Raw genomic sequence first — 72,089 nt, forward strand, 5'->3', positions numbered from 1 at the left:
CTGGTGAGGGTACCATGGAAATAGGCACACAGGTCTCCTAACACCTGCCCTCACCCAGGCGTTAAAAAATGGGGCAAAGCAAGCTTTGCCCCATTTTTTGACCCCTCGTCCCTCCCGTGCATCATTTTTGCACGGGAGTATAAATATTGCGTTAAGGCCATAGAGTCATCTTTTGCACGGAAACGCCTACCTTGAATCTCATTGAGCAAGGTAGGTTTCCACGTCCCAAAAATTACTTTAACTCCATAAATTTGGTGCTAGGTAGGTCTAGCGCCAAAGTATAAATATGGAGTTAGTTTTGCACCGAATTAGAGTAAAAAAAGTGACGCTAATTCCGTGCAAATAAAGTATAAATATGCCCCCAAGTTTCTTGTTCTCTAGCATGTTTCCAGTCGAGTTCCAGTGTTCCTCATTCTCCAACTAGCTTCCAGTCGAGTTCCACATTTCTCGTTTTCGGGACAGCCTCCAGTCAAGTTCCGGCAATCCTTGCCCTCTGGTCGGCATCCTGCGGAGTCCAGGCTCTCCTCTTTTGTCTTCTGACGATGATCCTGTATTTCCTGTAAAAGAGAGAAATAAGTAGGGTGAAAAAACCCAGTTTGGGTTCTTCTGAAATTTTCAAGCAAGTAGCTTCATTTCAAAGTAAAGAAAGATTAATCATCTAATTGAAACAAAACAGAGCTCTGTCTATTAAATAATTTATGACAATAAGAACTAGAGTGATTTATGGTTTGGGTGGGAATCCAAGATACCACTAGACTGACATTAAGGAAAGACGTATTTCCTGTGACAAGCACTCCCCTTAGAATTAGGATATTGGAAATAGAGCAATTTATCAAAACTATTATTTGCAAGAGATTATGCCAGAACACAAAGAAGCCCTTTAGTCAAGTTGATTGCTTTTGAGTTTGGACATTGCTTCAGAGACTCTGAAAGTATTGTAAAAAGAAGAAGAGACTTGTTCAGCCTTATAGAAACATATGCACATTGTATCAACAATAACTGACATTATGCAATGTGCAATAGTTTATGCAAGTTCAATGTATTACACACACACACAGCTTTATTTCGATCAATTGACCATAAAAGCACACAAAACCAGCTAGCAAGAATCAAAAAATAAATAATCATTTTGATAAGATACAGCAACTATAAATGAATAAAATAATTTGGAGACATTAAAACAATAAAGCTCAAATTACATATAAAAGCTCTAGGAAGAGATAATAACCTCAAGTTGCTTTTTGGAAGTAGCAACGCATGTGCCAGGCTGTTACTAAATACTTGCTCACAGGGAGAATTACATCAGCTGAATTATGACTTTTTAACACCCGTAGAGCCAAGGAACAGGTCTTAAATCCCATAGCCCTACAAGTGTTGCGAATCCATTTTGATTGCGGGTTCGCATAAGCTGGGCAAAAAAACATAAAATGTTCAATGGTTTTGGAGGTACTGCCACAAGCAGGGCATATATCAGGGAGACCAATCGGCCCCCACCTGTGGATCAATGACATCAGGGGCAGGGATCCGAAACGAAACCTTGCATATAGGCTTTTGCCATGCAGATCCGGTATAATGTCCAAATAGGCTTCAAACTTTGGAGTCCATTTAAAATCAGTAAAAAGGTTAGTTAAACGGCCATGGGATTTACAGGTTATGTTGTTATTCCTGACGTAAGACCAATAAGTTAATTTTAAGACATGTTTGTGCCGTCTCTCTAATTTATGGGGATTTTCCCAATAATCACCCAAGCCCAGCAAAGCGAACCAATGGGACACATGACAAATCCAGGGGACAATATTGGCATTTTGACATTTTAATAGGTCAAGTAATGAGATCTTATATATATCTAATTCAGGGGTAGTCCACAACCTGATCCAGTACAGGAGAGGTCTTAAAATAGCTAAATCTGCTGCTCTACTTATCCCCAGATCCCAAAACATTGGGAGCAGGGGTGTGGAGCGTAGACACACTATCAGGGTCCTTGCAAAGTTGTTTTCTCCCACTGAGATCTTGTTACAGTTGGTGAAACCCCATACCTCCGCTCCATACAGAGCTGCGCCTTGTGCCTTGGCTATGTAAATCTTCAATGCTGGGGAAACAGCTTTTGCAAGAGAGCCCCGATAAAAGCGCAATATAGACGAAGCTCTATGTTGTAACAACCCTGCACTTTTTGTGATCTGCTCTTCCCATGAAGATGTGTGTGTGTGTGTGTGGATATATATATATTTATATATATATATATATATTTATATATATATGTGTGTGTGTCACCCCTAGGTTGAGCTCTAAATTGCCCATAGGGCATGGTGCAATGCAGTTAAAAAGTTGGACATGCACTTTTAACTTTTACATGTCCTGATAGTAAAAAAACTCTTACATTTGTTTTTCACTACTGTAAGACCTATCTCTTCCGTAGTACTTCTTTGGGTTATCTTATAACATTGGGTTACTGTAGGAGGCTGGACTGGCTTGTAGTGAGTACCAAGGGGTACTTGCACCTTGCACCAGGCCCAGTTATCCCTTATTAGTGTATAGGGTGTCTAGCAGCTTAGGCTGATAGATAATGGTAGCTTAGCAGAGCAGCTTAGGCTGAACTAGGAGACGTGTGAAGCTACTACAGTACCACTTAGTGTCATATGCACAATATCATAAGAAAACACAATACACAGTTATACTAAAAATAAAGGTACTTTATTTTTATGACAATATGCCAAAGTATCTTAGAGTGTACCCTCAGTGAGAGGATAGGAAATATACACAAGATATATATACACAATAGCAAAAATATGCAGTATAGTCTTAGAAAACAGTGCAAACAATGTATAGTTACAATAGGATGCAATGGGGAAACATAGGGAGAGGGGCAACACAAACCATATACTCCAGAAGTGGAATGCGAACCACGAATGGACCCCAAACCTATGTGACCTTGTAGAGGGTCGCTGGGACTATTAGAAAATAGCAAGAGTTAGAAAAATAACCCTCCCCAAGACCCTGAAAAGTGAGTGCAAAGTGCACCAAAGTTCCCCTAAGGACAAAATAGTCGTGTTAGAGGGAAAATGCAAGGAAAACACAAATCAGCAATGCAACAACGATGGATTCCTGACTGAGGGTACCTGTGGAACAAGGGGACCAAGTCCAAAAGTCACAAGCAGCTCGGAGATGGGCAGATGCCCAAGAAATGCCAGCGGTTGGTGCAAAGAAGCTCTTACTAGGCTGAAGAACTGTGAATACTGCAGGAACGACAAGGGCTAGAGACTTCCCCTTTGGAGGATGGATCCCCCACGCCTTGGAGAGTCGTGCAAAAGTGTTTTCCCGCCGGATGAACGCCAACAAGCCTTGCTACACGCACATCATGCGTTTGGCGTTTTTGGACGCTGCTGGGGCCCAGGAGGGACCAGGAGGTCGCAAATTGGACCTGCAGAGAGAGGGGACGTCGAGCAAGACAAAGAGCCCTCACTGAAGCAGGTAGCACCCGGAGAAGTGCCAGAAACAGGCACTACGAGGATGCGTGAAATGGTGCTCGCCGAAGTTGCACAAAGGAGTCCCACGTCGCCGGAGACCAACTTAGAAAGTCGTGCAATGCAGGTTAGAGTGCCGTGGACCCAGGCTTGGCTGTGCGCGAAGGATTTCCGCCGGAAGTGCACAGGGGCCGGAGTAGCTTGCAAAGTCGCGGTTCCCAGCAATGCAGCCCAGCGAGGTGAGGCAAGGACTTACCTCCACCAAACTTGGGCTGAAGAGTCACTGGACTGTGGGGGTCACTTGGACGGTGTCGCTGGATTCGAGGGACCTCGCTCGTCGTGCTGAGAGGAGACCCAAGGGACCGGTAATGCAGCTTTTTGGTGCCTGCGGTTGCAGGGGGAAGATTCCGTCGACCCACGGGAGATTTCTTCGGAGCTTCTGGTGCAGAGAGGAGGCAGACTACCCCCACAGCATGCACAAGCAGGAAAACAGTCGAGAAGGCGGCAGGATCAGCGTTACAGAGTTGCAGTAGTCGTCTCTGCTACTATGTTGCAGGTTTGCAGGCTTCCAGCGCGGTCAGCGGTCGATTCCTTATCAGAAGGTGAAGAGGGAGATGCAGAGGAACTCGGCTGAGCTCATGCATTCGTTATCTAAAGTTTCCCCAGAGACAGAGACCCTAAATAGCCAGAAAAGAGGGTTTGGCTACCTAGGAGAGAGGAAAGGCTACTAACACCTGAAGGAGCCTATCACAAGGAGTCTCTGACGTCACCTGGTGGCACTGGCCATTCAGAGCAGTCCAGTGTGCCAGCAGCACCTCTGTTTCCAAGATGGCAGAGGTCTGGAGCACACTGGAGGAGCTCTGGACACCTCCCAGGGGAGGTGCAGGTCAGGGGAGTGGTCACTCCCCTTTCCTTTGTCCAGTTTCGCGCCAGAGCAGGGGCTAAGGGGTCCCTGAACCGGTGTAGACTGGCTTATGCAGAATTGGGCACATCTGTGCCCAACAAAGCATTTCCAGAGGCTGGGGGAGGCTACTCCTCCCCTGCCTTCACACCATTTTCCAAAGGGAGAGGGTGTCACACCCTCTCTCAGAGGAAGTTCTTTGTTCTGCCATCCTGGGCCAGGCCTGGCTGGACCCCAGGAGGGCAGCTGCCTGTCTGAGGGGTTGGCAGCAGCAGCAGCTGCAGAGAAACCCCAGGAAGGGCAGTCTGGCAGTACCAGGGTCTGTGCTACAGACCACTGGGATCATGGAATTGTACCAACAATGCCAGGATGGCAGAGAGGGGGCAATTCCATGATCATAGACATGTTACATGGCCATATTCGGAGTTACCATGGTGAAGCTACATATAGGTAGTGACCTATATGTAGTGCACGCGTGTAATGGTGTCCCCGCACTCACAAAGTTCAGTGAATTGGCTCTGAACAATGTGGGGGCACCTTGGCTAGTGCCAGGGTGCCCTCACACTAAGTAACTTTGCACCTAACCTTTACCAGGTAAAGGTTAGACATATAGGTGACTTATAAGTTACTTAAGTGCAGTGTAAAATGGCTGTGAAATAACGTGGACGTTATTTCACTCAGGCTGCAGTGGCAGGCCTGTGTAAGAATTGTCAGAGCTCCCTATGGGTGGCAAAAGAAATGCTGCAGCCCATAGGGATCTCCTGGAACCCCAATACCCTGGGTACCTCAGTACCATATACTAGGGAATTATAAGGGTGTTCCAGTAAGCCAATGTAAATTGGTAAAAATGGTCACTAGCCTGTCAGTGACAATTTGGAAAGAAATGAGAGAGCATAACCACTGAGGTTCTGATTAGCAGAGCCTCAGTGAGACAGTTAGTCACTACACAGGTAACACATTCAGGCACACTTATGAGCACTGGGGCCCTGGGTTACCAGGGTCCCAGTGACACATACAACTAAAACAACATATATACAGTGAAAAATGGGGGTAACATGCCAGGCAAGATGGTACTTTCCTACACAACCCCCCCCCAAACGAAGGACAATAAGACTAGCCATTACCTGATGAGTCTTCATTGTCTAAGTGGAAATATCTGGAGAGTCCATCTGCATTGGAGTGGCTACTCCCAGGTCTATGTTCCACTGTATAGTCCATTCCCTGTAGGGATATGGACCACCTCAACAATTTAGGATTTTCACCTTTCATTTGTTTTAGCCAAAGTAGAGGTTTGTGGTCTGTCTGAACAATGAAGTGAGTGCCAAACAGGTATGGCCTCAACTTCTTCAGAGCCCAGACCACAGCAAAGGCCTCCCTCTCAATGGCAGACCAACGCTTTTCTCTAGGGGTCAACCTTCTACTAATAAAAGCAACAGGTTGATCCTGGCCCTCAGAATTAAGTTGTGATAGGACTGCCCCTACTCCTAATTCAGATGCATCAGTTTGGACATAGAATTTTTTAGAGTAACAAGGGCTTTTCAGGACAGGTGCAGAGCACATGGCCTGCTTCAGCTCCTCAAAAGCTTTCTGACAGTTTGCTGTCCATAATACCTTTTTAGGCATTTTCTTGGATGTGAGGTCATTAAGAGGGGCTGCAATGGAGCCATAGTTCTTAATGAACCTCCTGTAATACCCAGTGAGGCCTAGGAAGGCTCTCACCTGAGTCTGAGTGGTAGGGGGAACCCAATCAATAATAGTTTGGATTTTCCCCTGTAGTAGTGCAATCTGTTCCCCACCAACAAGGTGTCCCAGATAAACCACCTTACCCTGCCCTATCTGGCACTTTGAAGCCTTGATAGTGAGGCCTGCCTTTTGCAGGGCCTCCAAAACTTTCCAAAGGTGGACCAGGTGATCATCCCAGCTGGAGCTAAAGACAGCTATATCGTCCAAATATGCTGCACTGAAAGCTTCCAGCCCTTGCAGGACTGTGTTCACCAACCTCTGAAAAGTGGCAGGTGCATTTTTCAAACCAAAAGGCATTACAGTAAACTGGTAATGTCCTCCAATGGTAGAAAATGCAGTCTTAGGTTTAGCATCTTCTGACAATTTGATCTGCCAATACCCTGCAGTCAAATCAAAAGTGCTTAGATACTTGGCAGATGCCAGTGTATCTATAAGCTCATCTGCCCTGGGTATAGGGTGAGCATCAGTTTTGGTTACCAAGTTGAGACCTCTATAGTCTACACAAAACCTCATTTCCTTCTTTCCATCTTTAGAATTGGGTTTTGGTACCAGTACCACAGGAGAAGCCCATGGACTGTCAGAGTGCTCAACCACTCCTAGTTCCAACATCTTCTGAAATTCTTGCTTTATGCAGTCCCTGACATGGTCAGGCTGCCTATAGATCTTACTTTTGACAGGTAAACTGTCTCCAGTATCTATAGTGTGCTCACACCAAGAAGTGGTGCCTGGCACAATGGAGAAGAGTTCTGAAAATTGTCCTAGGAGATTTATGCAATTATCTTTCTGCTCAGCAGTAAGACAATCAGCCAAAACTACACCTTCCACAAGAGCATCTTGTTCTGTGGAAGAGAAGAGATCAGGTAGAGGATCACTGTCTTCTTCCTGTCCCTCATCTGTTGCCATGAGCAGGGTGAGATCAGCCCTGTCATAGTAGGGTTTCAGGCGGTTGACATGGAGCACCCTAAGGGGACTCCTGGCAGTGCCTAAGTCAACCAAGTAGGTGACTTCACCCTTCTTTTCAACAATTGTGTGGGGTCCATTCCATTTATCTTGGAGTGCTCTTGGGGCCACAGGCTCCAAGACCCACACTTTCTGCCCTGGTTGGTACTGAACCAAAACAGCCTTCTGATCATGCCATCGCTTCTGGAGCTCTTGGCTGGCCTGAAGGTTTTTACTGGCCTTTTTCATGTACTCAGCCATCCTTGATCTGAGGCCAAGTACATAATCCACAATATCCTGCTTAGGAGCTTTTAAAGGTTGTTCCCAACCCTCCTTTACAAGTGTGAGTGGACCCCTAACAGGGTGTCCAAAAAGAAGTTCAAAGGGGCTGAAGCCCACTCCTTTCTGGGGTACCTCCCTGTAGGCAAAAAGGAGGCATGGTAGAAGGATATCCCATCTCCTGCGGAGTTTTTCAGGGAGTCCCATAATCATGCCTTTGAGAGTTTTATTAAATCTCTCCACCAGTCCATTTGTTTGTGGATGATAGGGTGTTGTGAACTTGTAAGTTACACCACACTCCTTCCACATGGCCTTTAAGTATGCAGACATGAAATTGCTTCCTCTGTCTGATACTACTTCCTTTGGGAAGCCCACCCTGGAAAATATTCCCAGGAGGGCCTTTGCCACTGCAGGAGCTGTAGTGGTCCTTAAAGGAATAGCTTCAGGATATCTTGTGGCATGGTCCACTACCACCAAGATAAACCTATTGCCTGAAGCAGTAGGAGGGTCAAGGGGGCCAACTATGTCAACCCCTACCCTTTCAAAGGGAACCCCAACCACAGGCAGTGGGATAAGGGGTGCCTTTGGAGTGCCACCTGTCTTGCCACTGGCTTGACAGGTTTCACAGGACTTACAAAATTCTTTTGTGTCCTCAGACATCCTAGGCCAATGAAACAGTGGTACCAATCTGTCCCAAGTTTTCATTTGACCCAGGTGCCCAGCTAAGGGAATGTCATGTGCCAGTGTTAGGAGGAACTTTCTGTACTCCTGAGGAATCACTAATCTCCTGGCAGCTCCAGGTTTAGGATCTCTATGCTCAGTGTACAAGAGGTTGTCCTCCCAGTAAACTCTGTGTGAGTCAATGACATCCCCATTAGCCTGTTTGACAGCTTGCTGTCTGAGACCCTCTAATGTGGGACAGGTTTGCTGTGCCACACTCAGCTCCTCTCTGGCAGGCCCCCCTTCACCCAAAAGCTCAGCAGTGTCTGCTTCCAGCTCCTCTGGTGTAGGTTCTGCACAGGGAGGGAATTCTTCTTCCTCAGAAGTAGAATCCACTGTAGAGGGAGGGATAGTAGGAAGTGGTTTGCTTCTACTAGCCCTAGCTTTAGGGAGCACTTGGTCCATTGTTCCAGGATCCAAGCTTCCCTGTCCTTTTTGCTTTTTGGCCTGAGCCCTTGTCAAAGCAAAAATATGCCCTGGGATGCCCAGCATTGCTGCATGGGCCTCCAACTCCACATCTGACCAAGCTGATGTCTCCAAATCGTTCCCTAATAGACAGTCTACAGGTAAATCTGAAGCTACCACAACTTTCTTTGGACCAGATACCCCCCCCCAGTTGAGATTTACAACAGCCATGGGGTGGCTTTGTGTTATGTTGTGAGCATCGGTTACTTGGTACTGGTGTCCAAGTATGTGTTGTTCAGGGTGCACCAGTTTCTCAATCACCATTGTGACACTGGCACCTGTGTCCCTGTAGGCTTGGACCTCAACACCATTTATTAGGGTTAGTTGCTTGTACTTCTCCAAGTTATGGGGGCAAGCAACCAAAGTGGCTAAGTCAATAGCCCCTTCAGAGACTAAAGTAGCCTCTGTGGTCTCCCTAATTAGACCAACCCCAACTAAATTACCAAAAGTGAGCCCAGCTACTCCCTTGGATTGGCTATTAGTAGGTTTGCTCCCACCACCACTGCTATTAGTAGGGACACTAGGTGTAGCAGTAGGGGTTGTAGTGGTAGGAGCTGTGGTGCCTTTCTTTGGACAACTGGGATCTGTTGTCCAATGGCCTTTTATTTTACATAAATAGCACCATGGTTTCTTTTCCTTGTTCTGATTAAAGGAGGATTTGGGCCCACCACCCCCACCAGAGTGTTTTTGTGGGCCTGATGAAGACTCATTTTTAGATTTGTCCCCACCCTTGTCAGAAGACTTACCATCCTTCTTTTTGTTGCCATCTTTGTCACCCCCTGTATGAACTTTTCTGTTCACTCTTGTTCTGACCCATTTGTCTGCCTTCTTTCCCAATTCTTGGGGAGAGGTCAGATCAGAGTCCACCAAGTACTGGTGCAACAAATCAGACACACAATTATTAAGAATATGCTCTCTCAGGATCAAGTTATACAGGCTGTCATAATCAGTAACTTTACTGCCATGTAACCACCCCTCCAAGGCCTTCACTGCCTGGTCAATGAAATCAACCCAGTCTTGTGAAGACTCCTTTTTGGTATCTCTGAACTTTATCCTGTACTGTTCAGTGGTTAAGCCATAACCATCCAGGAGTGCATTCTTAAGAACTTGGAAATTATTAGCATCATTTTCTTTTACAGTAAGGAGCCTATCCCTACCTTTTCCAGTAAATGATAGCCATAGGATAGCAGCCCACTGCTTTTGAGGGACATCCTGTACAGCACAGGCCCTCTCAAGTGCAGCAAACCACTTGTTAATGTCATCCCCCTCCTTGTAAGGGGGAACTATCTTATGCAGATTCCTGGAATCATGCTCTTTTGCAGGATGACTATGGGGAATACTGCTGCTGCCACCATGGGTATCTAAACCCATCTTCTGTCTTTCCCTCTCTATTTCTAAAGACTGTCTATCCAAATCCAGCTGTTGCTTCTTGAGCTTCAGTCTGGTTTGTTCCACTCTCAATCTATTGAGCTCCCTTTCTAACAATCTGTCATCAGGGTGGGTGGGAGGGACATTTCTAGATACAGAGGTATGATGGGAATGAACAGAAGGAGACCTGTCCCTTACCAAGGGCACCCTAACAGCTTGGCTACCAGCATAATGTGAGAGCACATCATCAGTATGATGTGATTCAACCTCTGTACCAACTATGCTAGACTGTCTAGTAATGGGCAGGCTGAGAAGTTTCTTTCCTGAACCTTTTCCTGGGGGAGTCCCTGGATCAGATTGAGAACCATTAGCTACTTTTTCTACAGATTGGGCACTTATGGCCTTATCCTGTACTCTAAGCATATTAATTAACAGTTCTAAGGAAGGATTCTTCCCTACACTCAAACCTCTCTCTATGCAGAGACTCCTTGCTCCTTTCCAGCTAAGGTGATCATATGCAAGTTTGGACAGTTCAACTTTTTGGCCTGTGCCAGACATTTTTAGAGAGAGTTAAAGTGATAGACAAAGAGAAAAAAGTTTTCAGAACTTTTTGGAAAGACAGACAAAAACTTTTTAAACTTTTAAGAACTTTTTGAAAGTTTAGAAGTACTTTTCAGCACTTAGAAAAGAGTGAAAAGAGGAAATGCAAAACTTTTTGGGTATGTGTATATACACTGACCTTGTTTTGTATATTTTTTCTCTTATGAAAAGTACAATGACAAGAGTGGTAAGTAGTCTCAAAGCACTTATCCCACCGCTGCACAACCAATGTAGGAGGCTGGACTGGCTTGTAGTGAGTACCAAGGGGTACTTGCACCTTGCACCAGGCCCAGTTATCCCTTATTAGTGTATATGGTTTCTAGCAGCTTAGGCTGATAGATAATGGTAGCTTAGCAGAGCAGCTTAGGCTGAACTAGGAGACGTGTGAAGCTACTACAGTACCACTTAGTGTCATATGCACAATATCATAAGAAAACACAATACACAGTTATACTAAAAATAAAGGTACTTTATTTTTATGACAATATGCCAAAGTATCTTAGAGTGTACCCTCAGTGAGAGGATAGGAAATATACACAAGATATATATACACAATAGCAAAAATATGCAGTATAGTCTTAGAAAACAGTGCAAACAATGTATAGTTACAATAGGATAAAATGGGGAAACATAGGGAGAGGGGCAACACAAACCATATACTCCAGAAGTGGAATGCGAACCACGAATGGACCCCAAACCTATGTGACCTTGTAGAGGGTCGCTGGGACTATTAGAAAATAGCGAGAGTTAGAAAAATAACCCTCCCCAAGACCCTGAAAAGTGAGTGCAAAGTGCACCAAAGTTCCCCTAAGGACAAAATAGTCGTGTTAGAGGGAAAATGCAAGGAAAACACAAATCAGCAATGCAACAACGATGGATTCCTGACTGAGGGTACCTGTGGAACAAGGGGACCAAGTCCAAAAGTCACAAGCAGCTCGGAGATGGGCAGATGCCCAAGAAATGCCAGCGGTTGGTGCAAAGAAGCTCTTACTAGGCTGAAGAACTGTGAATACTGCAGGAACGACAAGGGCTAGAGACTTCCCCTTTGGAGGATGAATCTCCCACGCCTTGGAGAGTCGTGCAAAAGTGTTTTCCCGCCGGATGGACGCCAACAAGCCTTGCTACACGCAAATCATGCGTTTGGCGTTTTTGGACGCTGCTGGGGCCCAGGAGGGACCAGGAGGTCGCAAATTGGACCTGCAGAGAGAGGGGACGTCGAGCAAGACAAAGAGCCCTCACTGAAGCAGGTAGCACCCGAAGAAGTGCCAGAAACAGGCACTACGAGGATGCGTGAAATGGTACTCGCCGAAGTTGCACAAAGGAGTCCCACGTCGCCGGAGACCAACTTAGAAAGTCGTGCAATGCAGGTTAGAGTGCCGTGGACCCAGGCTTGGCTGTGCGCGAAGGATTTCCGCCGGAAGTGCACAGGGGCCGGAGTAGCTTGCAAAGTCGCAGTTCCCAGCAATGCAGCCCAGCGAGGTGAGGCAAGGACTTACCTCCACCAAACTTGGGCTGAAGAGTCACTGGACTGTGGGGGTCACTTGGACGGTGTCGCTGGATTCGAGGGACCTCGCTCGTCGTGCTGAGAGGAGACCCAAGGGACCGGTAATGCAGCTTTTTGGTGCCTGCGGTTGCAGGGGGAAGATTCCGTCGACCCACGGGAGATTTCTTCGGAGCTTCTGGTGCAGAGAGGAGGCAGACTACCCCCACAGCATGCACAAGCAGGAAAACAGTCGAGAAGGCGGCAGGATCAGCGTTACAGAGTTGCAGTAGTCGTCTTTGCTACTATGTTGCAGGTTTGCAGGCTTCCAGCGCGGTCAGCGGTCGATTCCTTATCAGAAGGTGAAGAGGGAGATGCAGAGGAACTCGGCTGAGCTCATGCATTCGTTATCTAAAGTTTCCCCAGAGACAGAGACCCTAAATAGCCAGAAAAGAGGGTTTGGCTACCTAGGAGAGAGGAAAGGCTACTAACACCTGAAGGAGCCTATCACAAGGAGTCTCTGACGTCACCTGGTGGCACTGGCCATTCAGAGCAGTCCAGTGTGCCAGCAGCACCTCTGTTTCCAAGATGGCAGAGGTCTGGAGCACACTGGAGGAGCTCTGGACACCTCCCAGGGGAGGTGCAGGTCAGGGGAGTGGTCACTCCCCTTTCCTTTGTCCAGTTTCGCGCCAGAGCAGGGGCTAAGGGGTCCCTGAACCGGTGTAGACTGGCTTATGCAGAATTGGGCACATCTGTGCCCAACAAAGCATTTCCAGAGGCTGGGGGAGGCTACTCCTCCCCTGCCTTCACACCATTTTCCAAAGGGAGAGGGTGTCACACCCTCTCTCAGAGGAAGTTCTTTGTTCTGCCATCCTGGGCCAGGCCTGGCTGGACCCCAGGAGGGCAGCTGCCTGTCTGAGGGGTTGGCAGCAGCAGCAGCTGCAGAGAAACCCCAGGAAGGGCAGTCTGGCAGTACCAGGGTCTGTGCTACAGACCACTGGGATCATGGAATTGTACCAACAATGCCAGGATGGCATAGAGGGGGCAATTCCATGATCATAGACATGTTACATGGCCATATTCGGAGTTACCATGGTGAAGCTACATATAGGTAGTGACCTATATGTAGTGCACGCGTGTAATGGTGTCCCCGCACTCACAAAGTTCAGTGAATTGGCTCTGAACAATGTGGGGGCACCTTGGCTAGTGCCAGGGTGCCCTCACACTAAGTAACTTTGCACCTAACCTTTACCAGGTAAAGGTTAGACATATAGGTGACTTATAAGTTACTTAAGTGCAGTGTAAAATGGCTGTGAAATAACGTGGACGTTATTTCACTCAGGCTGCAGTGGCAGGCCTGTGTAAGAATTGTCAGAGCTCCCTATGGGTGGCAAAAGAAATGCTGCAGCCCATAGGGATCTCCTGGAACCCCAATACCCTGGGTACCTCAGTACCATATACTAGGGAATTATAAGGGTGTTCCAGTAAGCCAATGTAAATTGGTAAAAATGGTCACTAGCCTGTCAGTGACAATTTGGAAAGAAATGAGAGAGCATAACCACTGCGGTTCTGATTAGCAGAGCCTCAGTGAGACAGTTAGTCACTACACAGGTAACACATTCAGGCACACTTATGAGCACTGGGGCCCTGGGTTACCAGGGTCCCAGTGACACATACAACTAAAACAACATATATACAGTGAAAAATGGGGGTAACATGCCAGGCAAGATGGTACTTTCCTACAGTTACCTAATCACATTTACTAAGTGATAGGGTTCGATTGGGAACAGACAGGAATGAGCTTCGTGTCTAAAGAATTGTAACTTAAAATCTTCTTTAATAGTAAAGTCATATTTAAAGTTACAATTCTGAAAATGTCACTTTTAGAAAGTTGGCATTTTCTTATACCTACTATTGGGTGCCTGCAGCCTGTACCCTGAGTCACAGGACTAGGTGTAGCTGGCAGTTGTTCTTTGCCTGTTGCTCCCAGACAGTGAGAAAAGGGGGAATTGGTGTTGGCAGGATGGGTTATTTCTGAATTGATGAGAGGGAGGAGATGTCACCTACCATGCTTGCACATCAAAAGCACCTGCTTCGGCACACTCACAAAGGGTTTGACACTACTACTTTGTGTCCCCAGACAAGCTGGGGCCCTGGCAGAGAGTCAGGAAATTGTATACACCACTAGGGGATGGAAACCTTCAGGAAATTCTCTTGCTTCAAAGTGGCCACCAGGAATAAATAATGATCCTTCAGATCAAAGACTTTAGTACACCTCTGGACCTGTGGAACACTCAGAAGGACTGCTATGCTGTTCTGCAAGAAGGACTGCTACTCTGTTGCCCCCTGCCCTACTGCCTGAGTGAAAATGGCTGGATCTGCTTCTTGAACCTAGAACCATCACAATGACTTCAATGGCTAGTTGGCTGGCCTCCTGATCAGAGCCTCAGAAAGATAAAAGAACCCAGAATCTGGACTCTAACTCCCTAGTCTACTACCCCAGTTCTGGAAGTAGGCATGTAGGTGCCCTGCCTAACTGTTGTCTTGTGAGCCGAACCAACACGGCGCAACGCATCTCCTCACAGTCGCTTTGGAACCGCTACTGTGCGATGCATCCCTGACGCAAAACCTCGCATTGCAGTCTGCAGGCTCCTCAGAACTGCCACAGCATGATGCATCATTGACAGAGGCCTTCATATCACAAGCCACTCATCAACAGCATCTTTCCCGACAATGCAGGACTGGCATCTCAGCCCCACAGCTTCTTTGGAACCACTGCTGAGCAACACATCCTCAACCGAGGACTTCTCAACACAAACCCTTCATTGATAGCATCCTCTATGACAAGGCAGGACTCTGCATTGCAGCATTACAGCTTCCTCTGAACTGTCACTGCGCAACACATCCTCAATGTGGTATCTTGCAACAGTCTAGAAAGAAGGATTTAAGGTACTTTGTTCAGCTGGTCTAACTTGCTCCCTTTATCCTGCCTGCTCCATTGCGGTTGGCCTGAATTTATGACTTTGTCCTGGTCTAGCGCGACCAGATAACTACAGTTGGTGCTTTGTGCTCCTTGGTACTATTTTCACTTCAATCTTTAATATTGAGTATCTCCATTTCTAGTGGTTGGACTTTTATTGTTTTGGTCTAAAATTATGTATTACACTTTACTCTATTTTTCTAAATTGGTGTGTGGTTTTTCCTGTGTTGCATTTTCACTTTATTGCTGTTTGACGTCCTGCATAAATACTTTACACCTTGCCTCTAAGTTAAGCCTGACTGCTTATGTGGCAAGCTGCCAGAGGATTAAGCATAGGTTAATTTGGGGTTAGCTTGTCGTTCAACCGGACTGGAAGTGCAGTTGCTGCTTAAGTAGGTTTCACTCTCTCAGCCAGTAACCCAATTTACAACAATGGCCATCTTGGAAAATGGCCCCAACTAATTTACTTATTAATTTTCTCTAATAACTTTTTCATTTTTAATGATCTTCCACTTACAATATATGTTATTTGAGCAATATTACTTTCTGTGCTCACAACAACATAAACTTTTTCTGGAAAAATGTACTGTGATGTCACAGGAAATAGGTCATGTTTTGTCACAATCTGTGATGTCATGAGGAAGGTTAAATGACGTAGGTTATCCCTTCTGCTACCCCGACACGTTGGTGAACTGATGTCCAAGGAGCATTTCAGTGTATTGAGAAAGGTAGATATTTATTCTTGGCCAAGGTAAGGTTGAGCCTTTGGTTAATTACAAGAACGTGTTCTTTGTACCGTTTTGCAGTGCCTACAACCAGAGACAATATATGAACAATTTAAATAAAATAATTTGTCTTTCTAGACACATAATGAGCTTTAAGTTCACAAACTTACACAAGGATGAAGTCACATCCACACTTATGCATATACACAGACAGCCACACAGCCTCAACACCCACTATCATTCCAATGCATTTGCACCTGGACTGACATTAAGAACACCCCTTGAGCCAATGAGCTGGTGAGTTCTGGTTGATGCACCTGTGCTCAATGAATAGTAAAGAGACCAGAGAAATCTGTGATTGGCATTTCCAGTACCTCTAAAACAATTTGTTAGTCTCTACTGATGAAAGACAACTATCCTGAAACACGTATCTAGCGATACACAGCACTAGCTGCACCAAGAATGGGAAAAACTAAAGACCTTTACTGAAGTAAACATTACTATGCACTGCATTTACCATAATGCATAGGAGCGAACTGAGTGCTGGGATGTGAGGCTCTGTACTCCTTTCTCTTTTTGTTTAAAAAGTCTCCCTTGAGCTGATGAGCTCAGGCTGATACACCTGCGCTCAGTAAGTAGTACAGAGAACAAAAAAGACTGTGAGCAGCATTTCCATTACCTCTAAAACAACTTGATACTTTGTACTGATGAAGGACAGCTATTCTGAAACATGTATCTAGAGCTATACAGCACTGGCTGCACCAACAATGGTGAACACAAGGGTTTGAGAACAAGTAACATTCCCATGGTGTGTAGGAAGTTGCTCTCATATCCTTGGGAAGAAGTTGCAATGGACAATTTGGGTCCAGTACCTGAAGAACATACTACTCCATATGTGCTAGTACTTATGGATCTGTATTCAGGATAGATGGAAGTGTCATGTTTGCAGGGTATAGCCTTCCCTGTTGTTATAGTTTATTTGCAAAACATATTCAAGAGTAAGAGTTATCCTCATTATTTGCTAACAGATTACATTCTGTTACATTCTGCTCTATACCCTCTCTTGTGTCATCTATTGAGAGGGACACCAAAACCACCTTTTTCAATCATGGGCAAGTGGGATTGGGATAGGTGGTTTGTTACTTTCAGTTTCCCAATTGTTGGAGAAACAAGGCAAAGGTATTTTCTAAGCAATGGCAATTTGATCTGAATAGCCATATAATATCTCATGTTGTCCCACCCTACAAACATTAGCCTTCACCATCGGGAAGTAAGGTTCAGTATCTCCGTATTACAATATGCAAATGTCCTGCATCTATCACAAACTAGGCAATGCTGCAATTCTGTGGCTGCTCAATATAAGGACAGGCATTGGAAGTTTTCCAGGCCATCAATCTGGACCACCCAGTGGGCAAGCCCACTAAAGCCTTCATCCAACATATCTATCTGGCATACTGATCTGACACCACAATGCCAGCATGTGAGGTTGTGGAGTGCTGCAGAGTCATAATCATACTGTTCTGGTAAGGTGCAGGGCATAGGGCATGTAAGACTCATAGAAATAGAGGTGTTGCTACAGGGCAAAGGCAAACACATCCAAGGATGGAAGCTTGTCAGCAGGCAAATGCTGAATCTCAGAGAGGGAGTTTTCTTTGCTCCTGAAGCCACATTTGTGATATGTCATGCAAAATCTTGAATAAGAAAAGGAAATGTGCCAAGCTAGGATCCACATATAAGGAGCAAGGATACATATAAAATGATTCAGACCCCAAATAACATGTTCATTCTAGAATGGATCTCCTTTCTGTCCCCGGAGGCCATCATGTTCTGCAAGTAGTGCAACTCACTTGTCACCATCAGTCCTGCAAAGAAGAATATTATTGTATCTGCATCCTTTGACTCCTTCTAAGAGGCTTTGCTCTTCCCAGTCTGACTTGGTTGTCAGTTAACCCCACAATTGAAGCCAGGACTGTTTAAGGTCCTCCAGGGGCATCGCTGCCATGGTTCTGGACCCTGGTTTTGCACTTTCTACAGTATCAGCAAAAGGGAGATTTGAGGACCCACCCAACACCTCTGTGCGTGCAGCAGTTGAGGCTGTAGCACAGTAATGCCTTTCTCTCATTGCCTCATGTTCCAGTGGTTCCCCAATCCTGATGAGCTCAGACAGTAAGCCCTGGGCTACAACTCACCTCTACTTAGCCCACTGACTCACCTTTTCACACAGGGTCCTTCTCACCTGTCGGAGTGTGCATGCACAGCGATCCGAGGAGGAGAAGCTGCAGTCACCAAAGATTGGGTCCAGGAACAGCACAACCCAGTCACCAGCAAGGGATCTTGTCTTGGGGGTTCAGTAGTGTAAGTGATATGCATACCAAGGAGCAGAAAGTTAATTGGATATTTGATCCCTTTATCGGGCACATTTGGCAACTGTGAAATCACCTGCAAAAGCATCCAGCACAATTTCATCAAACAAAGACATCAAATAGTAGGAATGAATTCCAGATGAATGTGGGTTCCATTGGAGTCACTGGTGATTACAAGTTGTCAACCATCCAACTAGCTAAATTCACCTGAAGCTAAGATTTTTGACACTTCAATATAATTTACATTGTCAATAATCGTGAAACTATCCTCTAATACTGTGATTACTTGGTAATAAGAGAATCTTCCTTACTAGAAAATGGTGGCAGAAATATCACTGCTTCCAGAAGCAAGGAATAGCACCTTCTAGTAAAATGCATTCTGGTTAATATACTGCAAGGGGGAACTGCAGCATCACTAATAGTCCTCATCACAAGAACTTTCCACGCAAAATGATGGAATTTAACACCGAAAATAAGATCATCTGTGAACAGGCCTTACAGTGGCAATGACTAAAGAGTGTTTTGCCTGGAAGATCCCTAAGCCAGCCCCTGACAATACATCATATCAGTGTGCTGATTTCCTTTTTACTTCTACTACTAAATGATATTGCCCTGCAGCAAAATGAACCCCCAACAGTATATGTTTAGCTGCAAAATACAATTATAATACAGCGCAAAACCTAGACCATCTATTTTATGCCCGCCAATATATATGTCTGACAGTAAAAAGCCATGGACCTAATTCTATATTCTTGGTAGGCATGGCCAAGTGCAATTTCATCAGGTTTACTATAAGGCAGTGATCTAGTTGGAGCTGTCATTTATTGTGTGTTGTGATTCTTATATAATGAGAGCCTCATGATGTTCTTGAACACAGAGAAAAGGGAACAGACATGCCTCATATCCCAGCACTAAAACTGTTCAGATGCATTATGGTAAATGCAATGCATTGTAACACTTCTGTAAGGATATGAGAGCAACTTCCTACACACCATGGGAATGTTACTTGTTCTCAAACCCTTGTCAGTCATCAGACACTCAGCATACTCCTGAACAATATATTTTACATCATGACCAAGTGCTGGCTTCCAGAAATCCTTCCACAGTCTCCCTTTAGTCTTTATCATTCCCAAGTGACCGTCATCTGCTAGTTTCAATATTTTAGGACATAAACTCATATGTGGGAGCAATCTTGTAGCTCTCAACAGGAACCATTTGTCCACAGCTAATTCATGTCTCAATTTCCTCCAAGTTTCACCACCCTTCTCTTGGATATTCCTCTTTACATTTCCCAGTAGAGAATGCATCAATTACTCATTTTCATTCTTCATCTTTCTTTATCTCCCTTAACCATTCCCTCTCTTCAGTACAACTCTGAGTAGTTTCTTCTTCACCATGTCCTCTTTACTCCTGTCATTCAGAGTGCTTACATCAACTAACCTGGACAGAGAAATTGTTTGCTCCCGGTATATATTGTACAGTGGAAAACTACTTCTTTAAATCAATTACCCACCTACAAATGTGAGAAGATATGCAGTCTAACACCATCCGAATAAATACCTCCATTAACAGTTTGGATCAGTTTGCACTGTAACATCCTTTCCCCACAAAAAATGTCTGAATATGTTTACTGCTCAGAAAACAGCCAGAGACTCTCTCTCTCAGTGACTGAATAATTACATTTCCTCTCAAGGCACATTAAACACATGCAATGAGATTCTCTTGTCTTCTTCATTCTTCGTTTGAATAAGAAGTGTTCCCCAACCGTTTGCACTTGCAACACACACCACCTTACTCTTACTTGTTGGATCATCTGCTTGCAGTGAAGGTGCATTACTTTATTCTTCTATCATTCTTCTATCACCCACTCAAACTCTCTCCTACATTCATTCCACCCCAAAAATTCTACTTTTTTCTTCCACAATTTTCTCTAATTATGTGGCTCTCCGGAAATATTGTTCACTAATTTACCGTAGTACTCAACAAGCCCTAAAAAGAACTCTTCTTTGGACATTGGTTCTTTGATAAACTTGATCATGTTCGCCAATTCCTTACGCAGAAGAATACCCTTGCTTGAAATATTGTGCCCGCAGTAACTAACCTCACTCACTCTAAACACACATTTTCCTGCTTCCAATGGTAATCTAGCTTGTTGCAATCTATTCAGTACCTCTTTGACTCTTTCATCATGTTTTTGAACTGTGGAGACCAAAATTAAAATGTCATCCAGATAACATAATACTCTGGATATGTTTTTCAAAATCAATAGCATTGCCCTTTGAAAAACAGACCAAAAGGCATTCTCTTAAACTAATACACTCCCATGGGTGTCACAAAAGCCATGAGATCTTGTGACTTCTCATCATGTTCTATCTGATAAGCAGAAACAAGATCGAGTGTAGAAAATATCTTAGCTTCAGTAAATGTTGCCATTCTTTCCTCAACATTAGGCAGTAGAACCCTACCCCCTATCACTTTCTTATTCAGTGCATGCAAATCAGCACACAAGCGAATGTCCCCATTCCCTTAACATGCCACAATAATATGGGCCATCTACTCCATTGCTTCCAAAGGCTCAATCACCCCCATTTTGTGCAACTTATCCAACTCACTTATCACATCCTCTTGAATGCTCAGTGAATGCGTCTTATCTTTGCCACCAATAGAATGGATGTAACTATCACCTTAATCCTGTGTTTGTATCCTACCTATGTGCCAACTTTATCTTGAAATAAAACTTGAAATTCTTTAACAAACTTGTCACTTTCTGAATCATCCTACTCCACCTGAACTTGTGGAACCCTTTTGGGATTGAGGCTTATGCCCAATTCCCTTTGATGAACCCACCCCAACAGTTCATCACTCTCATGCGACATATATCTTTTCCCCGTGTATACTAATTATTCACTCAAAATACCCACCATCCTAATTAAGGATCCACCATACCTTCCAGGTCAGACATTCATCTACATCAACATTTTTCGCTCTTGAAAATATCTGTCTAATGTCTTATGTGAGATTATGGTAATTTGGTAGCATGAGTCTAATTCATACATACTTGAGCTCCATCAATGTCCTACTACTTCTGCTGGATATCCTTCAGGACAGATCAGATTGCTGATTGAGTGGGTGCAGCTGAAGTGACTCTGGCTGACATCCAACATGATGTGGAAGTCCTACTCAAACATAGGGTCCGATTTCTAGAACATCATTCTATAGAAGGTGGATGGAACAATATAAGAGTGCTGGGTGTAACTGAGAAAGTAGAGTGAACCAGAGTGAAATTCCTCCTGCAAGAAAGGATTTATAAAATTATAGTACCAAAAAGTATTTTCACATTATTTTCTGCTGAAAGAGCACATATGGCCCCCAGGTCCACTGTAACCTGGGTGAATTCCTCAGCCCATTAACATGACATTGATAAGTTACAGAGACGTTGATGTTATTTTGTGCACCAGCAAGACAGAATGGCCCAAGTATTGATCTCTCTGGATTCAAGAACAATGACGCTCATTCACAGATGTGAAGAAGAAAAAATAGGATATGAGGCTTAGATACCGGAATGTAACGTACCAGAGAGCATGAAAGGAATTCAGACCCCTTATTGACCATCTATATAACAAACTGCTGTGGCTAAAGTGCAGGGGATAGCAACAGAATTGGATTTGTAAGACTGGGGAGTTCCTATCATCGATATTGAGACTGAAAATGTAGAGTTTGATTATTTTTCTTTGTGGTTGCCCCAGATTTTGGTTGCCATCCATGTTAGTGGGTATTAGGACTCTGTACACTGAGACATTGCAATTTAGTGCCTTGGTGTGCTTTATCTGTCCCTGAACAGGTACTGTAAACCTGAATGGCTTGCTCGACTTTCCAATAAGGCCTTGGTAATGGAGTCCGCACCTGCCATGACCAAAGGATACACCGACCCGACTTTGTAAGGAGATCGGTAGTCCAGCCACAGCTAGCCTTCTACTGGCTCAAAGAGTAGTTCAAGGGACATTGACCCAAGTGGCCAAAGTCACCCCTCCTTATCCGTCGACTGAGGAATAGCAACAAGGACACCCCCATCAACCGCACAGTACCTAAAGCATCTTTTAGCATCCTCAGCATTCTGCAGCTAGGAAAGTGGAGTATTATGTGGTGTGGTGTGGTGTGGTGGTTTGTTGTTATTATGTAATACTCTCACAATGCCCCAAAGATGGTCCTTGGATTCACACTAATAAATTCTTAGCTCAGTCTTGGTAGTGTGGCAAAGAGGAGTCAGGCTTTACTAGGGGAACATGTGTTAAGCATTTTAGAGCACCAACACGGATGATAAGTAATTGACATGACTTGAAAAAAAGTCCAATACCAATTTATAAAACTAGAATTTATTTTTATCTTAAAGTAGACACCGAAATGAACGGAATTGCACCAGTGCAACCAGAGTTATAGATTTTAGATACAAAATTATATCACAGCAAAAGTAGCATTTAAACGTTACATAGAAGTCAAGAGAGAAAGCTACTCGTGACAAAAGTTCACTTACTAGTCAAGTTATTTGGAACCCCTGTAGGGTTAAGGGTCTTCTGATCCTTGGACCAGACCACGACAGTCAGTTCAGTTTTACCTAGTCTGTGGTGTCCAGGTGCAGAGTTATCCTGGCTTTCCATAGTGCTGAAGCAGACTCGAGCTGGTGCTGATTTTACTGCTTACACAATGCTGCAGGAAAGAAGACCCAAAAACTCATCAGGAGCTGAGTTGTTGATTTGAAAGCAGGCTGCACAGTGTGCCCTGCAGTTGCAGCATCGAGTGTGAGAGTTGGTTACTGGGCTGGCAATCATCAAGCCTTGGAAGCGATGAAGGTGACAAATGTTTGGGATCTTCACAGGGTACGGGGGTGTGATGCAGCGGCCTGAAATTCTAGGGTAGGCGAGAATACAACTCCCCCAATACGCAGGACCACCTGGAATTGAGAAATCCATTGAGGGACTGCTGACTGGTGAATCTTCGGATTCTGCAAGTGTTTTTACCAGCAGTTTGCATAGGGACTAGCGCCTCTAGTCCAGGGGAGACTGGGAGTGCTTCTGGTATCCATCTTTTGCTTTGTTGCAGTGGGCAAAGGGCCGGATGTACAAAAATGTAATTTTGCATTTCTTAAATAACGACTTCATAGAAATCGCTATTTAAGAATTGCAAAACGCTATGTAGAGAGATACTGATCTCCTAATAGCTATTCCTACAAGGTAGGAATAGCTATTAGGAAATCGGTATTAAGAAATCCCATTGCATTTTAGTCAATGGGCCGGTTTTGCATTTCCTAAATAGCGATTTCTTATTAAAAAATCGCTACTTAGGAAATGCAAAACCAGGGACGGCAAAGGGAAAAAGGCCTCCCCTTGGTGCACCTAAAAAAAAAAGGTGCACTTACAGAGCACATATTTGCCTAAGGGGCATGTGTGTGCCCTATTGCAATAAAAAAAGCACTTTGGGGTGCTTTTCTTTAAATTGCACATGATTACCACCGCCTTCAAGTCAATGGTAATTGCATCTGCTAAATTCCTAAGTCTCATTTAGGAAATGCTTTGTACATTAGAATAGGAATCGCAAAAAGGGAATCCCTACCTGCGATTTCTTAAGTGCCTTTGTACATAAGAAAATAATGTTTCGCATTTATTAATGGCCCAAAATACCGATTCAGACTGTTAAAAAATGCAAAAGGGCTTTGTACATCTGGCCCAGAGTCCGGTTGTCGGTAGCACAGGGCTCCTCTTGGTCCTTCTTCGAAGTCAGTTGTTCTGATCTGAGGTTCTCGTTCCAGAAGTGTCCCTTAAATACTGGATTTAGAGGAGTTAGGAGTGTGGAGGCTAGTAATCAATGGTGAACTACATCCTGCACCAAAGCTGCCCCTGAGGTGGCCACATCCAGTGTGGTGGGTCACCTTTTGCTACCCAGACCTCTATTTTGCCAGTGTTAAGATGTCAGAAATCAGAATTTATGTGCACAGACCGCGTTGCTCACCCTAGAGGTGTGGTCAGCCCGTAGGGGGTGTGCACTACCTTGCATATCTAATGTTCCACCTGTCCACAAGCAAACATGCCTGGGGGCAGAAGGAGGGCTGTTTCCTCCTCTGGGGGACAGCACAGATGGCTATCCAGGGCAGTGAAGTCTTTGAAGGTCACTGCTCTGAAATGCCCATTCACTAGCACAACTGGGGGGTTGGGAGGTGTGACCTACTTCCTGCTTTAGCCTTTTGGCTTTGAATGCTGGCAGAGTCCACACTCATTTGCAGGAGGTCAGAACCCTGTCTTGGCAGAAGCAAGTGTGGGAAAGCAGGGGCTGACCAGTCAGAGAACAAAGAAGTTTGAGCAAAGAGGTGGGCAACCTCTAAGGTGCCTCCTGGTATATGCAAGCCATCTCTTACCACCACATTCATGACGGGAGAGAAAGCACATTGTTTGACATCAAACTTGAGATATCTAGGTGGTGCTATAAAGGAGATAGCAACTTGGGTTTGCCCAGGTGCAAGTTCCGTTTAATACTATGGACCAGCCATCATTTATAGTGTACTTTAATGGGATAGGCACCATAGAGGCACATAAGCTCATGCTTACATGCCTGCACCTTAAATATAATGCACCCTTCCTCATGGGCTACAGAGGCCTCCATTAGGGGTATCTGACATATATGTAAGGCATACCTGCTATCAGTAGTTTGTTTGGGTCCCTCAGGGTGGCACAAGCTCGTACTGTAGCCCTGGAGACCCCTCTACCACCCATGACCTTGATACCATATAAAAGGGAATTATAAGGGGGTAAAGTCTTTGCCAATTAGAGAATTACCAAGTCGACAAGTCAGTTTTAGGAGAGAGCACAAACACTGGGGCCTGGTTAACTGGTTCCAGTGTATTAACTAAGTCATAGCCACTAGCACTGGGAGTAAAAAGTGGGGGTGGCCATACATAAAGGGTACTTTCCTACATGACACCAGATGAAATGGGATGAGCAACTAACCTACACCCATGTAGATCTCATCATCAAAGTGGAAGAACCTGAAAATGACATCTGCATTGGCATAGTCAGTCCCTGGTCTGTGCTCCACTGTGAAGTCCAAACCCTGTAGGAAAAATGGGCTCCTCAACTGTTTGGGGTTTTCCCCTCTCATCTGAATCAGCCATCTGAGAGGCCTGTGGTTGGTTTGAATCTTGAAGTGAGTCCCAACAAGTATGGTCTCACCATCTTCAGGGACCAAACCACAGTAAATGCTTCCCTCTCAATGGCACTCCAACGCTAGGGAGGAGTCGCCTGCTGATAAAGGCAACTGGTTGATCCTGGTCCAGATAATTTGTTTGTGGTAACACTGCTCCAATCCCATGTTTAAAAGCGCCTGCTTGGACAATGAACTCCTTTGTATAGCGAGGAGCTTTGAGTACAGTTGCTGAGCACATAGCCTTTTTCAAAGGCCTTTTGGCATCTTGTCACCCAGATGACCTTTTTAGGCTGCTTCTTGGTGGTAGGTTCAGTGAGTGGGGTCACAATGTTCCAATAATTCTTCACAAACCTCCTATAGTACTCAGTCAAGCCAAGGAAGGCCTTGTCTTGAGCCTGAGTTTTAGGAGGCTCCCAGTCCAGAATAGTCTGAATGTTGGGTTGGAGAGGCTATACTTGGACTACACCTACAAGGTGGCCCGGATACATGACAGAGCTCTGCCCTATCTGGCACTTTAATGGCCTTGATAGTTAGGTCTGCCTGTTGCAGGGCCTGTAACACTTCCTTCAGGTGAACCAGGTGATCCTACCAGGTGGAGCTAAAGACAGCAATGCCATCTAGATTTGCTGCACTAAAGTCTTCCAGGCCCGAAAGAGCTCGATTAAGCAACCTTTGGAAGGTGGCAGGTGCCTTTTTCACGCCAAATGGCATCACAGTGACCTGGTAGTGGCCCTCTGGGGTTGAAAATGCAGACCTCTCTTTTGCTCCCTGTATGAGCCCAATCTGCCAGTTCCCTGAGGTTAAGTCAAATCTGCAAGTTCCCTGAGGTTAAGTCAAAGCTATTCAAGAACTTGACTGCACCTAATTTGCCATTTAGCTCAAATGCCCTGGGGATAGGATGAACATCAGTTTTTGTAACTGTATTTAGGGAGGTCTGTGATCCACACAGAGCCTCAACTCAGGAGCTCCACCTTTTGAGTGATGTTTGGAGACCAGCACCACTGGGGGCTAGCTCAGGGATTGTCAGAAGGCTCAATAACCCCAAGCGCTAACATCTTGCTGACCTCAGTCCTAATGCAAGCATTAACTTGGTCTGACATTCTATAAATCTTGTTCTTGACAGGAAGGCTGCCACCAGTGTCCACATCATGGGTACACCAAGGAGTTAAGGAAAAGAGCTCAGCAAGCTGTTCTAGGACTTGCCTGCAGTCAGCTTCCTTTTTGGCAGTGAGGGTTCAGACAAGACTATGCCCTCTAATGGCCCATCCTGGGAGTTGTTTGGCAGATGGTTCACTTTCATCCCCCTGGCCTTCATCAGTGACCATGAGTATGGTCATGTCAGCTCTGTCCTTGAGGGTTTTAAGGGATTTATATGAAGAACCCTGTAAGGATTCCTTGGAGTACCTGAGGCAATCAAGTAGCTGTAATCGCCCTTCTTCTTCTCCAAGATTGGATAGGGCCCAGTCCACTTGTCATGGAGGGCCCTGGGGGGCCACAGAATCAACACTCACACCAGTTGTCCTAGTTGGTACTCTACCAGTGCTGACTTCTGGACATACCAGTGCTTAGTAGGCTCCTAACTGGCCTCTAGGTTTTTGTTTGCTTTCTTCATTGTTAGAAATGGGGTCTCTAGTTGGTAGGAGTATACAACCTGTCCAAATAGGGACCAAAATGCTAGTCAGGCCAAGTCAATTGCACAGCATAACTGAGACTGTGCTCACCCTCTGGTAGCTTGGCACAGAACAGGCAGGCCTAACTTAGAAGGCAATGTGTAAAGTATTTGTGCAGCACACCCACAATAATCATAGGAGATACACCACAAGAAGAGACTCCACACAGTTGTAGAAAAATAAGGTTTATTTATCTGGTTAATTTATGTTTAACATGAAACAGATCCAACGTCTTAAATAGTTAAATATTTACTGTGTAGGTTAAAAAAATAAAGGAAGGTTGGTGAGCAAATGTAGAGAATTAGGGGGTGGTGCCGGGGGACTACTTGGCATGAGTGCACAAAGGCCCTCATTACAACATTGGCGGGTGGCTACCGCTGCCTGCAAGGTTGTATCCGCCAGGCGGCTGCCAATGCGGCCACACTCCCCCGGAGGCCATTTGGAGATCCCCGCTGGACCGGCAGGCGGAAACCTGGTTTCCGCCCGCCGGCCCAGCTGGGATGTCGGCCGCAATACGGGAGGCGGCTCCAAATGGAGCCGGCGGTGTTGCGGCGGTGCAACGGGTGCAGTTGCACCTGTTGCGCTTTTCACTGTCTGCTATGCAGACAGTGAAAAGCTCCATGGGGCCATGGCAGGGGGCCCCTGCCCCAGGGGCCCGCGACTCCCCTTTCTGCCAGCCTTTTCATAGCGGTTCATACCGCCATGAAAAGGCTGGCGGGAGGGGGACTCTTAATCCCCTGGGCAGGGCTGCAAGCAGCGCTGCCCTGGGGGATTACAACCGCCGGGACACAAGTGGCGGGAAACCGCTGGTCCCGGCGGTGCGACCGCGGAGAATGCCCGAGTTTGTACCGCCAGCCTGTTGGCAGTACAAACGCCAGAACAGCCCTGGCGGTCTTTGACCACCAGGGTTGTAATGAGGGCCAATATCTTTATAAGCTCTGATACGGTCCTGGTTGGGGAGCTGTGTGCAGTTAAGCATGGCAACTTGAAAGGAGCCGGCAGCAAAGGAAAGTAGGGCTGCTCCAGGCGGTTCACAGGTTAAGCAGCACAGTTTGGAAAAGTCACTCAAGTTGACCTGAAAGGAGTGAGCGGCAAACAAAAGCAGGGCCGCTCCACACGGTTCGCAGGTGTAAGACGCACAGTTTGGAAAAGCTGCTCATGTTAAGGGGAAGTAGTGAGCGGCAAAGGAAAGCAGGGCCTCTCAGGAAGGATCACAGATGTGTGTGGGAAAGTTTGGCAAAGCCGCTCATGTTGAGGAAATGCAGCGAGCAACAAAGGAAAGCTGGCTGCTCTGGGAAGTTCACAGATGTGAACAGCGAAGTTTGGCAAGGTCACTCGTGTTGAGGAAAAGTAGAGAGCAGCAAAGGAAAGCAGGACTGCTCAGAGTCACTCTTTTAGAGTGAGACTTGGGCTACCAGGCAGAGATTGGCAGGCAGCAGGGCGGCACAGCAAAGAAAGACAGCATTTCCTGAGAGCGGTCAATCCTAGCATAGTGGCAATCCTGGCACACAGCAGTCTTTACTCCAGCAGCATGCTCTTGAGTCCAGAAAGGTACTGATATTAGTGGGTCAGGGACCCAGTACTCACACTATAAAGTGCCTTTGATGTGGGGGTTCACTACAAAGAGTTCGTGTTAAGTGCACAGGTCCCCCTTTCAGGTCAGCCTCATCTCCAGACTAACAGGTGGAAGTAATCAGCCCCTTTGTGTGAACTCTGGTCACTACTCTTTGAGGTGAGTGTGCGCCCTTCCCAACCTCCTCTCCAGGAAGACCCATCAGTATGCAGAGGAATGCAGATGTAGCTGAGTATCTTTTGTTGTGGGTGCCTAAAGGGAATGCACAAGTGTAGCTGTCACCTAGCCCAAGCCAGAAATATATTGGAGGTAGGCTGTAGGCACACAGGGCAATTAGTGCAGAGACCTGCCTACTTTCTAAAAGTGGCATTTCTAAAGTAGTAACGTTAAATCCAACTTTGCTAGTAAAGATGATGTATTATTACTATTCTAATGCCACTAAACATAACACAGCTACTCCTCTCAGATCAGGAATTACATCTTAAGGTAGTATAAAGAATTCCCAGTGCTGACCTATGAGAGGGGCAGACCTCACAGTAATGAAAAATGATTTGGGGAGTTTTCATTACCAGAACATGAAAACTTAAAAGTATTGTCGCGCCGCGCGGTGCGGCGCGAGCCGAGAGCTCGACTTCTGCCGGGCGTTCGGCTCGGGCCGCGCACCGCGTTATTAAGACGCGGCGCGCCCCCAGCCTCTCCTGCGCGTTTCGAGGCCCCAGATTTGCTTGGGGCCTCGTTCTTCCTTCTGCCTTTCGCTGTCCCAGGGGTCTCTGAACCCTCTTACCTGTTTTTCTTCGTTTCTTTGTCCTTCTTCTTTTTTGCAGTCTGTTGTGTGCCTTTCTTTATGTTTTTTCCTCCTTCCCAGATTCCTGTGCTTTCCCAGCATTCCTTGTTCCCTATTCTCTATGGTTCCTCTACTATTCTGTTCTATGTATTGTTTCCCTATCTAAGATGGTGTCCTTTTACTTCCTGTGGGTCACTTCCTGTTTTTTGGTATATAAGGGCTGTGTTTTTCCTCTTTCTTTGCGCTGCAACACTTTCTGCTCAGTTAGTGTCTTCGCTCCTGATTTCCTTGCCTTTTGGTTTTGGATTCAGCATTCTGTGTTTTCTGATTTTTGCTCCTTTTGGATTCCTGTTTGTTTGTTCTTGTTTTTCTCCAGGAGTCTTCCTGTTTGGAGGTTTTTTCCCCTTTTTAAGGGTTTTTTTCCCTCTGGCGCTACTTTCTGAAGGGCACGGTCTGTTCTTGGTGTCTCCATTGCCTACAGCACCGTGGCTACCAGAAAGAGTCGCCCCTTTTTGGGCCAAAGCCGAACATTGAAGATTCACGCCACCAGATCTGCAAATTCCAGGCGCAAGCAGCACGTGAGTCGTGACAGATTGCAGCGCCAAACCATTCCGACGTCCTCAAACACCATGGATAATACAGTGGCGGCTGCTGCAGATCCGGAGCAATCTCTGTTGACCACGATTCAGCAACAAGCCCAGGAATTGCAACAACTACGTAATGAAAATGCTGCGTTACGACAGGTTTTGGCCCTCCGCACCAGTGATGTTCCGACAATCTCCGCTTCTACCCCTTGTTTCTCTGGTGAACCAACCAAGCTTCGCGAGTTCTTGGATGCTTTAACGGTGTATTTCGCCTTCCGACCTACTCAATTCTCCCACGACAGGACCAAGGTGGGTTATCTTATCAGTGCCTTATCCGGTCCAGCCTTGGCCTGGGCAACCCCGATGGTGTCCTCCAACGACCCTGTATTGTCAGACTATTCCGCCTTTGTGAGTCGCTTCAAACAGATGTTTAGTCGTCCTGGATTGGAAGCCTCCGCTGAAGAAGCCTTGTGCGACATCCAACAAGGCTCCCAAAACGTCCTGCAATATATAACCCGTTTTCGTCAGCTGGCGGCAGAGACCACTTGGGTGGAACGTACTCTGGTAACATTATTTCATAGAGGACTCAAAGAAGAAATAAAGGATGAACTAGTGCATTCTACCAGAGCGGAAGATCTTCGTGGCCTGATGGATCAAGCACTGTCCATCGAATATCGTCTTCAGGAACGGAGATCGGAGAAGAAAAGGAGTAGAGGGTTTGCCCAGCCAAGTAGCTCACGTGCTTACCTGCAGCGTTCCGAGGAACCTCGCACTCCTGCTAGAGACATCGAAGGGGAACCCATGCAGGTGGATACTACCCGAGGTCCGCTCTCTGCTAGTGAACGAGAAGACAGACGCAAGAGAGGGTTGTGCCTGTATTGTGGTTCTGCTGGTCACATGCTCCGTACCTGTCCAGTACGTCCGTCCAGGCCTTCGGGAAACGCCACCTCCCGTCCTCTGTAAGAAGGGAGGGGACGGGATCTACAGCTATACCTTCCATCAGCTCCTTTAATGACAATACAACTGCCTTGTTCATCTTTCCGGTCCTGTTACAACTTCCTGACGGTCGTCAAGAAAAGACTATGGCATTACTAGATTGTGGTGCTAGTGGTATATACATGGACAAGACGTGGGCTGCTGCTAACCTAGTTCCTACTCAAGCAAAAGAAGTACCCGAACAGGTACACACTGTGGATGGATCTTTGATATCCTCTGGTCCTGTAGACACCACTACCCTGATGTTAAGTCTACAGGTGGGAAACCATCAAGAACACATCTCCTTCAATCTTATTACGTCCCCTAACCATACCATCATTCTTGGAATTCCGTGGCTCATCAGACATAACCCATATATAAATTGGGTTACCCGGACAGTCTCTTTGTCTTCGCAATTTTGTCATGAGAACTGTTTTACTTCCGACAAGTATTGGTCTCCGAAAAGATCCTTAGCTACTGAAGGTGCCACTGGTATGTCCATTAATACGGTCCAAGGGATCCCAGACCACTATTTGGAGTTTCAGGATGTTTTCCAAAAACCGTCAAAACCTGTGCTACCTCCACATCGAGAATATGATTGTGCAATTCCATTGGAACCCGGCACAATTGTTCCTTTTGGGAGGATGTACTCCCTCACGGAACCCGAAAAGGAAGTTCTAAAGGAGTATCTGGACGAAAATATACAGAGTGGTCTTATTGTTCCATCGTCGTCTCCGGCTGGGGCCCCTCTCTTTTTTGTGCCCAAGAAGACTAAGGATCTTCGTCCGTGCCTGGATTTTCGAGGTCTGAATAAAATTACCATTAAAGATCGTTATCCTTTGCCTCTCATCAGGGACATACTGGAAGCAATCAGAGGGGCCCAACGTTTTACTAAATTGGATTTACGAGGAGCCTACCACCTTTTACGCATAAGAGAAGGCGACGAATGGAAGACAGCATTCAGGACCCCATTTGGCCATTTTGAATATAGGGTTATGCCGTTTGGTCTTACTAACGCCCCCGCAATCTTCCAGAGATTTATGGACTCAGTGTTTTCAGACCTACTGAATCAGACAGTCGTGATCTACCTAGACGACATTCTTATTTATTCTAGAAATCCTGAACTCCATACTTCCCATGTTAAACAAGTTCTTCAAAGACTTCGTGATCATCAACTATTTTGCAAACCAGAGAAATGTGAGTTCGACATGACGGAAGTCAAATATCTGGGCTATCATTTAAGTCCCACCGGCATAGCTATGGATCAAGAAAAGGTACAAGCTATCCTAGAGTGGCCTTCTCCTTCTACCATAAAAGAAACACAATGTTTCCTAGGTTTAGCAAACTTCTATCGACAATTCATTCTAGACTTTGCCAGTCAGACTAGCCACATAACTCACACCTTAAAGAAGGACAATTTAAAGAAGGGGTTTGTCTGGACTGAGGCTGCTGAAGCAGCCTTTCAAAGCTTAAAGAGAGCCTTCACCCAAGCCCCCATCTTAAGACATCCAGATACCACCAAGCAATTTATAGTAGTAACTGATGCTTCTGAGAGAGCCATCGGAGCTGTCTTACTCCAACGACAAGAGGATGATGGCCTTGAACATCCTGTTTTCTATTTGTCTCATATCCTTTCCACAGCTGAACAACATTATTCCGTACTTGAAAGGGAATTATTGGCTCTGAAAACAGCCTGCCTTGAGTGGAGACAGTTTCTGATGGGTTCCAAGGAACCATTTGAGGTGAGGACTGACCACCGTAATTTACAATGTTTAAGAAATTTTGTATGCCAGAATAGTCGTCAGGCCCGCTGGGCCTTTTTCTTCAGTCAGTACGATTTTTATATTACATATATTCCAGGATCTCAAAACATTCTGGCTGATGCTCTGTCTCGCCGATATCCAGAGTGTTCTCCTTCCTCATCCCAGTATCTTCTAGAACCCAGTAAGATCATTGGAGTGGCTCAGTCTTTCCTGGAAGAAGTACAACAAGAATACGCCAACCTATCGGACCATGACATAGAAGAACTAAGACCATTATTGTACAAGAAACAAGGATATTTTTATTACCAAGACCTGATATTCCTCCCTACAAACAAGGTGCAAAAGAAAGCATTACAAATGTGCCATGATTCCCCTGTAGCTGGTCACAGAGGCATCAAAGCCACACAAGAACTACTTTCACGATTTTTCTGGTGGCCTACCTGGAAACTGGATGTGGAAAAATACGTTCAGGCCTGTCCCATATGTGCCCAAGTCAAAATACCTCACACCAGACCGGCAGGATTACTACAGCCTTTGCCTGTTCCATCGGCCCCATGGCATACTATCTCTACTGATTTTATGTGTTCGCTCCCACCATCAGCAGGAAACCGGGTTATCATGGTCACAGTGGATTCTTTCACAAAGATGGCTCATTTCACTGGCCTAAAAAAGCTGCCTACTTCTCAAGAACTAAGTCAAATATTCATAGATCATGTCTTCCGTCTCCATGGACTTCCACATACCATAATATCTGATAGAGAACCTCAGTACATCTCCCGATTTTGGAAGCATTTTTGTAAAACCCTGAATATAAATAGAGCCTTGTCTTCAGGGTTCCATCCTCAGACCAACGGACAGACTGAGCGTCTGAACCAAGGACTAGAGCAATATCTTCGATGCTTTTGCAATTCTACCCAAAGTAACTGGAGCACTTACCTCTCTTTAGCTGAGTTTTCCTACAATAACTCAGTCCATAGTGCCTCCAAGGTCACTCCCTTTTTCTGTTCCTATGGTTTTCATCCTACCTCTTTCCCTACTTCTCCACAATCCAACTCTCCTCTACCTGCTATTAACTATTTCTCCAAACGCCTTCTCCAACTCCATAAACTAATTCGATCTAATTTGTTACATACCAAGAGGTATATGAAGAAGGCTGCAGACAAGAGACGTACAACCAATCCAAATTATCATCTGCAAGATAAAGTCTGGCTCTCCTCCAAATTCTTGCCCTCACGTCTCTCTCAAAACAAGTTCACACCTCGTTACTATGGGCCTTTCCGTATTCTCCAGTTGGTCAATCCTGTCACTGTCCGTCTTCACTTACCTCATACATGGAAGATCCATCCGGTTTTTCATGTTTCTCAGCTTAAACCTTATGTGCCTGATCCTTACTCACGTCAGTTTCCTTGTCCACCTCCTGTCCTTGTGGATGATGCTCCTGAATATGAAGTGCAGGAAATTTGTGACTCTCGTCTTTTTCATAAACGACTTCAGTATCTGATTCATTGGAAGGGTTATCCTCTCAGTGAATGTTCATGGGAAGATGCCTCTTCCGTTCACGCTCCTCTCCTGATTCAACGCTTTCACCGTTTATTCCCTCTTAAACCTGGGCCTTCGGGAGGGGGACCTACTGTCGCGCCGCGCGGTGCGGCGCGAGCCGAGAGCTCGACTTCTGCCGGGCGTTCGGCTCGGGCCGCGCACCGCGTTATTAAGACGCGGCGCACCCCCAGCCTCTCCTGCGCGTTTCGAGGCCCCAGATTTGCTTGGGGCCTCGTTCTTCCTTCTGCCTTTCGCTGTCCCAGGGGTCTCTGAACCCTCTTACCTGTTTTTCTTCGTTTCTTTGTCCTTCTTCTTTTTTGCAGTCTGTTGTGTGCCTTTCTTTATGTTTTTTCCTCCTTCCCAGATTCCTGTGCTTTCCCAGCATTCCTTGTTCCCTATTCTCTATGGTTCCTCTACTATTCTGTTCTATGTATTGTTTCCCTATCTAAGATGGTGTCCTTTTACTTCCTGTGGGTCACTTCCTGTTTTTTGGTATATAAGGGCTGTGTTTTTCCTCTTTCTTTGCGCTGCAACACTTTCTGCTCAGTTAGTGTCTTCGCTCCTGATTTCCTTGCCTTTTGGTTTTGGATTCAGCATTCTGTGTTTTCTGATTTTTGCTCCTTTTGGATTCCTGTTTGTTTGTTCTTGTTTTTCTCCAGGAGTCTTCCTGTTTGGAGGTTTTTTCCCCTTTTTAAGGGTTTTTTTCCCTCTGGCGCTACTTTCTGAAGGGCACGGTCTGTTCTTGGTGTCTCCATTGCCTACAGCACCGTGGCTACCAGAAAGAGTCGCCCCTTTTTGGGCCAAAGCCGAACATTGAAGATTCACGCCACCAGATCTGCAAATTCCAGGCGCAAGCAGCACGTGAGTCGTGACAAGTATATGTCCTGCCTTTTATTTATATAGAACCATGCCCTATGGGCTACCTAGGGCCTACTTTAGGAGTGACTTATATGTAAGAAAATGGAAGTTTAAGGCTCGGCAAGAGGTTTTAAATGTCAAGTCAAGGTGGCAGTGAGGCTGCACACATAGGATCTGGAGTGGAGGGTCTGAGCCATGTTTACAGAGTTACTTATGTGGGTGGCACAATCAGTGCTGCAGGCCCACTAGTAGCATTTCATTTACATGTCGTGGGTATATGGTATACCACTTTACAAGGGACTTACAGGTAAATTAAACTGGCCAATAGTGGTTACGCCAATGTTGCAATGTTTTCAGGGACAGAGCACATGCACTTTAGCACTGATTAGCAGTGGTAAAGCGCCAAGAGTTCTAAGGCCAACAAAAAGAGGGTCAGAAAAAAAGGAAGAGAAAGGCAAAAAGTTTGAGGATAACCCAGCTGAAAGGGCCATTTCCTACATTCATATACTCTGGCATGCATGAACATAGGCCTGGTACATAGTCCCCTATGTCCTGCTTGGGCTTTTTGAGAGGCCTCTCCCATCTTTCCCTCACAACACTCAATGGACCCCTCATAGGATGACCTACCAAAAGTTCAAAAGGGCAGAACCCAACCCCCTTTTGTGGTACCTCTCTGTATGCAAACAATAGGCAAGGGGAACATGACATCCTACCTCCTTCGGAGTTTGTCGGGGAGGCCCATTATCATGCATTTATGGTTTTGTTGAATCTCTCAACTAAACCATTTTTCTGGGGACAATAGGGTGTGGTGAACTTGTAGCTCACTCCACATTCATCCTATGTAGCTTTTAGGTATGCAGACATGAAATTAGCCTCTCTATTTAATACCACTTCTTTAGGAAACCCAACCCTGGTGAAAATGCCAAGGAGGGTGTTTGCCACTGCAGCAGCAGTTGCAGTCCTGAGAGAAATTACCTCCGGGTGTTTTGTGGCATGGCCCACTACCACTGGGATCAGTCTATTCCCAGATGCGGTTTGAGGATCTAGGCGACCAACTATGTCAATCCCTATCCCCTCAAAGTCCACAGGTAGTGGGATTAAGGGAGCCTTTGGCATGGACGTCCCAGGGGTCACAGCTTCAATCCATGGTTTGCCCCTTGTGACCCCTGGCACTGCCTTTGCCACCCTTGACCTCAGAGGTGGCAAAATTATTGCCAGGAACACAAAGGCAGGTCATCCTCATGGGTATCAGTTGAGGCTCCGCTTTCCAGGTTTTCTGTCAGTTTTGTATCACAATATTAGTAAATAATATATAATTCACTATTAGTGTAATAAAGAATGGAGTACGATTAGCTGGAATATGTCCCTCCCTGGCAGATAAGGTAAGTGAAAAAATGCATTTAAGCATAAGTTGTGTGCAGGCTTACGTGTGAGAGTCTGTTTATGTGTGAGAAAGTGTGTGTGTATGTGTGTGTGTATGTGTAAGCATGTGTGCATGAAAAGGTCAAATGACATGTGATGTAACTTTTGCTACCCCTGGCATTTGGGTGAAATCGAAGTTCATAGCCTGCGGGAGTGTGCCTGTCTTACCACTGGTGTCGCAGGTACAAAGAAGCAACAAAACCCCTTCACTTTTTCAGACATCTGGTGTCAATAAAAATGGTCAGCCACCCTGCCTCAGTTTTTGTTTTGTCCCAGATGTCCAGCTAGGGGGGTGTCATGGGGCAAAATCAAGATGAATTTGCTGTACCTTTGGGGGGGAATGCTCTCCTGGCTGCCCCTGGTTTGGGGTCTCTATCCTCAGAGTACAGAAGCCCATCCTCCCAGTAGACCCTGTGTGTTCCACAGACATCTCCCTCTGTCTGATTTGCAGCCTGCTGCCTAAGGCCTTTACGAGTAGGGCATTCCGTTTGATTCAGGTCCTCTCTGGAAGGTCCCTCTGCACTTAGGAGAGCTGCCATGATAGGCCAGGCTCCCTCAGTTGCAGTTCCCTCCTCAGGCACCAGGGCATCTCCCTAAGGAGAACTCCCACGCCAGTCCTGTGACCTCTTAGAAGCTGCCTTAGCAGACTTCTTACCCTCTCATTTGTTGGGGGTCACTTGGCCCACTGTTTCAGGATCCAAGTCGCCTCTATTTCCCTGACGTTCTGCCTGTGCTCTTGTGGCAACACCCCCGCTCAGGGAGACCTAGGATTTCTGCATGAGCCTTCCTCTCCATTTCCCACCTGACAATCTACCATGGGGCAGAGAACACAACCACCTTCTTTGGGCCATGTCACGGGGTTTAGGGGCTCACACCTCTTGGTTGTATGAGGGATAAGTAGACAGATCAGGTTAAGTAAGTGATGTTGGATCTTTTATTCAGCTTTTCATCATCAGTTTTTACTGCACAAAAGAATGATTTCCAGAACACTAGGGGTGGCTTGATCATCCCAGTTTGTATGGTTTATTTGATCTTTTCACTTCTTCTTAAGTGCTTTCCTTCCTCTTCCTTGCTCAGACTGCTCCAGGCTAGATGTGGGCCTCAGGGAAGAAAAGAGGAAAACATGTCCAGGTATGTGTATTGTCAGTCTCTACAAAAAGGGATAGGGAAGGGCTTGAGTTTATGTGGAGGCCGGGTTCACCTTTGACTTCCACCCTTGTGCAACTTGATAACTGCTGCAGCCGGTGCCTCCCCTGTGATCCCTACTATGTATCAGGGCTGTGCTCTTCTGTGAGACACATGTATAGCCTACATGCACTGTTTACTTAGGGCCCTTCCCTGTCCCTCTCACCCCACCATCTCTAAACCTCCCATACGGGCAGTGTATGCAGTCTGGTACCTGCATGAGCCACTTTTCCTCCTAGAACATGGTGGAATGCCTCGTACGCATGCTAGTTTCTCTTCCCATCGGGTCAGGTGGATTCAAGCCTCTTCCTGGCATCCCTTCTGTCTTCTGTTGTCTCTGGTGACTCTTGTGGTATCTTTTGCTCTCCTGCTGCCTCACTCGCTTTCTGCGGCATCTCCTCCTTCCCCTTCTCTGTCCACCTCACCTCCATTTTACACTGTTGGAACCTACTGAGCCCGCCAAGCCATCACAGGCCAGTAAGTCCTCCCCATTCCAAGCTTACCAAGCCCATGGGATGGAGCTTAGTATCATTGTTAGCATTGTGTAACCTGGAGACTGACACTATGAAACATTTAGTCTGCGCAAACTAGTCTAGCTGACACCATAGTGACACTGGCATCTGTATCCCTCAGAGCCTCTACCTCAGACCCCTTGATATTGGCCATTGTCTCTACTTCTCCAAGATTTCAACTAAGACAGCCATGGCTTCAATATCCACCTCACACACAGAAACTAGCATAAGCTCTGTGCAACCTCTGGCCTCTACCTCCATTCCTGTTCTAGCCTATCCTGGGGACTGTCCACCACTGGTGGACTTTTTAGAGCATGCTGCATCTTCTTTCTTAGGACCTGCCTGATGACAGTCATGGCACAACACAGAAGTCTTCTTTGGGTCTCAGGTACCCTGATACCCCTTTCCTTTGGATTGTGAGAAGTTTTGAGGCCCACCCTCCTGGGACATCTTTTGGGGACCTTTAGAGAGCTCCATATTTTAATCCTGCTAGTTGCTCACCTGTTTCCCCTCCTGGGAAGCTTGCAAACCCTTTTTCTGGTCACTTCAACTATGGGTCTTCATGGACACCACCCTGGATCTGACCCATTTGTCAGCTATCTTCCCCAGCTCTCCAGGAGATTCTAACTCAGAATCCAACAGATACTGACACAATTTCTCTATGCCACAATTAGTTAACATTTGCTTTTTCATAATTACATTATACAGCCCATTATAAATATCCACCTTATTGCCTTTGATCCAGCCTTTAGTGCTTTGACAGAACAGTCCACAAAGTCCATCCAGGTCTGGTTCTCACCTTTCTGGGTGTCTCTGAATTTTAATCTGCACTCTTCTGTAGTGAGCCCAAATCCTTCTATCAAGGTCTCCTTTATATGCTGATAGGACTCTGCTACCTCATCATTAAGGATCAGATGTTTATTTCTTCCTTTTATTGAGAAGCACTTCATAAATACGGATTCCCATTATTGGGATGGTACCTTCCTCATCTTGCTCAAGGGCTGCAAACCATTTATCAATATAATCTCTACCACTTTACTTAAGAACATTTCCTTTGGGGATACTAGGGTCAAAGGATCCCTCCTTCTCCCTGGTGTGTTTGATTGCTGCCACAACTTAGCCCTTCTTTCCTCTAAAGCTAGTCTTCTCTCCTCAAGTTTGAGCTTTCTCTCCCCCAAGGGAATCAGATCCAACTTATGATATGAGTATTTTGATTTTGGGTATGGTAGAGTGACTTCTGTCACTTCTCACTGGTGATGGGGGTTCTGGGCAAGGTAGTGAGTCTTGGGGCCTGATTTAGATGATGGTCCCGCCTTCAGTTTTCTGACTGAACACCCACCAACTGTTTTGCAGTGCACCCACCAGATTTAGATGTTGAGTTTCCATAGGCAGAAGTACGCCTGTGTCCCGGAAAGGAATCCCATCTGCCATTGACGGCGTCATAGGGAATAGTGGCTGATGGACCAACCACACTTGGATCTGTCTTTCCATCAAGAAAAAAGTGGTGGTCCGAGCTCCAAGTCTGAGTTGGTTACCCTTCTGTTTTCAACTGGACACAACTCTATACACCCTCCATTGCTGCTGCCACAGGACCGTGGAGAACACACTACACCCTGTTGTTGGACATGAAGGGAGCCTGCCATGGCTGTGTACATAGTGGGGGGGTCCCTGCAAATGTGCATGGGACCACTGAAGACATATACACATCACAGTAATCATTTTAAGTTACTGTGACATGCATAAACAAGGTAACGAGTAAGCAATACATAGGTCGGGACACACTCATACACAACACATACCGCACACATACTCAACTGTCAATGTAATGCATATATTCATTGGCAAATAGATGCTGGCGCTACAACAATGGTACATTCACACCTGTCAACTGTGTCCATGTGTGCATATTGCCAGGGGTCCTGTACTTGTCATGTTGGTCTGCGAGCTATGAGTGTGAGTCAGAACTAGGGGTAGGCAGGAGTTTTAATTCCACCAGTGGATTTGGAGGAATTTAGTAAGTCTATGCTATTTTTGTAACACAAAATTACTAAACTTCCACTGCTCCGCTCGACCAGTGGAGTTAATCATTCATTAGCACTACCCACTGACTCACCTCACTTCTAAATTGCCTCACTCAGCACTTCAGGCTGAAGCGGGCTCCCTTGCTCTATCAGAGGAATATGTACAACCAATCTCTCATGGCCCTGCCTGTAAACACAACTCACTTCTCGCCCCCTCCATTCAGCCCTGACCCAGGTCCTGGCCAAGCTTTGTTAAACTTCCCCCCTGTGTGTGTGCTTCCAGTGCCCGCCTCTCTATCTCCCTTCAGGACTTAGAGGGGTCCCAGTTCATATTCTTTCACTACGGATCTCTCTTGGCCCTGCAAGGAAACTTTACTTAACCTGTTTCAAATAGCCAAACCAATCCGGACAAAAGACAGGAAACCGGGATAGAGTGCACCTTCCCCCGAGTGCTCTTTTAAAACAGACCCAGGATTGGCTCTGGCGCAGCCTCCTGCAAGCACCTACAGCAGGGGCCAATAATCTGAGCCAGAAGGTGATTTTGCAGGGCAGCACAATCTTCTGTGTGGTAGTCATTTCCCTTCACCGGATGCTCAATTGCAGCTAATTCCACAGCCCAAGAACCCTTTGGTGGGAGGGCATGGTTTCCCCGAGGTGATTGTTACTCAGGTGCATGAGAGTGTGATTACAGTCACATTAATGGGTCAACTTCCGTACACATGTTCTACTGTTTCCATTGCGCCGTTTTAGGATCTTGGATGCTCTAATAAAAACTTTCCACCCTCCAGCTAGGACCCGTAACTATTGTTGTAAAACCATCAAAAGCACTAGGGCCCATATTTAAAAGAAAATGATGGAGCGCAACACTGCAACAAAATTGGCAGTGCGTCATCCCGTTATTTTCACAATGCAGGGAATGCACCATATTTAATTGAATGCGGTGCACCCCTGTGTTGGCCCCTGCTCTGGTGCTAAATTGATCTGCCTAGCACCAATGCAGGCATTCTTGCACCATTGTGCAAGGATGCCTGCATTGAGGGGTTTGATTGTTTATGTGTGTGAAGGTGCCCCTTCCTCCTCATAATCACTATTGGTGATTTGGCACTTCTGTGTGCTGCAGAATGCAGCACACACAGAAGTGACAAAACGTCATTTTGAAATGATTGTAAATGTGCAGGAAGGGACACTTTCCTGCACATAAACAATCATGCTGGCATTTTACTCTTTAAGCATGCATAGAAAAAGCAAAAAATGAGGAGGAATAAAAGTATTCCTCCTCATTGCACCTTGCTAACGCCACCGGGGCATTAGATTTTGGCGCTGCCTCAGGTTTACAAAATATAGTAAATTTGAGGCAGCATCAAAATACAATAGGTGCTTCTGTGGCACACCCACAGCAACACCCATTGCATGCCCCTTCCACGCAAAGGGCTACATGTGAAGGAGTCGTATTTACAAGATGGCATCAAGCCACAAAAAGTAGCTTAACGCTACCTTGTAAATACCTTGGAGCATCACTACAAGCTCTTAAATATGCCCCTTCCCTTTGCACCCTGCTTTCAAACCAAAGTACTGGTCAACACGAAATTCACCTGACTGTTTCAGTTAGTTGTCTGCCTTAAATAGTATAAAATGATGGTGTTCTCTAAGTAGAATTGTATATGTGCTTTTTCCTATAAAATACACTGCAATTATAAATTGGTGCAAAAGTTAAAGAGACAATGTAGATTGTAGCCTGCATGCAGCCTTCCCACTATTAAAGGGAAGGCAGCCCCTTGCAAGTTTTCATTTTTTAGAACAATACCACTTTTTACCAGTGAACTTCTTTGACCCTTATCGCTAGACATCATTGTTAGAAATGGGGTCTTTGGTTGGCAGTCAGGTTACCCCCTGTCCAAGAAAGGACCCTCACTCTAGTCTGGGTAAAGGAGAATCACGTCCCCCGCTGACCCCCTTGGTAGCTTGGCACAAGCAAGCAGGCTTAACTTCAGAAGCAATGTGTAAAGTATTTGTACCAACATACGTAGCAACTCAGTGAAAACAATACAAAATGACACATCACAGGTTTAGAAAAATAGATAATATGTATCTAAACAAAACAAGACCAAAATGACAAAAATCCAACATACACAAGTCAAGATATGAATTTTCAAAAGAATGAGTCTCAATCCTTAGAAAACAGTGAGAATGCTGTTGTTACACAAAGTACCTGGTTAGCGTAAAAAATAAAGCCGCATGGGTGAGCGTACGTCGGAAAAGGGTAGCAATGCTTCGATTTCTTACGCGCAATGAGGCCGTGCATCATTTCCTTCTCTGGTCGGGTCGGCGATGCGTTGTTTTTCTCCCTCGCAAGACAGTGATGTGTCGATTTCCGGATCCACACAGAGTTGGGTTGACTTTGACACCCAGGGACGATGCATGGAAAATCCAGTTGCACTGTGTCAGAAAATCATGCTGCGTGGGGTTTGCGTCATTACCAGCCTCCATAAGCGGGTGTTCTGCATCGTTTCTCTAGCCATGATGCGTTGATCTCCCAGCCACGATGCAGGTGAAGCGTCAATTTCAACCACGAAGCCAGGGGCGTATCATGTATCAGCTGCGTTGAGCAAGGTGCATCACAAATTTCCCCGCACAGCTTTCTGTGCATGGATTTTCAGTCTTGTCTGCCAACTTCACTTTTCAAGGGCCCAGGGACTGGACACTTGGCAGGGCAGGAGTGTCAGCAGAGAGTCCAGGTGCTGGCAGGGGAAGTCATTGATGGCCCTGAGACTTCAGCAACAGGAGGCGAGCTCAGTTCAAGCCCTTGGAGAATCCTCTCAAGCAGGAATGCACAACAAAGTCCACACTTTGTCCTCTCTTACAGGCAGAAGCAGCAACTGCAGGATAGTCTAACAAAGCACAGTCGCAGGCAGGGGCAGCAAGTATCCTCCTCTCTTCAGCTCTTCCCCTTGGCAGAGGTTCCTCTTGATTCCAGAAGTGATCTAATTTTCAGGGGTTTTGGGTCTACTACTTATATCCCTTTCTGCCTTTGAAGTAGGAAAACTTCAAAGGAAAGTCTCTCTTGTTTGTCAGATCCTGCCTTGCCCAGGCCAGGTGCCAGGCACACACCAGGGGGTTGGAGACTGCATTGTGTGAGGGCAGGCACAGCCATTTCAGGTGTGAGTGACCACCCCTCCCGTCTCTCCCAGCACAGATGGCTCATCAGAATAGGCAGGCTACACCAAAGCTCCGTTTGTGTCACTGTCTAGAGGAGAAGTGCAAACAGCCCAACTGTCAAACTGACCCAGACAGAGAATCCACAAACAGGCAAGAATGGTCTAAGCAAGAAAATGCCTACTTTCTAAAAGTGGCATTTTTAAACACACAATCTAAATACAAACTTTACTAAAAGATGTATTTTTGAATTGTGAGTTCAGAGACCCTAAACTCCTCGTTTCTATCTGCTCCCAAAGATAATCTTCACTTTAATAATATATAAAGGCAGCCCCCTTGTTAACCTATGATAGGGATAGGCCTTGCACAGTAAAAATGGAATTTGGCAGTATTTCACTGTTAGGACATCTACAACACATTAGTATATGTCCTACCAAAAACATATATAGCACCCAGCCCATGGGGCTACCAGGGCCTACTTTAGGGGTGCCTTACATGTAAGAAAAGGGAAGGTTTAGGCCTGGAAAGTGGGTACACTTGCCAAGTCAAATTGGCAATTTAGAACTGCACACAGACACTGCAGTGGCAGGTCTGAGCCACATTTTCATGGCTACTCATTTGGGTGGCACAACCAGTGCTGCAGGCCCATTAGTAGTATTTGATTTACAGGCCCTTGGCACCTCTAGTGCATTTTACTAGGGACTTACTAGTAAATAAAATATGCCAATCATGGAAAGCCAATCACACATACATTTTACATAGGAGAACTTGCACTTTCACACTGGATATTAATGGTAAAGTGCCCCGAGTATCAAAAACATCAAAAGCAGAGTCCAGCACACATCAACAACCTGGGAAACAGAGGCAAAAAGTTAGGGGAGACCAAGCCAAGGATGCTTAGTCTAACACATGTCTCCCCAGCTGAAAGTGGGAAACACCTACCCAATCTCATGGGAGTTCTCTTCACTAAGGTGGAAGAGTCTGGACAGACCATCAGCATTGGTGTGTTCTTTTCCAGGCCAGTGTTCCACTGTAAAGTCCATCCCCTGTAGGGAAATGGACCACCTCAACAGTTTTGGATTCTCACTCCTCATCTGCATTAACCATCTGGGGGGCCTATGCTCGGTCTGAACCCGTGAATCCCAAACAATTAGGGTCTTAGCTTCTTCAACGCCCAGACCACATCAAAAGCTTCACGCTCTATTGCACTCCACCTACGTTTCCACGGAAGTAATCTCCTGCTAATAAAGGCTACAGGTTGATCTAGGCCCTCTTCATTAAGCTGTAAGAGTGCTACTCCTATACCATGCTCTGAGGCATCTGTTTACACAACAAACTTCTTGGAGTAGTCAGGTGCCTTCAGCACAGGTGCTGTGCACATGGCAGTCTTCAAGGCATCAGAAGCGGTCTGGCAAGCCTCTGTCCAGATCACGTTTTTTGGATGCTTCTTAGAAGTCAACTCAGTCAAAGGGGCAACAATAGTGCCATATCCCTTGACAAACCTCCTGTAATAGCCAGTGATGCCCATAAAGGCCCTCACCTCATTCTCATTTGGAGGCTCCCAAGCCAGAATGGTGTCAATTTTTGGCTTTAGCGGTGCTACCTGGTCACTCCCTACCTGGTGTCCCGAATAAATGACTGAACCCTGCCCTATTTGGCACTCGCTTGCATTAATAGTGAGGCCTGCCTTTTGCAGTGCCTCCAACACCCTGCAGAGATGCTGCAAGTGTTCCTCCCAAGTGGACCTGAACACTGCAATGTCTTCCAGGTATGCTACGCTGAAGTCATCCAGCCCAGTCAACACCTGGTTGACCAGCTTCTGGAATGTGGCAAGGACATTTTTCATCCCAGATGGCATCACTTTGAACTGGAAGGGTCCATATGGGATAGAAAATGCTGACCTCTCCTTGACCCCCTCAATGTGGGCAATTTGTCTATACCCAGACATCAGATCAAATGTGCTGAGCTATTTGGCAGTTCCCAACCGATCAATGAGCTCATCAGCTCAGGGGATTGGGAGTGCTTCAGTTTTAGTGACCACATTGAGACCCCGTTTGTCCACATAGAACTGTAGCTCTATGGTTGCACCAGGAGCAGCAGCCTTTGGGATGAAGACCACGGGGCTTGCCCGAGGACTGCTAGAAAACTCAGTTACCCCTAGGGTTAACATCAAGTGTCTGACCCCTGGGATCAAGGAGAACAGGGAGGCAAACTGACCCAACACCTGGTGACAGTCCCTCTGTTGTTCTGAGGTCAGGGAGGGGCAGAGGTTCACTCCCTCCACAGACCCATCTTTCTCTCCAGTACACGGGAGGTAAGGAAGAGGCTCACTCTCTTCCTACACCCCATCATCAGTTGCTAGGAGCATGGACAATTCAGTCTGCTCAATGTGTGGCTTGAGACGGTTCACATGCCGGACCCTTAAGGGGGTCCCAGGAGTGCACAAGTTCACCAGGTAGGTGACTTCACTCTTGCGCTCCACCACCTCAAATGACTCAGTCACTTGTCCTGAAGTGCCCTAGGCTCCACCAGCGCCCTTACTGCCAATTTTTTCCTAGGCTGAAACTCGACTAGAGTGGCATTCTGGTCATACCACTGTTTCATGTCTGCCTGGCTTGCTTCCAGGTTCTCTTGTGTGAGAGCTCTGAAGTGAGCAGTCTGGTTTCTGAAGGCCAGCATGTAGCTAAATACATGTTGGGGAGGTTTACTGGGGGCATTCTCCAAGTCTTCCTGCACCAGACTCAAAGTTCCCTTGACAGGGTGGCCCTACACAAACTCAAAAGGACCAAATCCAAGCCCATTTTGAGGCACCTCCCTCAATGTGAACAGAAGGCATGGCAAGAGGACGTCCCACTTCTGCCTCAAGGGCTGTGACAGGTCCATAATCATGCCTTTTAAAGTGCTGTTGAATCTCTCAACGAAATCATTGCTTTGGGGGTGGTAATGAGGGGTGAATTTATACATTACCCCACCCTCCTCTCCTTCCACAGAGACTTCATACAAGTAGATATGAAGTTGGTACCCCTATCAGATACCACTTCTTTGTGGAACCCCATGCGGGTAAAACCCCCATCAATGTACGACCTACCACAGGGGAAGTGATTGACCTCAGAGGAATAGCTTCTGGGTACCGGGCGGCATGGTCCACCAAAACCAGGATGAACCTGTTACCCATGGCTGTCTTGGGATCCAGAGGCCCCACAATGTCAATACCCACCATTTCAAAGGGGGTACTAACCACTGGAAAAGTTTAGAGGGGAGTCTGACATTTCCCCCCACTCTTGCCACTTGCCTGACAAGTCTGGCAAGACCTGCAATGAGCATCTGAGTGCAAGCACATTAGGCACATTAGGAGACAGTAAAAGTGTGTGACAAACCTTTCAAAGGTTTTGTCCTGCCCCAAATGTCCCGCTAAAGGCACATCCTGAGTTAGGCTCAGTAGGAAGGCTGTGAAGCACTGGGGTAGGTATATATACATATAGATATATATGATGTTATAGTTTTTAGGAAGAGTAAGGGTTATTGGCGGTAAAGGCATTTGTAGGGTGGTTATGGCTTTTTGGGTGGTAAGATAGTTTTAGGTTTTAAGCTGGTATGGCTTTTTGGGTGGTAAGGGCATTTTTAGATTTTCATGTGGGTATGGGTTTTGGGGTGTTAAAGGCATTTTTAGGTTTTAAGGTGGGTATGAGTTTTGGGGTGGTAAGGTAATTTTTAGAGTTTATAGTATATATATATATATATATATATATATATATATATATATATATATATATATATATATATATATAATAATGTATGTTATACTTACCACTCCTTTTTACCACTCATATGCCTTTACCAACCATGCCTTTCCTACGAAATTTTCATGATAAAGACATGCATGGTAAAAGCATATGCATGGTAAAAATATTTTGTGGTAAATGCATGTATGGTGATGGCCATGTGTTGTAATTACCACGTTGTAAAGGCATTGTGGAAAGTGCATGCGTTATTCTGTCATACATCCGACATATCTACATAGCTAAATGTTTTTAATTAAACACAAACTTTATTCGGTCAACATAACCATCAAAACAGCCATTAAACCATTTAAAAACATAAATAGATAAGAACATAGGGGAAATATAAAAAGTCATCCAACAATTGCAATAAAATGTGAACCCTCCCACTTCATATACACAACATACTTATTTACAAAGATTTGAAATTCTTAAGAAAACAAATACCTATATACCAGGCAGCCACAAGGAACTTGCTAACCGCAGAAATTAAAATGGTTGAAGTGTCACTTTTCAGAATCCTTAAGGAAGTGCAAAATTGTCTTATGCCCAAATTCCGGCAAATTGTACAAATCCACTTGCCCGTGGAATGGAATATGAAGGGCAAAAAAACATAAAACGTTCAACAGATTCAATACTGTTACAACCAGCAGGACATAGGTCAAATGTTAAAGACGATCCCCAACTGCCTGTTAGGGACAACAGAGGTTAACACCCAAAACGAAAACAAGCATACAGACTCTTCCCCAATATATGAGGTATGAGATCTAGATAAGGTTCGAATTGGGGGTACCACTTAAAAACAAGAAATTGATTAGTCAGCCGACCATGTGATGTACAAAGGAGGAGATTGTTTTTTACATAAGACCAATAAGCAGCTTTCAGAGTCAATTTATGGTTTCTCCCTACGTTCTGTAGATTTTCCCAGTAGCTTTCAAGCCCCAGAATACGAAACTATTTTGACACATGCCTGAACCATGGGCTAGATACTACATTCGGTCTTCTTAAAAGGTCACGACGAGAGTCCCTATATACAATGTGCTTACGGGTGGTCCTGATCCTTACTCAAAAGAGTAGGGGTCTCAGGGCTATCACATCAGCAATGCTATTAAACCTGAGATCCAAAAAAGCCTGGATCAGGGGTCTGCTATGAGGGCACGCAAGTAAAGCCCTGGCAAAATTATTTTCATCCACAGACAATATATTGCTGTTATAAAACCCCCACACCTCGGCACCGTAGGTGGCCGCGCCCCACGCCTTGGCCAAATAAATCTCAATAGCGGAGATACTTCTTTTGTTACAGAGCTTTTATAAAAACGCAGAATAGTGCCCGCCCTATGCTGGAGAAGTACCGCACTTTTACTGATCTAATCCTCCCATTGTAGATTATTTGAGATCCTTACTCCCAGGTAGTCTGTTGAACTGACCTTGCTTAAAGGGGTCCAATCTAGAATAATGGTTCATTTCCTAATTGGTCCTGGGTTAAACACCATTAATTTAGTTTTGCTAACATTCAATTCCAGGCCAAAGTCTGCACAATATAATTTAAACCTATCAACAAGAGTCGGAAGACCCATAGGGGTCTTAGGGATAAGTGGAGAATCATCTGCAAAAAGTAAAATAGGAATTTTCTGCACGTTTAGGGAGGGGGCATCATTCTGACAAGTAGACAATACTTGTACCACCTCAATTATAAATAAGGTAAATAAGGTTGGGGCCAGAACATATCCTTGGCGAACCCCCCACTGAATGGGAATATGATCCGTTAATTCTCCCTGATTGCCCCATCTCACCTGATCATATGTATTCTCATGTAACCGTTGTAATGAATGAATTATGTTGTTAGGAGTACCCATTCTTTGTAACACTTCCCATCATTTTTCTCTGGGGACCATATCAAAAGCGGATCAAAGGTCCACAAAAACAACATATAAATTTTGCTTGGCAAGGACGATGTATTTGCAGTATAAAAGCATCAGCCTAAAGACCTGGTCTACCGTACTGGTTTTTGGGCGAAAAACCGCCTGTGGTGGGGATAACACCTGATGGTCTTGAACCCAGCTTAATAGCCTTCCCAAAAGCTGTTTAGCTAACATTTTCTGGAGATTGTCAATAAGGCTAATAGGTCTATAATTAGCTGGGGAGCTCACAATGCCCTTTTTGTGAATCAGAATTATTTCAGCCCCTTTCCAAGTACTCAGAATTATGCCCCCAGCTGAGATTTTATTCAAAATCAAATTTATGTACCAGATTCAGATTTATATAAATCACCAGGAAATTTATGTACCTGGTTCAGATTTATATAAATCACCAGGAATATTATCCGGCCCTGGTGCTTTGTCAGATTTTAACGAGTTAATTGCTGCTATAGTTTCCTCCATAGTCAAGATAATTAGGTCTTCGTAAATAGAGCAATCTAGTCCTGGTTTATCCAGAGAATAGCTCATTCTAACCAACAGCGGGGAAGAATATTCATGAGTTGAGAAATTACAAGGTAGGGCATAGAGTTTGGGAAAATGACTCACCCAGCTCTCAGGTTGAATATGGTTACTCACTGTGCTCTTACCCCCTCTTTGTCTATTAGACAATAACTTCCAAAATGTCACATTGTCATTAATTTTGATTGATTAAGCAGGTTTCGCCAGATTGAATCTTCCCAGTTTTCTTTGCTTGTATTACTGTCTTATAATAAACAAGTCTAGCTGATTGCATCGCCCCCTGAGAACATGTTGCAATCGCTGTTTTTAGTGCTAATTTAGCCTCAGAACAATCCTTGTTAAACCACACATTGCTTTTAGAGTTACCATCAGAATACTTGATACTGGTCTTTTTTATAAAAAAAAAATCTGCAGTTTCTTCGACAGATCTTCATGAATACTAAGAATAGGAATATCATTAACTTCATACTCCTCTTATACAGCCATTACATCAACAAACAACTGATAAATCCCTTTTATCAAAAAGGGGTTAGACAGCACTTTTGGCCAGCAGATACAGGAGAAACTATTATCCAACAGTGGTGCTGGAACCACAGTGCAATGGTCATTCTGTGATCGCCTAAATACACTGTGCATAGTAAGAAGGAAAGGATTATGATCACTCTTGTAACGTAAGTCCACCTTCATATCTTTTAGGGAGGGCCGTGACGTAACATCCATCAGAAAATAATCAATTACACTAGTGGACGTACCTCGCTTGAAGGTCGGCTCAGTGCCCAAATCAGAGGGAGTACGGCCATTACAGGCCCTGAGTCCATGTTTAAGACATAAGGATACCAACTGGGAAGCAGAACGGGAACAAATTCACAGTTGTTTGTTCGTTAGTTGTGGAATACCCCAAAGTTCATCTTCTTCATCCATTAAACCACTATTTAAACAGGAAGGTTCAGACTCTAATCCCCGTGGGACAGATCAAGCATAAACATTAATTATGGTAATCTTAAAACCTCGATCAAAAGTAAGTTGTATTCCCAATAAATCTGGTGAGTTAATTTTTAAGACAGAATGATTACACTGTATTCTCTTGTTTAGCAATACTAGTAGGCCCCCTTTAGCGCGACCTAAGCCCCTCTCTGCTGGTTGAGCCTCAACACAATATGATAAAAACCCATCTATATAAACTTGATCCTCGGCCCAAGTCTCCCGAAAAAGACAAATATCCTGATTATTAATATAATTGACCCATTCGGGATAGCTAAATGTTAATTTGAAGACAGCAGGCAATGAGTTTGTGACAGATGAATTTATTGCAATTCTGCTACATAAAATAAGATTGTAATGGAAATGAACAAAAATATAAAGTGAAGGGGTCAGCCATGGTGAGTGAAAACATTGGAGTAGATGCCACACCATTTGAGGTCCAAAGGCCAGAGTACTCCTCCCATTAGAAATGAAAAGTGGTTCAGGATCAGCCCACAGAGTGTATGTATGACACACAAAGAAGACCATTAAAGAAGAGGTTACTCGCAGGCCCTCCGCCCATCTTGGATTCTTGCATGGATGTCCTTACTTGAGAGGGGGTCAGCTGCTACATAGGCAGGGATGTCTGTGGGTGGTGGTGCCTCTGGCAGGTCCTGCCTTCCTGTGGCTGCCGCAGATATACTTGGGTCTGATGTAGTTGCCCCAAAGGAAGGGGAATATTGGGCTAGAAATGCCTTGCTCAGGGTTGTATGGATCGCTCAGCACCCCTGTCAGGGAGGCCATGTTGGAATTGCGGGCCTTCATTTGTTTTCACAAGTGCCTATGCAAGTCCCCCTGCAGCTGCTTCATTCCCTGCAGTTCAGTCAATATCTGGCCATCACGCCTTGGGACTCGTGATAGACCCCAAACACCTGACTGATAGTATCCTGATCGTGAGTAGCCCCAGTGGCCTCACTCTGTCTGGCCCACAGCATCCCTCCCACGGACCCTACACCCACAAACCTGTGTCCTTGGCCCAGGGTGCCCTCTCCAACTGGGTCCCAGAACCTCATTGTTTGGAGTATTGGGTTGAACCTCAGGGTCCAGTACTGGGGGCACAAGATTGTGGAAACTGTGCTAGGTACACAGATTGGCAGGCTCATTGTTGCCTGTGATGTTGATGCAACAGGGTCCGGAGGTGAAGTTTTGGGCACAGTGAGTCTCACTGGTACTGTCTGCCCAGGTTGCCCATATGTGCCAGGACTGTCCTCCACGTCCACAAGTCCAGGAGTGTTTCGGAGGGATTTATCCAGGAATGGAGTAGTAGTCTAATCTGTGGATGAGGTCTGCCCAGGGGCTATGCCAGCTCGACCTGTTGCATGAGAGAGTACAGTGCCACAGTAAATAGAGGCATTGGCTATTCTTAAGTTGTAGGTTAGCTTATTGTGCATGTTACCATAATATTGAAGTACATGACATGACATGGACTATTGGACTCAAGCAGCTCAGTAGATGTGCTGATCATTTGCAATTTGGATGAGGGAATGAAAATGACATCTTACCAACAGTGGAACTAACACAGTGGAGAGGCAACATGTGCATTTGACCATTTGGAGGCCTAGTTGAGTGTTGTATGTGAAGTCATCATGTGTGCAGTGGTGTGTCAATATGTTTGCTGCCGGTACCAATCTGCTAATGCTGCTTAAGGCCTTAGGAAAACTTGGTGTACAAACTCAGTGAGGTGTCATTCCTGTCCAAACTATTTTAATTTTGTAATACCAGGTCAAGATGGAGCTAGTTAGATAGACATACCTCTGAGTTGAGCATAGTCTGTATTTTGCTCACTTCCAGGTGAGTAAATTTCATTTGAGAGTTCACACACAGGTGTCTTTGGAAAAGTAAACACTGGGCTTGTATTTGGACTCACAAGAGCAGGGCCCATTGGGCTTTGCAGTTAGGTCAATCCCCCCACTTCACACACTAGACAAATGGCATGCTACCAGGTGAGTAAACTTCATTTGAGGGTCCACACACAGGTGTCTTTGGGAAAGTGAACACTGGGCTGGTGGTTGGAGTTACAGGAACCGGGCCTCCTGGGAGCTGTAGTGAGGACAGTCCTTCTACTTCATACACTATGCAAATGTTGGGTATTATAGCTCTGTTGGCAGACCGTGTTTAGGTTTGAGCACTCATTTACATATTGAAACATATCATGAGTCCATGGATGATTTATTGATGTTGACACACTTATAGGCACCATTCAATCTTATGGCATGTGACGTGCCTTGGTAGCTGTGATGTTTAGTCCAACAGTACACGCTGACAGTCTTACATCTCAGATTCTCTCAGTATTGTATGTTTGAATAATCAATGAATGGCATGGTGGCAAAAGCTGAGCTGTGAGCATGCAGGACATTGCAGTTTGTCAACAGTTTTTGTGTTGTAACTTACCAGACTTGGCTCCCTCAGGTATACCTGTCAGGCCCTTAGGATGCAGGATGCCAAGGCTTTCTCCTCTCAGGGAAAGAGTTGCAATGAGGCACTGGGAGGGCCACCGTCAGTATTGTTGTGCCTCCATGTGTTGCCCGGAGGCTAGGGAATGCACATTACCCCTCAGATCATTCCACCTCTTCCTAATGTCCTCCTTTGTACACAAGCTGGTGCCTATGGCTCTCTCTATCATCTATCCTTTGCCACATTCCCATTTTCCTACTGAGAGGAGTATATTGGACGTGTGCTCCAAACAATTGGGGCTGCACTCTTATGATTTCATCTAGCATGACTCTCAAGTCCTCCTTTGAAAAACATTGATTTTTGGTGTGTGACATGAGTGAAAATGAAGTGGTTGACAGTGACAAAGTAAACAAGACAAGTGATATTTGGGGCAAAAAATGAAAAACAGTAGAACTGTGTAAATGTGAAAAATGGGATAGACAAAAAGGGCTGCCTTATGTGAAGAAAATTACAAAAAAATAGGATGGTCTCTGTCTTGCTGTGCTGCAGTGGAGAGGCAAAGTATCATGGTCTGTGAAGGGTGTGTTTTATAGTGTGATTTGCAGGAGAGTCTACTGGGCCCATAATTGTTTGCAGTGTTGTTTTTAAATCATACACTTGTCTGTTACCTTGCTGAATATGAACCGTGGTAGTTGTCCGCCATTGGCTAACCGCTCCAAGGGGACGTCCAGGTCCAATGTGTGTTTGTAATAGACTCGGTGGTTGATCACTGTGCTGATGGTACCAGAGTATGGACCACAAGAATAGCAGACCACTGTATTGCTGGCAGTCTGCACTTTGGCTTGGCGGGCGGAAGTTCTGACTGTGTACATTGTAATACAGTGATCTGGGGACTGCCGGCACAGTGGCCTTTTTGGGACCACTGTCTTGGCAATCTGGCAGTCCAACCTCCAAACACGTAATCAGGCCCTTAATCTCCATAAAATGATTGTATAACAGGCAAACATCGAAACATTGTACTTAAATTAGATCCCATATGGTACTACCATGATTGACTATCGTTGAGTTGGCTATACTCCTAAAATCCGCATTTCAAATTCCCTTAACAAAAACTACATTTGGAACTAATGCATTGCAATGAATGGTCTATGATTCTATTCTCATTTCTGCACCCTGTTGATGAAGCAACTCAGGCACCGCTTTTTTGCAATGCATTGATGCATACTAGTATTACACAACACTGTGAAATTGCTTGGAACTGTACAAGCTACATAAGAAAGTCACAGAGAATGCTAGCTCACTGATATTACTGATTCACTATGGTGGAAGGGTACAGAGGAGTCCGCATGGCAATGGTGTCTTAAATAATCAGCCAAAGCTAGTGCCTACAAGTGCGGAGCACCTGCCTAACACTAATTCAATCACATGATAAATAATATTCTTAACGTAAACTAGATGTAACTTACCTCTGAGGGTGAGCAGCATGCTATTCGGAAAACATGTTTTAGCACTGTAGACCACAAACACAATAATATAGGTAATACTCACCAAGCTCCAGAATCGCCATGCCTAGCAGGTCAATCAGGTCCTGCTTGTTGTGGATGATATCCTCCCAGCGGTGGGTCAGCTGGTGGGTGGTGGGCTGCACCTGGGTAGTGCCCTGAACACACCTGCACACCCTATCCCGATGCAGCAGATGCTCCTGCAGGAGATAACTGCTGCCAGGCCTGCCACCTGCTGCCAGCATGAGGGCAGGTGGTGCTGCATGAAACCAGTGCTGCCATCTCCTCCTCACAAAAGATGGGCTGGGGCTGCACCCCTTGGTGGTGCCGCTGAACACAAGGTAGATGGCTATTACTGGCTGTCCGGGGGGGCCTGGTGCTGTCGCTCCCATGTTTGCTGGTACTGGCCTGCACTGCCATGTTGCTGGGTGGTGGGGTGAAGAAAAGAAACAGAAGGAGAAAGAAGGAAGTAAGAAATAACTAAGGGAGTAAATGGAGAAATAAAAATACAAAAAGTCACAAAAAGCATGAAAAAAAATGTAAAAAATACACATACACAAAACATCCCAATAATACAATAAATAAAAATGAGGGGTAGAATATTGAGGAGGGTCGAGGATTGAAAAGACTATTAAGGGATGAAAACACAGGCCCAGCACCTTAAACACAGTGAAAAACAAGATGTCTGCGCCCATGCGCACCACAGGGTTCAGTTTGCGCTCGATTTTAAACATGAGTATGTACGTCACATTGTGTTTGATATAAAATGCAACGTAAAAGGGCACGACAAGGAACTCTGCCCGCCCACTGAACTCCTCATAGTGCAGTGGAGTTTTTTTGCCACTCCACAGAGTCCAACGTAGTACCATTCCATACATTCTGCACAGGCCTAGTCACAGTGATTGTTTACTGGGATGATAGTGAGGACCTGCTGTTGTGTTACTGTATTGTAGAAACACCTCACTATCCCTGAATATTAGTTGTGCATACATTTAGAATTTAGAAAAGTGTGTCTGTCCAGTGTCAGTGACCTGGCGAAAGAGGGCATTAAAGAGCTGTCCTGGGATCATACCTTGGATGCTATTGCAAACAGGGAGCCACAAATAGGTTTGGCCCAGGACCCACATACACCTTATGATATGCCTGTCTGTGCTTCTATTAACTGAGGAGTCAAGGGGAACAAGTAAGATTGTGGCTTACTGTTTGTTGCATCCACAATGATGTGAGTTTTAAACATCATCAAGCAGCAGCCGCAGGGCGTGTACAATCAGCTCCATGGTGCAGAGGACATGTGCAGATGAGTAAAGGTGAGTTTTTGCCTTCAATCCATCTATTTCTGCCATCTCAGGTGTGGAGGTTTGGCTGCCATAGTCACGTCGGACAGAAGGAGCATCATGATTGGACTGGTGGGGAAACTGGGGATTCCGTTTCTGATATACGCATTGGCATCTACCACCGTGGTCAGGATTTTCTGGCAGCGACGGTTGTGCCATTGCGATCTCTCATCCATGCACCCTCTTGTTTTGTGATTGGGTGGGCAGACCACCAAATTGTCACGCAAGGAAACCAACACTGTTGCAACTGAGAACCCTTCTGTCAAACCCATAATTGAGCCCTTTGTTTTTATAGCCCTGGAATTCCTTTTGTATCTGTCAATTAAAATTTGACAATAGCTATGTAGAAATACCACAGAATGTATAGGATATTTTACCTTTCATCACATAATTTGATCTTGAAACTACAATATTTATTCAGAGGTGCTGTATCATTTGGGCATTTGCATACACATAATTCAAGGGGTCATGAGCTTATTTAAACAATTTAGGGCATAATTGCTAAATCTTAATAAAATGCACCACAACCAAAGTTGTTGCTCTTTATTCACTTTGGTAAGAGCAAGGCAGCACATTGCCTACTAAGATATTGGACCTGATTATGACATTGGCGGTAAGTACCGCTTACCGCCATGCTGACTGCTGCCAACATATCGCCGCCGCAGCGGATTACCCCACCCATATTATGACACCAACAGAACTACGCCTACAATATTATGCCCCACAATCACCGCTGCGGACATTCAATTGCGCTAAACCATTGGCGGTACATACCGCCGCACTCAAAATACACACACCCATATACAAAACAACAAAACATTGGACAATTCAAACTACACACAACTGACACGCATACACACACCACTATAAAACACGCACACACATTTCCCACAACCCTTTACCATTACAAACAAGTGTGACAGGAGAGATAGCAAAACCAAAGACAAGACCACAGACACACACTACCATCACCTATACACCATCCACACACCCTACATCACACACCCTAACACAGCACCCCACACACCCTCACCCACACCACTCACAATACAACCATGGCACCGCAACGACACCCCAGGTTCTCTGAGGAGGAGATAAGGGTCATGGTGGAGGAAGTCATCCCAGTAGAGCCACAGCTATTTGGATCAAAGGTGCAGCAGACGTCCATTCAAGGAAGATGGAGCTATGGCAGAGAATCGTGGACAGGGTCAACGCCGTGGGACAGCACCCCAGAACAAAAGATGACATGACTGGCGCTGGACCCCCACCTCCTCCCCCACAACTAACAACATGGGAGGTGCAAGTCTTGGCAATCATGCATCCTGAGGGCCTAGCAGGAGTAAGAGGAGGACAGGACTCTGGTAGGTCAAATCTCTATTACTATCACACCTCTCTACCTGCATGCCATCACCTACCCCCACCCTCCCTTCATCACTCCACCACCTCACACACACCCCACCATCACAACCCACTGATCCGAATACCAAGGCCTGCATGCAACACCAATGCATGGACACCACTCACAGACCTGCATGGACACCCATCACTAAAGTATGCACATTACAGAGAATCACCTAGCCCACAAAATCAATACTCACACAAGGCAAAGCTGTCAGGGCAATAACAACCGTACATGGCAACACACCCATGCACAAGATGACACTCACAGAAACAATAGCAATGCATTTACATCCCCACAGGTCCCCCACCCAATGTCACCAGGGGAGGAGGTGCCAGCAACATCCAGTCCCCCCCCCAAGAAGAGGCCCACAGTGATGACAGCAGCTCTGGACGCCTGGATCTGGAGGCCAACATGTCCCCTTAGGGATCTCCGAACAGTCTGTAATCCAGGCACAGTCCCATACCACCACAGACCCTCCCCACTAAGGAAACACCACCACAATACCCACCCAGCTGGCCGATACCTCTGTCCCCAGGACAAGCCAATCAGCAGTGTGTCTACTACTACATGGACCCCAGGGAACCCCACAAACACAGGACAATCAGGGACCTGGGGTCAGTGGCAGTGGGCACACAGTTCAGGGGACAGAGGCACAAGACAACAGGGAAGCTGGGAGGTCAGGCCCAGGGAACCGGCTCTCCAGGAGGTACACACCAACATCCTGGGAGCATACCACCATTCCCAGGAGACGATGGGCCAGATACTGGACAACTGTTAGACACATACTAACCCTTTGGGCCCACACCATAGACATACACCAACACCTACTGGGTGGGAACCAGGGCTCACATATTAGCTACACCCGGTGCCTCTGGAGTTGAGCAATCACATATGGGATGCTGCTATTCCTCAGGATAAAGGTATCATGCACAGACCCAGGATATTTTGCATTGACATGGGAGATGTACTGGTCCATGAGGGACACTATCTGCACATTCATGGAGTGAAAGCTCTTTCGATTTCTGAATACCTGTTCATTTCTCCAGGGGGGGACAAATGCAATATGTGTACCATCAATCACCCCAATAATGTTGGGGATATTTCCCATTGCATAGAAATCAGCTTTCACTGTGACCAAATCCTCCACCTGGGGGAAAATGATGTAGCTGCGCATGTGTTTAATCAGGGCAGACAATACTCTGGTCAGCACTATTGAGAACATTGGCTGAGACATTCCTGCTGCCAAACCCACTGTCACTTGGAAGGAGCCAGTTGCCAGGAAATGGAGCACAGATAGGACTTGCACAAGAGGGGGGATCCCGGTGGGGTGACGGATATCAGATATCAGGTCAGGTTCCAATTGGGCACACAGCTCTGTGATTGTGGCCCTGTCCAGTCTATAGGTGAGGATAATGTGCCTGTCCTCCATTGTTGCCAAGTCCACCAGGGGTCTGTACACGGGGGATGTCTCCATCTCCTATTGATCCGCAGAGGTTGCAATCTAGGGGACAAACCGTGAGTAGCTGGTCAGGATTCCATATTTCCAAACACTACATTGCATTGCGTCCGCTTGTGCTATATTGAGGCACATGCTGAAATGAGGTAATTCCGCTGACGTTGTGCGCCATTGTGTGAGGCGGTCGAAAACCACTGTGCAACTCCTCATTGGATCCCATTGGGCCCTATGGGTTACAGGTGCAAATGGTGATGTACGCCGGCAGTGACGGTATGCAGCGCAGCGGACGTGAGCGCCATTTTCTATCTGTTCATCCACTTGCTACCTGACCTTCAACAGGAGAGGACCTACACTGCAAGTGCTGCTGTGACCTGTGTCTGGAACCCACCATGGCTCGTGTCACTGGGGAAAGGGTCCCTGCCTTCACAGTAGTGGAGTTGGAGAGACTGGTGGATGGGGTACTACCCCAGTACCGAATGTTGTATGGGCCTACAGACCAACAGGTGAGAACACTGTGAGCACGATGCATGGGGCATTAATGCATGGAGTGCTGTGTGAGGTCCTCGTGTGGGGGCGATTGGTGGAAGGGACCTGGGCTGCGTGCTACATGTATGGTGGGCAATGTCTGTGCGTAAGAGGATGGGAGAGCTATGGTGGTACATGAGTGTAACATGCCGGACGGTCTGACTGATACCTATTGCTATGCGTATATTTCTGCAGGTCAGCGCCCATGAGAAAAAGGGTATATGGCGTGCCATCGCCAAGAACGTGGAGACCCTGGGGATCTATGGCAGGCGGGGCACCCACTGTCGCAAACGGAGTGAGGACCTGAGACTCTGGGCAAGGAAGACGGCGCAAGCCCAGCTGGGGATGGCCTCCTAACGAGGAAGGGGTGCCCGTCGAACCCTGATCCCCCTGATGGCCCGCATACTGGCGGTGGCCTATCTGGAGCTGGATGGGCACTTGAGGGCATCATAGCAGCCACAAGGTGGTGAGTACAGTTTCCAAAAATACTACTTGTGCATGGTGGGGTGGTCTCTGGGTGGGGGATGTGGGCCTGTGGGTGCCCCTAGGCCGGGCCAGACATTGCAGGGTAGGTCCCATGTTGGGCAGGGTGACCTACCCTCCCATGTAAACCACCTCCAACCAAGCTAGTAGGCATCCGCTACTGAGCAGGGGCCTGGGGGTCTCAGGTATGCTGTTATTGGCATTAGGCATTACTGTCCATGACCTGGTGACGAGCATTGTGACTAGTAGTGCATTGCCTAATGAGTAGGGCTGGTCCCTGTGTGTGTGTGTCTTGTACGCCAACGATGGTGTTGGAGCAGCCATTAACCAAGTGTATCCTTTGTCTCTCCCCCCCTTTTTGTTTTGTCACCCTGTCCTTCTGTGCATTAGCATCATCTGGTGGATGAGCAGAGGCACCGGTGACACAGGGAGCTGCATCCCACATGGCCCAGGAGGCCAAATTCACCGACGGTGAGGGCACCAGTGGGATGGAGGTTGAGGGGAGCACCACGGCGGGGACAGGAGGGGACAGTTCGGAAAGTGATACCTCCCCAGATGGAAGCTCCCTGGTGATGGCGAACACTCTGCCCACCCCAACTACAGGTACAGCCACCACCCCCATACCAGCGCAGCCCTGAGCAGCCCGTCAGCGTGTTTCCCGTGCCCACTCACCCAGGAGAGTGGGCATCTCCTTTGCCCCTGGCACCTCAGGCACCAGTTAGCCCTGCGACCCTGAGTGAGGAGGCTATTGACCTCCTGCAATCCATCTCTGTTGGGCAGTCAACCATTGTGAATGCCATTCAGGGGCTGGCAGCCCATTTGCAACAAACAAATACATTCCTGGAGGACATTCACTCTGGCATGGTGGCCCAACAGACATCAATTCAGGCCCTGGGATCCTCTCTGAAGGCAGACATTGTCCCTGTTTCTATCCTCCCCCCTCCAACTTCCTCTACCCCGTCCCATTCCCCTCAAACCCAACTTATCCCAAGCACACAAGCAGACCAGTATGCACACAGGACAACACACAGGAGTGGTTCAGACAAACACAAGCACCACACATCATCCCACCGTCACTCACACAAACACCATACAGAATCAGACATATCAACATCCACTGCCTCCACCGTGTCCCCTTCCTCCTAGTCATCCACCTCTCTCCCAGTAGCATCTCCACTCACACCAGCATGCACTACATCCTCATCCACTACCTCCATCACCATCACGCCTATCACTACACACCCCTCACTGGCAGTCACCACGCCCACATCCATGCACACGTCCCCTGTGTCTTCTCCCACTGTGTCTGTGCCCCCTCCTCCCAAAGTACACAAATGTAAGCACTCAGACACCCAACAGCCATCCACCTCACAACAGCATCCAGCCCATGCACCTGCACCCAAACACAGCGGACTGACACCTCCTACAACCACTTCCTCTTCCTCCACTCCCAAACCTTCACCCTCTTCCCGCCCCAATGTCCCTACAAAGCTTTTTCTCTCCACCGTTGACGTCTTCCCTACCACTCTCCCCATCCTTCACTTCAGGCAAGGGTGGTCAGAACCCAGGCGAGCACCTCAGCCACCCAGTCTACGGTCACAGTAGTGTCCACAGCTACTGCATGTGGGAGAGGATACCGTGAACCAGCTAGCAGCACTGAAAGTGTGCCTGCACCAGGTGCATCAAGTAAGGGCAAGGAGGCACCACCAGCTGCGAAAGGGAAGGGCAAGGGCAAGGAGGTACCACCAGCTGCGAAAGGGAAGCGCAAGGAGGCACCACCAGCTGCGAAATGGAAGGGCTAGGGGCCTGCAGGCAGGAAGGACAGGTGGCCTGGTGCTGGGACTCATTCAGAGCCCCTACCACCAACCATGCCTGTTCAGCCATCTGAGGCTGCAGGGGAAGGGCTGGAGCCTCCCCCCACCTCTGCCAGCACTGCCATCGGCACCACTGCCAGCAGCAGCAGCCCCAGTAGGCAGCCGTCCGAGGCTGCAGGGGAAGGGCTGGAGCCTTCCCCACCACTGCCAGCACTGCCACCAGCACCACTACCAGCAGCAGCAGCCCGATTGGACAGCTGTCCGAGGCTGCAGGGGAAGGACTGGAGCCTCCCCCACCACTGTACACTGGGCACGAGGCCCCATCCAGAACCAGTGGACGAAGCCATCCACTCACCACATCCTTCCCAGGATGAAGCACAATGGGCACAAGGCCCCCTCCAGAACCAGTGGAAGAAGCCATCCACTCACTGCATCCTTCCCAGGATGAAGCACACTGGGCACAAGTCCCCCTCCAGCACCAGTGGAAGAAGCCATCCACTCCCCCCATCCTTCACAGGATGAAGCACACTAGGGACAAGGCCCACTCCAGAACCAGTGGAAGAAGCCGTCCACTCACCCCATCCTTCCCAGGATGAAGCACACTGGGCACAATTCCCCCTCCAGAGCCAGTGGAAGAAGTCATCCACTTGAGAGACAGTGGCCTTGCACTCCCCAGGACCAAGCAGTGGCCAAAAGCACCCACTTGAGTGACTGTGGCCTTGCACTCCCCAGGACCATGCAGTGGGCAAACCACCAACTTGAGAGACTGTGGCTTTGCACTCCCAGGACCAAGCAGTGGGCAAACCACCCGCTTGAGAGACTGTGGCCTTGCACTTCCCAGGACATCGCACAGGGCATGTAGCCCCCTCCAGGACCAGTGGCATTGTACCTTCTTCCAGCGGAGGTGCCCCCCCATTCCCCCTGAGCAGCATGTACTTTCAACCTGATGCCCCTGCAGTGTTCTTTCCGTGTTGTTGCAGGAGTGAGGTGGGGCCTTGGTCTATGTGATGTGGCCCTGTGGCCCACGGACATTGAGGATTGGGCAGTGTCCCTCCATTTGAAAATATGTATATACTTTTGTACTTTTATACACTTATTCATATTATTTTATTGTATTACACTCACTTTCTTCCAATCTTTTTGTCCTGGCATTATTCCTGAGGGGTACATGATGTATATGTAATGTTACTGCATCTGTTTATGTGTATGGTGTTGGGGGTGGGGGTGTTGAGTGCTGCGTGTGTGTGTCACTCTCTTTTTCCTCCCCCCTCCCTTGTGTGCTAGGCAGCAGTACTCACCGTGGTCGTATTCACCGACGTTGATGTTTGTAATGCAGTAAAAGGTAGATAAGCATCGGAAAAATTTGCAACTCGGGCACCATGGCGTCATGGTTGTTCCCTGAGTCACCAGAGGTGAGTCCTTTGACTTCTGTGTTTTGTTTCCACTGTGCTTTTGATTTCGTGGGTACTGCCCCGGAAAAGGTTGCGGATAGGCTTGTCTTAATACAGTGGGCGGTACATTGTCTTCCACCTGGCTATTGGCAGTTACAGCCGTGGTGCTTGTTGATACAGCCGTGGCAGTCAGTGTGTTAAATTGGCTGTCTATCTGAGCGGTTTCCACCGTGATCATAATTCCTTTTTCTTCACCCCCGGCCTGTTGGTGGTATTACTGCTGCTTTATCACCGACCACCAGGGTTGTAATGAGGGCTATTGTGTTGCTGCTTTCACCTGCAGCCCAGAATCAGAACCATTCTCTCTACTGGCGCACACACACATACATTTTCACAATAGCGTAAAGGTGTCTGTGTGATATTTAGCATAAGTTGTTTTACTGGAAGTGTACCCTTGCATTACAGAAGGCCATGCTAATATATTGGATTTGATTCACAAAGATAAACGTACAAGCTTTTGTAAATTTACAAATGATTGCTATTCACAAAGGGATTTACGAGTAGTATCCCATGGGTGACATGGACATAATGGACGTAATGGTTATGTCCTCGGCTGCAGTGCTGCTGTGCCGAGGACATAACCATAACGTCTTGCACCCGGCCTGCGGGGGGAGTGCTAGCGCTCCCCCGTGGGCCACCCACCCGCACCCCTTGGACAGGGATGGCAGGGGAAGCACTTCCCTTTCTACCCACCCCCTTGACATTTGATGACGTCAGCGCTCAATCGCGCTGACTTCATCAGAGGTCACCCTATCACTCTGGAAGCATGGCTTCCAGTATAACCTGAGGAGAAACTGATTTGTTTCTCCTTGGATAGGGGAAGGGGGCAGGTCAGGAAGGCATCGGAGGAAAGGAAAGTCTTTTCCTTTCCTCCAATGTCTCTTTGAGCATTCCTGCAGCAGGATCGCATAGCGATGGTGCTGCAGGAATGCCCACTAGGCACCAGGGAGTTTTGCTTACTTCAGTAAACAAAGAAGGGGAGTGCCCGTTGGGCAAGGGTCACTTCCCAAGGGGGACATTTTTTTATTAGGCCATTTCTCCCCCCCTTGGGGGAAGATCAGCCTATGTTAATTAAGGGGGGCAGAAACCGCTAGACACAAGGGCAATTTTTTTGTTTTTTTACAGGAGGGGAGCAGCCCCTTAGGCAAGGATCACTCCCCTGCTGGCCAATATTATTTTAGACCGTTTTAGACCATCTAGAAACCACTAGACACCAGGGAATTTTTTTGTTGTAATTTACTTAAGGGGAACTACCCCTTAGGCAAGGGTCGCTCCAGAGTGGGGGCATAATATAGTAGGCCATTTCTGCCCCCCTTGGGGGCAAATTGGCCTACTTTTATTAGGAAACCAATAGACACCAGGGATTTAAAAAAAAATATTTTACATATGGGGAGTGGCCCTTGGGCTAGAGCTGTTCCCATGGGGGCATATTATTTTAGGCCATTTCTGCCACTCTTGGAGGCAGGTCGGCCTATTTCTACTAAGCTCATCAGAAACCACTTAGGCACCAGGGATTGTTGTGTGTGTTTTGTTTGGGGGGGCGGCCCTATGGGCAAGGTCGAACCCCATGAGGGCGCATTACTGTCGAGCATTTCTGCCCCCCTTGGGAGCAGCTAGACCTATTTTTGTAAGGCCCATCTTCCCCAAGGGAGGTCAGAAGGCTCACTAGACTCCAGGGAAGATTTTTTAAAAAGAGCATGGGGGTATGGCCATGCCTTGCCCAAATAAATGGGGATAAGGTTGTTCTGCCCACGGGTTGGCAGATGGGGCAATTACCCCATATCCACTCCCTCGGGGGGGGTGCAGAAAGCCTACTAGATGACAGGGAATTAAAAAAATCAATAGAGGGATGGGGGTTGCCAAGCAGTATTGTCATGATTATGCCCTCAACCGCAACTGAAGGGGGTAACAGTATTTCAGCCCCCTCCCTGCAAACTAAAGGATCTTGTCATAATGGCAAGGAACAATACATTTGATTATTTTGGGTTTTGATTTTACATTTGGGCCAAGAGAGCTTGGCTAACTCTCAATATTGTCCCACTTGGAATGGTGAGCACCTGCTAATTTTGGACGTTGGGACGCTGCCACCTAGAAAAATCTACCAGACCTAGATACAACTGAAAACTACCAATCTGCGTGAGTCCAGGGTGCTGTGCTTCACATGCACCCCACACCACTGTCTTACCCACAACGCCCTGCAAACCTCCAACTTTGCTTGAAATCATGCAATTTCCCTACATTTTTGTGATGGAACCTTCCGGAATCCGCAGGAATCTAAAAAAATTCTACCACCCAACATAGTTGCATCTATACCGATAAAAATTCTGCCCCACTTCTCACCTTAAAATGCTTTTTTTCAAACTGCCCTTCTGGACCCGCTTTGGTTCCCTCTCAGTTTTGACATGTTTTTGGCCTTCCCTGTCACAGGCACTTGGCCCACCTACACAAGTGAGATATCATTTTTATCAGGGGCCTGATAAAAACACAGAAATTTGATTTTTTTTACCTAAATGTAAGGTTTGCTCAGGATTCTGGGTAAGAAAATGCTGAGGGGTCAATACAAGTCATTCCTTATTGGACTCCTTCAGGTGTCTAGTTTTCAGAAATGTCTGGGTTTGGTAGGTTTGCCTATATGGCTGCTGAGCCCAGGACCAAAAACACAGTGCCCCTCCTCGCCAAAACAGTTTGTTTTGTAATATATAATTTTGATGTGCCCAAGTTGTGTTTTGGACTCTTTCCTGTTGCGGCACTAGGCCTAGCCGCACATGTGAGATACCATTTCTTCAGGAGGCTTGGCAGAATGCTGAGTGGAAGGAAATTTGAGGCTCCTCTCAGATTTCAGAACTTTCCAACACCAAAATGTGAGGAAAAAAAGAGTTTTTTGTTTACAAATATTGAGGTTTACAAATGATTCTGGGTGCCAAGAACCTGGTGAAAGCCCCACAGTCACCCCATTCTGAATTCCCCTAGGTGTCTAGTCTTAAAAAATGCATAGGTTTGCTAGATTTCCTGCATTTTGGTGTGTATCCTGTCACAGGCACTAGACCTACCCACACAAGTGAGGTACAATTTTTATCAGGAGATTTGAGGGAACACAGAATGAAAGAAACAAGTTTTATTGTCCCTTGTCTTACTCTACATTTTTTCCTTCCAAATGTAAGACAGTGTGTAAGAAAGAAGTGTACTTGGGAAATGCCCTGTAATTCACATGCTAGTACGGGGACCTCGGATTCTTAGATGTGCAACTAACCACTGCTTCTCAACACCTTATCTTGTGCCCATTTTGGAAATACAAAGGTTTCCTTGGTGCCTATTTTTCACTCTTTAAATTTTACCAAATGCATTGCTGTATACCTGGTATACAATGAAAACTCATTTCAAGGTGCAGCTCAATTATTGGCTCTGGGTACCTGGAGTTCTTGATGAACCTACAAGCCCTATATATCCCCACAACCAGAAGAGTCCAGCAAGTGTAATAGTATATTGCTTTAAAAAATCTGATATAGCTGGAAAATGTTACAGAAGAAGGACAGAAATGGCTGTTTTGTTTTACTCAATTTCAATATTTTTTTTTTCAGCTGTTACTTTCTGTAGGAAAAGCTTGAAAGATCTACACAAATGACCCCTTGCTGAATTCAGAATTTTGTCTAATTTTCAGAAATGTTTAGCTGTTTGGGATCCACCGTTGGTTTCCCACCCATTTCGGTCACTAGCTGGAAGGAGGCTGAAAACACAAAAAATAGTAAAAATTGGGTATTTCCCAGTAAAATGCCAAAACCATGTTGAAAAATGTGGTTTTCTGACTCAAGTCTGCCTGCTCCTGAAAGCTGGGAAGATGGTGATTTTAGCACAGATGCCATTTGCAATGAAATAACCAATGCTTTATTCTGCAGTATTCGTTTCCCATTTTTCCCCAAAACAACATTTTAGCTGTATTTTGGCTAATTTCTTGGTCTCCTCCAAGGGAACCCACAAACCCTTGGTACCTTTAGAATTCCTAGGAAGTTAGGAAAAAGGATGCAAAGTGTGAACTACCCCAAATAGCCAAAAAAAAGGCTTGGCACCTGAGGGGGAAAAGGCCTGGTAGCGAAGGGATTTAGAGTGTGGAGACTATTCACATAGGAAGATAGGACTGTCCAATCTTTTTTTTGTGCGGAGACTCCACACTCGTAAAGATACTACTCATAAATCCCTATGCAAATAGCACAATCGTAAACTTACACAAAAGTCTGTTTACATTTGTGAATCAGACCAATAGTTTAAAACTTTTCAAACAATGTACATGTGCAGCACACATGCAAAGTTTAAAAAGTTTGGAGAAATAAAAACACTTCTCCAAGGTAATGCCAGCCTCAAAGAGGAGTTATTTTTTTGGTGCAAAGCCTTGTCTACAAAGTTAATTGATAGAACTTTGCGTCAAAAACCATCTGTGGTTGCATGGGAATGCACATGTACTACCCTTGGTATGCCCCATCAAGTAAGGTAGTGCAAAGTATTTTAAAGCTTTACCTTTTTACCTTTGGGCTACATTCCAGTGCTAGTGCAAAAATATATTACTCTGAAACGTAAACCCACGTTCTACACTGTGTTCTGGTTTATGTCACTTTTATGATGAAAACCCAGTGCTGTGTTAGTAAATCTACCTGTTTGTTTGCTGCTATTCCAGTAGTAAAATGTCATTCTCAAATTGCATTCCTATCCTGGTCTGCATCATGACCTACTATCACACGTCTAAAATATTGTTAGTGGTTTCATAACATCCAAAACCTAACCTACATTTTAACGGACATTGTGGTGCATACAGAGCCCCGAAACATGAACAAAATTGGCTATCTGCATCCCAAGACATCTCAGGAAGGATCACAGAGCATTTTTATCCTGAATGGGACTTTGTTCTCCCATTCTAGATCTGACCTACACTGCTCACTGCTTCCTCAGACCAGAGACATTTAGAGCGCTCTCATAGTGGCTCTCCATCCAGATCTGCTCCATTCAGTGTGAATCCTGTGTTGTGACATCTAGTGGTCTCTCACAATTTCCAGCTGCATTATGCCTACTTTCCAAATACAAGGGTCCATATTTATACTCTGTTTGCGCTGAATTAGCGTCATTTTTTCCAGCTAATTACGGCGCAAACCCAATGCCATATTTATATTTTGACGCTAGACCCATTTAGAGTCAAAACATTGGTGTTAACGTTATTTTTCGGATGTGTGAAACCTCCTTGCATCAATGAGATGCAGGGTAGGCGTTCCCGTCCAAAATTTGACTCAAACACCCTAGTGCCATATTTAACCACCCGACCAAAACAGACGCACAGATGGGAGATGGACTCAAAAAATGACGTTAACACGGATTTGCTTCAAAATTTAACACCAGGTTCAGGGCAGACGTTGAAATGAGGCAAACACACCACTATTTAAGGAATACACACAGAAGCAACATTACAACCCACAGGAGAAGAGGAAGGTGGTGCTGATACAGCTTGCTAGACGGCTCAGAGGACAGCAACCACACCAGCAATCACCAGCATGACAATGCGGCCCCCAAAGGCAATGCGGAAGGCAGGAGAGGGTCTTCAGAACCAGGACAACCCTCCTTGGTCTCAGGGACCTGGACATAATTAGGACTTATAGAGGCAATCGGCAAGCTATACTACACCTGCTGCACCACATTGAGCCACAAATTGCAGCCAGCCTGTAGACCCTACGCAACATACCACCTATAACAAAGCTGCTCGCTGTCCGCACATGTTGGTAAGAGGCTCAACGGGTGCACTGTTGCTGGTATCTCACAGCTGTAGTTCTCTGCATTCCTGCCAAAGGTCTTAGATGCCATCATCTCCCTGACACCCCGCCACATCAGATTTCCCAACACCCAGCAAAAGCAGCTGGAGAACAAACAGGGTTTCTATCAAATCCATGGCTTCCCGCATGTGGTCGGTGCAATTGGCTGCACCCATGTCCGGCTCGTACCACCTACATCAACAGAGCACTTATACCGGAATCGCAAGCACACTCATTCCATCAATGTGCAGGCCATAGTGGACCACCGTGGAATATTCACAAACATTTTGGCCAAGTATCCTGGGAGTGTCAATGGCGCCTACTTATTACGGTACAGCAGGATCAATGAACAATTCCAGGATGGACAATTTGGAAATGGCCTACTTGTGAGTAAGTCTACAAATCTATTAATGTACACCCAACACCCCAACCCTATCCGACACACAAAACATACATGCCTATAGTAACAAATGGCCAGGGTTACAACATAAATACGTACACCCACATGTATGTAACACACCCACAACTTGACAGGCACACCACAGGAAGGATAGGTGCAGACATGTACCCTTTGAAAACAGCAGAACTACACAGGCCACCACAAGTGCCTTCAGGTTGCCCACAATGTACACATCACACACACTACAACAATCAAACAATGTCACAGACATGTCAAAGGCATACACCATGCCCATGTCATGTAACTTCCAAATAGGCACAGATGTCTCAAGTCATGCTGTGCAAACAACTGCCAGAACAAATATCAAACACCACACAACTTGCGCCTATATCAACTGCATCTCCTCAACCCATACCTAACTTACCTGTAGTGTGCAGAGACATCTGTGTGATGCATTGGCTCACACACATACGAATACAAGAACAATCCCCATCACATACCTTGTGCCTGATGTGGAGAAGTGGAACCACAGCCACTGTAGTCCAGCCTCACATGCAACACTCACTGACTCACAATACCATCATGTCTGTATCAGATACAGGAAATGGCCTAACAGGGGGCAGAGAGACAGTCAGACAGTGCAGATCATGGATATCATTGTGGGACACAGTAGGAGACAACAGAACATCACTGACCTCACATGCACTGTGCCAAGGGACACTATTGCTAAGTAGCTGAGTTACATCCCATAGCCTGCACTGTGCATGTGTCGACAGTAGAAATGCACATGAATGTTTAGGAATATAGGTGAGACACTGCTAGTTATGTTGATCACCCTGTGACAATGGGATACACACTCTTGGACACCTCATGGCTGACACAAACACTGCCACTCAACAACACCAAAAGAACAATGTAATAGCCCACAGTTCCATAGTCATGGCCTACACTGTATGTACATCTTGGCAGATGACCATCTCTTCATTGCTGTATGTAGCGTGGAAGGGGTGTGCAATGTTTCTCGCTGCAGGTCTGTCACCACAAGATACATAGCATGAAGGCGCAGACTCACATGTAGCTGTCTCCTAAAACCTGAGGAAGTGCCAACAACAAACACCACCCCAGGGGCACAGTATGCAGGTTGCAAATAGGAAGTAGACTGTGCTCTGAACTCAAATGAATGTGGCAAAAATGCATGCTGCACATGGCGGCACACACAGAAAGTGCCAATTGGCCATCAAAAAAGCATATGTCCAGGGCGGTGTGCCGTCCAGCACAGATACATCCACCTCCACAAAGCAGATTGCCAAGTACCCTGCTGTAGGGTAGGTCGCGTTGGTGCACAGCTACACATTAGCAACTGCCACTGGGGACAACAAAGGGTTGCCAAGTAACATGTCACACATGGGGCATTGTTGCATAGTTGAAATGTTGCAGAACACAGCAGCCAATTTAAGAGACATGTTGTGCATTCACACTTACCAATTTCATAGGCCCTAAATGTCACACATCATCTGCAATGACACGTCAAAAGGGATGGGATGTCCGGGCACTGTAGTGCTACCATGTTGCCACCTTGACCCCATTGTGTTGTTAGGATGTGTTATGTCTCTCTAAAGATATCACACTGATACAAAGGTTTATACACAATGCATGGTACATACATAATGACTATCAGTGTGGAATCCAAATCAAGTATTCTAGGTCCTTGACCCAAACACAAGATTGTCATGTCCAACAACCTAGTGCGGAGGAAAGATCACACAAGGATAGGAACTCACATCAAAAAACAAATACATATGAGCCAAAACCAGATCCTAATATCAACTGCCATGCTACATGACATACCTGTTGCTAGCCCTCACAACAAACTACTCCTGTAATCTTTTGCAGCGGAACTGGGTTATGGTATACAGCCATGGATAATGACCCGATTTCACAAACCAAGCACAGCAGCAGAGTGTGTATATAATGAAGGGCATCGGAGTACACGGACCATTGTAGAGAGGACATTTGGCATCCTGAAGTCTAGATTCAGGTGCCTGGACATCACAGGAGGCAGCCTCCTATATGCTCCACAAATGGTCTGCAAGATCATATTGACTTGTGCTATCCTCCACAATGTATTTGTATAGATGAACGTACCATTATATGAGCAGGTTGATAACCTGCCTGAGGAGGAGGAGGATGGTGGAGAAGAAAATGAGGGGGAGGACCGCAACACAGCTGCTGGTACACGCCTCATACTGCACATTGTACAGAACTTCTTCACATAATTATCATGTAACTCACCTTGTAAATGTTTTCAATAAACATCTCACTCATTCACACAATCTGGCTTTGGTGTCTTCAATCTATTAAACAAATACCTTGGGATTATGAGTCTAACCTCAGGGAGCATGTCACAAGTACAAATCTAAAGAGCACTGTAGCAACATCACATGTGGAGTTTAAGAGTGAACTGCTACCATCACACACATCACAATTAGCCTCATCAATTGAATGTGACAACTGAAGGACACAGTTTATGGACCACAACATATTAACTACATCTACTTTGCCAACTTGTATAACAATAGCTCATCACACACAACAACAACATGTCTAAAAATTAGCTAAATAAGGGGCCAACACATGAGGCAGTGGATGTCAAAATATGGTGAGACTGTAATCTTTGAACAGACCACTAACTCAACTCAGTGTGAGAATTGCAATGGCTGCATGGAGCATGTGTGACAAGGTGGGGACATCATTGGTGACAATACTCAACATGATTAGCCCAGGTTTGACAAGCAATGGGAAAAATGGAGCATGCACAATACATCCATGGAAATCACTCCTGCCACTGCCATGGGGCCCCATCCTGTCACAGGGTACACATGACCTCACACTTTGCACGGACATGTTTAATGAATGCACATCAGAATGGATGTGAACATATGCAGCTAGGGCTGCAGGTCCACCACAAAGTAATTGTTATTACAAAGCAAAATGTTATGATTTTAAACTGTCCATTGTGTTCAATACATGATATGGTTGGAATGTAGGCAG

The sequence above is a fragment of the Pleurodeles waltl genome, chromosome 6 (genome assembly GCF_031143425.1).
Source record: "Pleurodeles waltl isolate 20211129_DDA chromosome 6, aPleWal1.hap1.20221129, whole genome shotgun sequence".
Taxonomy (NCBI): Eukaryota; Metazoa; Chordata; class Amphibia; order Caudata; family Salamandridae; genus Pleurodeles; species Pleurodeles waltl.